We start from the raw sequence: 72,089 nt of genomic DNA, 5'->3' as shown, positions 1-72,089 counted from the left end.
TGATGGGGCGTCTGAGAGTGAATGAATGAGGAGCTTTGAGAGGATTCCTCCACCTTAAATCCCCCTGTGCTGCTGCTCCCAGACTGCCTGTGAAGAACAATCAAACGGCAGCAACCCCCTCCTATTTATCACTTTAAGACATTAGCCAGACATGGGCCTGAATATTAACCAGCTCCTTTTCCAGGAGAGTTCCACACCAAAGGCTGCGTGTGGCAACATACATTTTTAATCACAGGGGAAAACGAGGCCTCTCAATCGCTCTCATCTATTACTGTGTGCTTAATGCTCCACTTTTTTTCCCCCTCTGGCCTCTCAAAACAGGAAACAAGCTATAATTGTTTTTATTTTTTTCCTAGAGGATTTGTTTTACTGTAATAATCATTTGGCATTTTGTGGATTAATCCCACTGAGTTCACTACAAATGCTTTAAATTGAACTCGCTCAGTGACTATCTTGACTGTGCTGACAGAGTTCACTTCCTTGGGTTGCCCGTGTGTCTCCATGCCGAGGACAACTGGGCAGCAGAGGCAGCAGAGCGTGAGCCAGGCTTCCACAGCTTAATTGGAGTCATGTTCTTGAGAGCCTGGAGCTGCTCCTCTCCCTGCACCAGCCTCTCTGGATACTGAGCCTGTGGTGGGAGCAGGACTGGGTAGGGCACGGGTGCCAGGCATGCAGGGAGATGTTCACCCCATCCTCTCCCTCTGGGTTCCCCCTACTGTGACACATGGCACCACAGTAACAAGGTCACTCTACTGTTGTGGCACCACAGGGGGAGCGGGCCCTATTATCAGGAGAGAAGACAATCCTGAGAAGAATCAAACACAGTCTGATCTCCGATCGCTTCTCATTCACAGAAGACGACAAGGTTTTCTACATCCAGGAGCTTTTCTTCAAGGGTAACAATTAAGTTAATTAAATTAACATCTTGGTAAAAATCATTTTAGCAAAATAAATAAAAATGTTGTTCGTCAAGTTTGGAGCTCAGTCTGAACATTTATGACCCCAAAACAACGTAGCTCAAGTCATTGCAACAACACATAGAGATCTGAAGCAGAATGATTGGCAGTACATGACCAGCCGGCCATTAGTGGTAACCAATCAGATGTGAGTTTCCAGCATCCTTGCAGTATACAGTGTTGTAAGTAAATATGCAGAAATAAATAGCACCCTGCTGCTGTTTCTAGAATTATTTATTCTATGGTCTATTTTTCATATGTTTAGGTATCCCATTATTAATCACTGTTTAGAGAGGAAATTGCAGAAATCAGTTAAATGAGGTAGAGCATGCATGGGCTGGCAGTGCACTGCCAGCACTTATCAATCTCAATCTCTAAGAAAGTGAAAACTGAGGAAGGTCATTTTGTGCCCAATGAAAGTTTTCCTTTGGAAATTTTACCTTCCATTAAGAATCGAATTAAGTGCTGGACCAGTGCTTTTCAGAATGCCCACCCCCTCAAAATACACACACTTCTAACGTATATGTTCTTGATGTAAAAGGAGCTTTGGTGTGCAGCAGAGAGAGAGGAGGCAGTTTATCCACTGCATAGTGGATGTGTGTGTGTGTGTGTGTGTGTGTGTGTGTGTGTGCGTGTGTGTGTGTGTGTGTGTGTGTGTGTGTGTTCTGGTAATCATCACCCTGTGGGGACTGCAGACTGTTTACACAGTCACGCAAAGGGGACCGGTTACAGAGTGGGGACCAAAAATGCGGTCCCCATAAGGATAACTGCTTTAAATCAATAAACAAGTTGTTCTAAAGGTGCCTGTGTGGTTTTTAGCTTTGGCCCAAAATGCATGTTTTTTGGTTAGTGTGTGTGTGTGTGGGCTTCAACCCTACGCCCCCTAACACTTTTTTGGTGCTACTACATTCCCTGCTTCTCACACACACTTCTTCCAAATATGGTTGGGTGCCGCCCACTTCCTGGTCCTCATTAGGAATGATTAGGAAAGCAAGGTGTTGTTTTCAGTGTTAAAGACCGAAAGCCGCATGGTGGATGATAAACCAGGTTATTTACTGCAATATTCCTCAAAGGAGCTGTCTCCTCTGTCCAGAGGTGAAAGTGAGAGATACAAGGTAAGCACATGTGCATAACAATTAATTATAAACATTAGATTGATGAAATAACTTTAGCTAGTAAGATTGCTAACTTCCCTGGTAGCTCTAAGTTGCTACAAGGCTTATTTCATGCTAACGTAAAGACTTGGATGATAACTCTGGGAGGTAATGTGGTTACATTTATTCAGTTAACATTGTAACGTATCTCTGTAATAGCTGTACTTTTCTCGGCTGAGGTCTTCATTTTGCATGGAATTAAAAACAACTACTGGGCATAAATTAAAGCAGCTTCATGCAATATCAAGAAATGTATTCATGAAATGTAAGTTATAGTAGAAATCATTTTAATTAATTGTGTGAGGCTACAGAGGGAAGATTTGAATGATTTTGTGAGAAATTTAATAGTTGATATATTGAGTGAGAGCTTTACTATATGACCATTGTACAAGAAGTACACAGAGGGTCTGTTCCTCAGGGTGTGTATCCATTTCAGTTTCAAATAGATAAATAAATGTACTGGTAATGTAAATAAAAGTCACACTAATTTGTAAAATCCTTTATGCAGTAGGAAATGCCACGGCGTGTAAGCCCTCTTAATGATGCCTACCATCATGTTGCTACAAAGACTGACAAAACAGCCAAACTGGAAGTCAGGTATATTGACACAGTGAAAGGTAAGGTGCAGTCTTTCGTGATTGATCAGTTAAAAAGCTACATAACTTATCTGCTGTACATCTAATACTAAACAAAGTACATTAACTAAACACTGATTTGCAGTGCAGTTTCTGTGTCATTCTCATCCGTTGTATGTAAGTGGTATGTTCTTTTAGTACATATGAGCATAGACGATTTTAAAATAGAATAACTGTGAGGTTTTTGTTTTGTCTTTTACAGGGCGTGGTGTGTTTGCTAAGGGTCCAATTAGCAAAGGAGATTTTGTTGTTGAATATAGAGGAGATATGATAAGTGATGATGAGTCTCAGAGAAGAAGAAGACTGTACCACAGATCATGTCAAGGATTTATGTTTGATTTCAACTGGAGGGAAAAGATATGGTGGTAAGACAACTAAGATATGCTCCTTGTACACAATGCTGCAACATGTAAAAAATACTGAAAAAAATAAATTCCTGTTCTCGTTTTCATCTTTTCAAGCATTGATGCCTCTAGAGAAGATGGATCCTTCGGGCGCCTTGTTAATGATGATTACAAACATCCGAACTGCAAGATGAAAAAAATCAAGGTGAATGAAAAACCACACCTCTGCCTGTTTGCCTTGAATGACATTAAAGAAGGAGAAGAGATCACTTATGACTATGGAGGCGAAGACTACCCATGGAGAACACAGGTATGTTAGTATAAACTGTATAAAATGGCTCATAATGTTGCAGAAAGCTAAAATATATGTCTGCTTTTCTTCAAGTAAAAGTTCAAGTAAAATGAATGGGGAGATAAGGACAAATAAAACCATGCTGACAGAAAACTTAAAAACAAAAGCGTTAAACACAAACTGAGTATTCTTAGAGGAACAAGAGGCATGGCAGTATGAAATCACACACAACTTAATGTGTCAGATATGATACTGCAAACATTTACCAGCTGCCAATTACTGCCAAATATAATGCCAAAATGAAACCCCCTTGGGATTAAGTATTTATGATTCTGACTCTGATTAAAACATGAAATGAAATGCTGATTTCTCTGCATTTTATGAAATGGAGAGAAATGGACATAAAACGACAAAAATGTAAACAGACTGCCAGCATTGCTCCGATTATGGATGACTATAATCATCCACTGTCACTACCAGAGACTGACATTGATAATGGGACCTGTCCCAGCAGCACTGATCAACAGGTACAGTCATGTGTGTTCCTTACGTCTAATCCTTCAGTGTATTTGTGGTCAAAGGTTACATTTTTTTAAATCATTTTAAAGAAGTTAATGTGGTAGTGGAAGACTGTTTTTGTGGAAATCAAGTGATAATCATTACATCTAAACAATTTTCTATAATGAATACAGATGGTCAGTGGTAGAAGAATGTTCAGGGTTGATCTGAACATTTACAAATGTTTGTTTCTTTGTTAATTCTTACTCTAAAATGGACACTTACGGGGTCCCCACAAGACACACACATGTACTCACACTCTTTTAGTAGACCTTTTGATTTGGGGCAGAAACTGGACAAACTGGTCCCCATAAGGAACTTTATCACTGTGTGTCAAATGTCCCCACAAAGGACACATTCTTCACAGTGTGTAAGCACAGAGACTGGTTGTTAGAACCAGATTTTATAATGTAAATTTCATGTTTTCTATATGAATTCTGGTCCAGATCAGTATACGTCAGTTTAGTGATGCAGTTTAAGTAAATATTTTTCCTTATTTGCATATTTCAGTACATTAGTGCTTAATTTCAGCATTTTGTTATCTTGTTTCATGTTATAAAATATTGTAAATATGCCTTTACAGACTGCCTTCATTGAACTTGTTCCCGTGGCAACGGATGACACCCCTCTTCCCTCACTACAAGAGACTGACATTGATAATGGGACCTGTCCCAGCAGCACTGATCAACAGGTACAGTCATGTGTGTTCTTTACATCTAATCCTGCAGTGTATTTGTGGTCAAAGGTTACATTTGTATCATTTTGAAGACGTTAATGTGGTAATGGAAGACTGTTTTTGTGGAAATCTAGTGATAATCATTACATCTAAACAATTTTCTATAATGAATACAGATGGTCAGTGGTAGAAGAATGTTCAGGGTTAATCTGAACATTTACAAATGTTTGTTTGTGTCTTAATTCTTACTCTAAAATGGACACTTGCGGGGTCCCCACAAGACACACACATGTACTCACACTCTTTTAGTAGACCTTTTGATTTGGGGCAGAAACTGGACAAACTGGTCCCCATAAGGAACTTTATCACTGTGTGTCAAATGTCCCCACAAAGGACACATTCTTCACAGTGTGTAAGCACAGAGACTGGTTGTTAGAACCAGATTTTATAATGTAAATTTCATGTTTTCTATATGAATTCTGGTCCAGATCAGTATACGTCAGTTTAGTGATGCAGTTTAAGTAAATATTTTTCCTTATTTGAATATTTCAGTACATTAGTGCTTAATTTCAGCATTTTGTTATCTTGTTTCATGTTATAAAATATTTTAACTATAAAATATGTCTTTACAGACTGCCTTCATTGAACTTGTTCCCGTGGCAACAGATGACACCCCTCTTCCCTCACTACAAGAGACTGACATTGATAATGGGACCTGTCCCAGCAGCACTGATCAACAGGTACAGTCATGTGTGTTCTTTACATCTAATCCTGCAGTGTATTTGTGGTCAAAGGTTACATTTTTATCATTTTAAAGAAGTTAATGTAGTAGTGGAAGACTGTTTTTGTGGAAATCTAGTGATAATCATTACATCTAAACAATTTTCTATAATGAATACAGATGGTCAGTGGTAGAAGAATGTTCCGGGTTAATTTGAACATTTACAAATGTTTGTTTGTGTCTTAATTCTTACTCTAAAATGGACACTTACGGGGTCCCCACAAGACACATTCATACACACATGTACTCACACTCTTTTAGTAGACCTTTTGATTTGGGGCAGAAACTGGACAAACTGGTCCCCATAAGGAACTTTATCACTGTGTGTCAAATGTCCCCACAAAGGACACATTCTTCACAGTGTGTAAGCACAGAGACTGGTTGTTAGAACCAGATTTTATAATGTAAATTTCATGTTTTCTATATGAATTCTGGTCCAGATCAGTGTACGTCAGTTTAGTGATGCAGTTTAAGTAAATATTTTTCCTTATTTGCATATTTCAGTACATTAGTGCTTAATTTCAGCATTTTGTTATCTTGTTTCATGTTATAAAATATTGTAAATATGCCATTACAGACTGCCTTCATTGAACTTGTTCCCGTGGCAACGGATGACACCCCTCTTCCCTCACTACAAGAGACTGACATTGATAATGGGACCTGTCCCAGCAGCACTGATCAACAGGTACAGTCATGTGTGTTCTTTACATCTAATCCTGCAGTGTATTTGTGGTCAAAGGTTACATTTTTATCATTTTAAAGAAGTTAATGTGGTAGTGGAAGACTGTTTTTGTGGAAATCTAGTGATAATCATTACATCTAAACAATTTTCTATAATGAATACAGATGGTCAGTGGTAGAAGAATGTTCAGGGTTGATCTAAACATTTACAAATGTTTGTTTCTTTGTTATTTCTTACTCTAAAATGGACACTTGCGGGGTCCCCACAAGACACACACATGTACTCACACTCTTTTAGTAGACCTTTTGATTTGGGGCAGAAACTGGACAAACTGGTCCCCATAAGGAACTTTATCACTGTGTGTCAAATGTCCCCACAAAGGACACATTCTTCACAGTGTGTAAGCACAGAGACTGGTTGTTAGAACCAGATTTTATAATGTAAATTTCATGTTTTCTATATGAATTCTGGTCCAGATCAGTATACGTCAGTTTAGTGATGCAGTTTAAGTAAATATTTTTCCTTATTTGAATATTTCAGTACATTAGTGCTTAATTTCAGCATTTTGTTATCTTGTTTCATGTTATAAAATATTTTAACTATAAAATATGTCTTTACAGACTGCCTTCATTGAACTTGTTCCCATGGCAACAGATGACACCCCTCTTCCCTCACTACAAGAGACTGACATTGATAATGGGACCTGTCCCAGCAGCACTGATCAACAGGTACAGTCATGTGTGTTTCTTACATCTAATCCTGCAGTGTATTTGTGGTCATGGGTTACATTTGTATCATTTTGAAGACGTTAATGTGGTAATGGAAGACTGTTTTTGTGGAAATCTAGTGATAATCATTACATCTAAACAATTTTCTATAATGAATACAGATGGTCAGTGGTAGAAGAATGTTCAGGGTTAATCTGAACATTTACAAATGTTTGTTTGTGTCTTAATTCTTACTCTAAAATGGACACTTGCGGGGTCCCCACAAGACACACACATGTACTCACACTCTTTTAGTAGACCTTTTGATTTGGGGCAGAAACTGGACAAACTGGTCCCCATAAGGAACTTTATCACTGTGTGTCAAATGTCCCCACAAAGGACACATTCTTCACAGTGTGTAAGCACAGAGACTGGTTAGAAAAAAGTACTCTTATTACTTAATCTATTAATTGTTTTCTCATATTGGTAATATGTATCTCATCTAAACAATAGTTTAAAAAATGTTTTATCCGCATATCACATATGTGCTTATTAATTTGAGTATTTTGTCATTTAATTTTGATTTTTGTTTTACTGTACTTGAGATAAAATGTCATTTATACTTTCTTTTTCTGACAAAGTTTTGTAATGAAGATGAGATTGAGGTACCAAGACTGAGACGCACCAAAAGTGTCATAGTAAGTTCTTAATTTTGTACTATCAATCATTTCTGTTTCTCCTAATTCATTTATTTAAAATCATCAAGTGACTTGTGAAGTCTAATCTGAGAAAGAATAAACGATCACCTTTTTTAAAATTTCTACGTTTTACAAACAATATATATAACAAATATATATCTTAATTTACTTCAATCGTTTGTGATCATAGTACAGCTCTACGTATTCATAATATTTTTTCTTTTCAGATGAAAGACATAGATCTTGAAGATTCCCCAGAACTATATGATACAACATCAGGAAGTGCTGATGATTACATTCCAGATACCACATGTGAAAGTGATAGTGACACTGACACTGGCCTTAAAGCAAACACAAGGACAACACGCCGGTCTCTTGATGAAAAACTGGAGGATTCCAGGTCAGGAAGTTCCCCTGTCTGTGACACCACAACACCATACCAAATCACTGCTGACAGAGTTTCTCTGCCATCTGATGACACTGAAGCAGAAGAGGAGCCTTCTTCAAGTCAGGCTGTAAATGACTGCATAGTTGTTAGCACATGCCAAAAAAGAGGGGGAAAAAGAGTGTATGACAAGAGGCACTACTGCTTGTATTGCAGTAAGCCCAATGCCAAGATGGCAAGGCATCTAGAACGTGCACATCAAAATAAACCCGATGTAGCCAAAGCGATAAGCTTTCCAAAGGGTTCCAAAGAGAGAAGAAAACAATTAGATCACATTCGCAAGAAAGGAAACTTTGCACATAATGCTGCTGTTATTGAATCAGGAAAAGGGGAACTAGTTCCCTCTAAACGACCATCTAAAGAAGCACAGGGAAATGACTTCATGCACTGTGCATACTGTCAAGGATTGTTCAAAAGAAAAGTCCTTTGGCGACATATGCGTCATTGTACACTTAGACCAGGATCTGTTGCAACCAAACCTGGAAAGAACCGTGTTCAGTCCATGTGTACATTCACAGGACCTGTTCCAGGCCATATCAGTAAACATCTGTGGAAGGTGATCAGTGCCATGAATCCTGACCCAATCACAGACATAATAAAAAGTGACCGGGTCATTATTGATGTTGGACAGCACTTGTTAAACAAAGGCGGCACATCAGCCAAGAATCAACAGAATGTACGAGAGAAGATGCGAGAGATGGGTAGGCTGATGAACAACGCCAGAAGAGTCACCACCTTAAAAAAAATGGAAGATCTCATAAATCCAAAAAAGTATATGGAGACTGTTGCAGCTGTTAGGGCTACATGTGGGTATGACAGTGAGACAAACAAGTTCATGATTCCATCACTAGCAAACAAACTTGGGAACACGCTGGTTAAAGTAAGCAAACTTTTAAAAGCTCAGGGTTTAATCTCAGACAACAAAGACCTTGTGAAGATGGCCAGTGACTTTCAAGAGGTCCATCAGGAAAAGTGGAATGAGATGATTTCAGCTACAGCACTGAGAAACATCAGAGAAGCAAAGTGGAATGTTCCCACACTCATGCCTTTCACTGAGGATGTCCAGAAACTGCATGCGTATCTCAGTCAAGTGCAGGAAGAGTGGTACAAGTCACTCTCTGAAAACCCCTCCACAAAAGCCTGGATGGAGCTGTCAAAGGTGTGTTTGTCCCAGATTATTCTCTTTAACCGGCGCAGAGAAGGAGAGGTGGCGAGCATGCCATTATCTGCATTTTCATCAAGAGACACATCTGATCCACATGAAGATGTGGACTGGGCACTCTCTGAAGTGGAAAAGAAACTCTGCAGACACTTTTCAAGGATCATCATCAGAGGAAAACGAGGTCGCCCAGTTCCAATCCTCCTGACTCCAAAAATGCTTCAAGCATTAGAACTCCTTGTTGAGCAAAGAGAAGCTTCTGGTGTTTTAAAAGACAATGGCTACATGTTCGCAAGACCAGAAGCTATGACACATTTCCGAGGTTCAGACTGCCTCCGTGGCTTTGCACAGATGTGTGGTGCAAAGTGTCCCAAGTCACTGACATCCACCAGACTGCGAAAGCACGCTGCAACCCTTTCAACAGTGCTGAACATGACAGACACAGAGATGGACCAGTTGGCCAACTTTCTTGGACATGACATAAGAATCCATCGTGAATTTTATCGACTCCCTGAGAAGACATTGCAGCTTGCCAAGATCAGCAAACTTCTAATGGCACTCGAGCAGGGAAGACTCGCTGAGTTTCATGGAATGAACTTGGATGAGATTGGGATAGATCCAGATGGTGTGTTATTTTACTATTTTATGTACCTTTATGTAGTTTACATCTGTTCCTTCAAGTTTACTTTGGTAAGCTGTACTTCATACATTTTTTTTGTTACTTCAACAGAAAAAGTTGTTGACTGTGACGAGGAAGACCGGAACATTCAGGAGGAAAACTGTTCATCTACTGTTGATGGTCTGTACTGCAGTAAGGGTTGTCAAACATACCTCTCTGTTGTTATAAGCGTTCTTTCATTGCAGTCCTGGTGTATAAAAGGATTTCAGCAGTCTTGGTTAGTAAGCTCACTAATAGTTGTTTCATTGACTGTAATTGGTAGGTAGAAGATCAATCATCATGAAAAAAATCATTTATCCACTGTATCTCTTACTTATTTATTTTGTTTGGTTATTTTCCACAGAACTGGACACAGAGGACACACCACTTCATACTGAAGGTAATGAAATTACACCACCACCTCCTAAGAGATGCAGACCACTACCATCTGGTGATGCAACACCCTCAGGAGACAGTATTCTCATGTCTTTTTCCAAGGGTGAGCCCATCACAGTCTTCTCTTTCATTTACTTCCTCAACAGTTTCAAAACCTTATTTAAAATGCAACTCTTTAACCTGCCATATTCAGTCAGCAAAATCAAAATTCAGGTGACTTGATTGTTTTGATAAAATGTATTAAACTACAAAGACACAAACTTTGACATTATTACAGACATAAAATGAAAGAAACAACTGAGGCAACAAATTCTTCTTTTGTTGTGCATAAATCTTAAAATCTCAATGCTCAGAAACCTAGTCCATAGTTATTGATGGAATTAAATGCTTCGATATAGTTTTTTTTTGTTTTTTTAATCAAATCTTTATTATTTCATTAATGTCTAAAAAAATACCCACTGCAATAGCTGGATTTAACAATTTTCTTTTTCATTATTTTTGCAGAATCCACAAATCAGTATTCTTAATTTGTAATTTCATTCACATGTAAAGTGAAGATAATTTTGCATATACTGTACTTTTGGCATTTATATTCATTTCTGAATTCCAGCTTACACTGTTACACTTACACTCAATTACAAATGTTGCAGGTAAAACTGTCCCAAAGAAGAAGTCCCCCTGGCAGCAAACTGAGGTGCAAGCAGTGGAGAGGCACATGAAACAGTTCATCACATCTTGTATTGTACCAGCAAAGAGTGATTGTGAGAAGTGTTTGAGGAAGGAACCCGAAGCTCTTAAGAATCGGGACTGGCAGAACCTGAAATTCTATGTTTACAACCGCATCACAGCCTACAAAAGGAAACTGCAAGATAAATAAAATTGAACTAAGGTCATGTTCTTCAGTTTAATATATATATATATGTATATATATATATATGTTGAAATTTTCAAGTTTATTGTTTTGAATAATAGTTAAATTAAAGGTTCAACTTTGATATTAAAATTGTGAGTTGGCTGTTTTGGGTATACATAGTGGTTAGAAGTATATTCATTATAGTGGCCTGGTTAGTAGTGGATAGCTGGTCCTGGTATAACAGGATTTGCAATAACATTTATCATAGTTTTTTTAGGTTTCTGTACTGGTGAAAAGATACCTTTACACTGCTTTATCTACTAATAACTTTTAGGTTTTAGAGTTAAAACTGAAAAATAATAATGTCCCCACAAATACATGGGAACCTGTGTGAAATATGCAAATAATATTCAAATTAGGTCCCCATCAACCACGTTGACTCGATTTTTCACAGGTCCCCATTTATGATGGGGAAAACATTATTTCATAATTTCAGCAATTTAAAGGCGTGTATTTGCTAACACAACAGTGCTTTGTGTACCTGATTTTTTTCAATGCTCTAGGAGGTCTAGAAAGGCAGGTCCCCGCAGTTGATGTTCAGAAAGTTGGTCCTCATTACCCATGGAAACCAGTATGCGTGTGTGTGTGTGTGTGTGTGTGTGTGTGTGTGTGTGTGTGTGTGTGTGTGTGTGTGTGTGTGTGTGTGTGTGTGTGTGTGTGTGTGTGTGTGTGTGTGTGTGCATATGGCATTGCGTTATGGTATCACAGAGGAGGATGAAGCAGAGTATACAGCTATCCTTCACTGCTGGGGGTCAGCATGTGTAGCAGCAGGTGACCAGTGTCGGACACTAAAGATCACAAGCCTGCAGTCTGTGTTCTCTCCCAGTTTAGAGAGCCTGAACAGTCCTGCAGACAACCAGATAACATTACACTCTGTAGAACAGATTCATTTTCTCTCACCTATCATGGTACCATAGAAAAGTTTTGGCCATGATGAGTGGTAGGAGCAGCCACTTTCTGCTCTGTGTCTGTTTTTCTGCAGACTTTAAACAGCATGTAGCCTTTCTTCCAGACTCGCCTGTCTTTGTGGACCCTGATGACAGTAAAGTCTGGAGGCAGAGTTTTTGAACATCCTTCTCTGTGGGAGTCCTCTGAAACGAAGGTCTATTTGTCTAATGTGTGATGCACATTTGACAGTCACTTGTGCGTGCATGTGTGGTCAGGACCTTATTCTTGTGTTCACAGGCCCATTAGATAAAATGCACCTTTCCTTTTTCATCCCTTAAGCGGCTAAGGGGTGTTTTTTCCTTAATTGCATTACAGTCACAGGAAGCCTTCCCTCATTACAATGCGGATATTTAAATTCCTTACTTTGTTGCATGCATGTTTTTTTTACATGCATGTGCAACACTGTTGTTGAAATATTTTTAGGGGGAGGGATAACATCTGCTGAATGAAGATTTGAAGTTTCACGTGGGAAACCTTTGTACCAGCCCTTTCATTGTGGGAAAAGGGCATTGATAGGAAGCCAGATAGCACTGATCAATATGAAGTGCAGTTTTCTCCGCAGGCCTTCTTTCATATCTTTCTCTTGTTTGTGTTTTGAAGGGGTCGGGGGTAGGGTCTAGTAAAGTGGTGGCGTGGGCGGGCTTTTGCCCCTTTATCAATCAGGATTTTAATTACACACGTCTAGGGCGACAGCTAGATTAGAAACCAATCGACGCTATCGGCCGCAAAATCTAATTACTGTTTATTGACAGATAAGGGCAGGCCCCCTTCACTTTTCCAAATAAGATAAACCTCCCCCCTCGTACACAATGAAGAGCAGCTCATACTGTCCATGAAAGACTCTATGATAAGTAAACCCCCTGTAGAAAATTCCTCTATGCTTCAGCTGTATGGACTGCTCTGTTATAGATGACACAGGATCACTGTGAGGGACCCAAATTACACCTCACCTTTAAATGTATAATAACAGAAGCTTTTTGCTAATCAGCACGAGCCATGTGCAGCAAGGAGTTTTTTCAATACAATCTCATTCAGGGAGATTTTCATCTCTGTAACCCTTCACCTCATGTTTCATAAACTGTAGACCAAGTTACTCATAAATCAATGGGGTCTTAATGATGAGTAATGGATGACCTTTAACCTCACAGAGTGCACACAGGTGAAGCATCCCGGCTCCTGTAGACATACATCTCCCCAGAGGACAGTCCATCCTCACCTTCCTCACCGTCTTCCTCTCTGTGAGCTCCAAACTACTGCACCTCCACAACCTCACCCGTATCAGCCGTTTTGCAGCCTCCATCTCCACACCATGCACTTTGCCTTTAAAGCTGAGAATCTGCCTCAGGTAAATATGGAGTAAATGATTGGATTATTGTTCTTTCATTCGGCTGTGTAGTAATGGCTGGATTATAAACATTGCAGAGTATAGATTTCCTGTCAGATCCTATGAATCAGACATCCTTATCTCATTTCCAGACTGCCGCTCCACCCAGCGCTGCCATCTCCCAGCCTGGGAGTCTGCAAGAGCATGGGGAAGACATATACATGCACGCACTCACACACACACAGGCCACGACACAGGCATAAACATGGTCACAGTCACACACGCATGTATGGGTTAGACAGTAAAAGAGAGACTGTTGTCACCCAACACAACACAGGCACTCCAAAGTCCATTCGAAGATTTCAAAAACCACTTAGACCCCCTGTCCATATTTGTTAAGCAAGTAAATCTAAAGGCTGCAGTGCACTGAATTCAAAGAGAGAGCAGAGACAGCACTGTGGAGAGCATGAGAGCGAGGAGGAAAGGGAGAAAGATGTCTCTTAAATGAAATTTAGGTGCGGGTGGGATGGAGGGTGGCTGACAGCAGGTGGAGGGAGAGGGGCTTCGGACCCTCTGATTTGGTTTGAATCACACAAAGAAAAATGTTTGGGTTTGAATTATGCAGCATTTTTGACCAGCACTGGAGATTGATGCCCGGTTCCTCTGATGCACAGACATCATATCAGTAGTTGCGTCTGATATGTTTTATGTTTTTTCTGCGCCGGCCTGCCTTGCTGCCTTGTCTTTTCAGTGGATTACCAACACTGTAATTGAGTTAGCGAAGCTGTGTGGACCAGCAAGTGCTGCTGCACAAACATGCTTTTGTTGGAATCCATCAAAACTACAACTATGCAAAGTCACATGTGCACAAACAGTATTACAGAAATGGTACATATTACTGTACATGCCCCTATGTAAATGGTGACATAGATAGTAAAGCCATAAAACATAGGAAAATATGTGCTTGAGCCTTGACTTGAGCCAGCACTCTGGCCATTAAGCCATTAAAGCAGCAGGCAGGAGAACACCGCACAGTCAACCAGCACAGGATCTGAGTGAACAACGATATCAGAAAATATTCAACACAATTTCCCTCTTTGTTTTGCTAAAGGATAAACAGAAGCCACAGTAGTAGTGTAGTGTGTTTGTAAAATGGATTGTTTGTATCGTAAACTGTGATCCTTTCTGAAACCTAACCGGGTAGTTTTAAAGGTAGGGTAGGAGATTTCATTCTGATGCACTTTTTTGTTAAATTAGTGTAACTTCTCTTTACAATCCGATAGCAACCCATTAGTTAGGCAGTTTTGCATTGAAACGAAGAATATTGATCATCTGTGGAAGCTATAAAACATTAAAAACATCAGCCAATCCTCCGGGTGGACCCTGCACGGAGTGTTGGCTGGTTGTCACTCTCTTCCTGCTCTGCGCGCACCAGAGAGGTACGTGCATGATGGCCGAAGTCACAGACCGCAGCTCGTCTTCAGGTAATGCGCGTCCATGCGATTGGAGGCGTGGCTTCGGGGTGAGCTTTGAGAGAAAGGGGCGTGTGTTTACTTTCGAAATCTGGCTGACTCACTGAGTTTTCAAAATCTCCTACTCTACCTTTAAACCTAAACCTATCATTTGTTAGTCATTGCCGATCAACCTGTTCTGTCACTTCTCTGTGTGCATGTGCTGTATTCAAGAGGCTGCAGTTTGACAATAATCTGAATTTCAGTTCCATGTAATTCTCAGATATCACCTGCAAAAGTCACTTTTTATTTTATCTCTGATCATTTCTGGCAGCCTGTGTCACTTCATTTGGGTGATATACTCCTTTACTTCACAGTGTGGATAATCTCACCTGTGACATGTTGTGAGCCGCTCACTTCCAGTTAATACACAGGGAACTGAACAGAGCCGCTGTTGTCATTCTTTAGTGCTGAAGCGCTGTGCCATTACATTTATAGATTTTCTCTTTGATGGGATAATTTGGTCTTTATATCTCTCACAAATGAAGTGATCCTCAGTGCTCCCTGCACAGCTCAGTGTGCAGGTCCCATTTTCAAATACAGTTAATTGCATTCGAAAAGAATCAATGATACTTTCACGGTGACAATATCATTCTTTTAATGTCACTTAATTTCCTCAGTGAAATGATTACATCAATAGCCTGGAACCCATTTCTATCTTTCAGCATGAATTAATTTATTAAGGACAATAATTACATGTTTGTAATGGATAGGTTTTTGTGCTGAGAAGTAAATGTGGTTAGGGTCTCCGGTGTGTGGCTGGTGTTTGGCACTGTCCTGACTGTCATTCACTCAGTTTATGAATTGCACTATCAACTTGGGGTTGGGGGTGGGGGGGATAAATATATAAATAAAGATACCTCTGATGCAGCTCCATGGTGGCCTTGTTGTGAGATAGCCCTCCCTCTAGTGGAGATGATGGAGTTGGTTGCTTGCTGTCAGCAGGCTTTATGCTCAGATCCACAGCTGAGGCAGTCACTCACTGATGGAGAGGTGGAGGAGAAGGAAACAGAAAATAAAACTAAGTCTTTCTATAGTTTGTTTCTACTTGTAAGCAATGACCACAGTTTAATCCCATAATCCTGCTACATATATCTCATTTGCATAAATACATTTAGGCCTGCAGAAAAAAAAATCAAATCTCGTGTTGTTTTGTGTTATTTGTGGACACTTGTGTTAGGCCATGTGACACTGATCTGTGCAACAGACGCGACGCTGCTATTGTGCTGTTATTTATTCATCACTAGTGGAAACCAACCGACTGCCACGTTGTTCAGCCTTTTCACGTCTGCTGTCACCTGCCCGTTTCCCAGGTAAAAAAAAATGACCCGTCCACATCCAGAGAGACAGAATAAACCAAAGTGCAGCTCTAACGCAACAGCTGCAGCACAAAACTCTGCGTAAAGCCTCCTCTGAGAGTTTTCCTACAGTATGTGGTGTCTGCAGGAATTCACGCAGCACTAAAATAAAGCACTGACTAAGAAAACATATATGCTCGTAATTCAGTGCTAATTAAATAACATGAAATGGCTGCTTCTCTAACTTTGTGTTGTACTTTTTTTTCCTCCACATTTGACCCCTCTCTCCGGGTCCCGCTGTCTGCCGGTGGAGGTGTTTGGTTTAGCCACAGGGCGCGCGCCGGAGGAGGAGTTGATAGTGTGGCTGCGGTGTGTGACAGTTAAACGGCGCGCTCAGACGCACAGAGCCACATACACCAGCACCGGCACCAACCACAACCTGGAGACACCACCACCACCACCTCTCTACAGTGCGCTGCTGTGCTCAGCCGGGGGATGGGACATGACTTGTCCGAGTAAGGTACACCACACATTCACCAATCTTCCAGTTACGCACACATTTTACACCTTTACCGTAGTTTTATTTATTTGAAGAGTTTCATGCTGTTTTGAATGTAGCTGTCACGCACTTTACACCCGTGTGCACGCGGAGGGCTAACTGAGACATGTGCAGTGCACGCGGACACCTTTTCCTGTGGGACCGAATTATGTGGAGACAGAATTATGTTATTGATTTGACCGTGTCTATATGCATGAAGAAGTTAAATATAGTGACGTTGTTAGGCCAAGCTGTCGATTTGTCGTCAGAGGCTAAAAATGATAAAATGCACATTTATGTACAAAATCTTTCCAAATGTGTACCCTGCAGGACTTTTTTTTTTACAAAACATGTACATGCACATGATTTTTTTAGTGTTTCCAAGTGCTTATAAAGATATGGCTTCTTCTTTTAGGAAGTTTCCTTACTGCTCCAGACATACATACAGGGCATATGTGGTAAATAAATATAAGTAATATATATATATACACACACTAAATGTCAAAATCTTACTCATTAAAACATTTAGATGTTTAACACCATTGTCCTCCTGGTTGTCAAAAGGTGCACGCTTCCCTCTAAATCAGCTGTCACACACTGTTTTTTTATTTCATAACAAAGCTAAGAAGGAAGGATAGCAGCTTCTGGAAGTATTACCCACACTTCTCATGGTGTCAGTCGTGGGGAGGCCATCGGAAAATATGTAGAATTTGTTAAAGCTCAACAGTCTATTGTGAGAAAAGTGTCCTGATGTCACTGTTAACATAAGGTGTGCTGTGATTAATGTATTTGATGCGTGGTTTATTTTTGTGCCACTATTTTGTGGTGTGGCACCAAAAAAATCTTTTGAAATATACACACAAATGAGTGGGAAACCATAGAGAAGAGGCTGAGTGAGCGTGGCTTGTTCTTCTTTTTGTTCCATATTCAGCTTGTATTGAAGCCTGAGAACTCTTTTTGATAGTGATTTTATTCCTCTCTAATGCGGTTAACTGACAGGTGTTTGATTTGGCATCCGTCTTAATTGGATTTTCATTTATTTAGTCGTTTGTTTTGTCACAAAAAGAGACCAGATGCTGTGTGATCTGTGCCACAGTGGAGGCACTATTCCTGCACATCAATAGGCCTGTGATGATCAATAGGGATTGCGTGATGTTTTTGCATTGATTATAGAAACGTGAGCCGATGAATGGAACTGGATTCCTCTCCGGGGGTTATGCTGTTCCTGTTCAGTAGAGAAAACTGAAGAGCAGCAGAGTACAACACACCTTTTTTGTTGCATGAGTATGCTGGTAGATCAGGACTCCTCCACACTCCCTGTTATTCTCCCTGAAGAGCCTGGAGACCGTTGTCACTCAGACGCCTTGTGAGTTTTGGAGAAGTGGGCAAGCTGCTGTTTTTCTTCTTGCTTGACTCAGCCAAGTGTCAAGATGCCATGGTAAGCTCTGTTCTTATAATGTGGGGATACAGTAACATGGAGACCCTCACTGACTGTGAAATGGTATCTGCATTCTCTGCATTCTTACTGAGCCTGATCAACAGTGAAACACAGGCGGTTCTAAAGCCGGGGTTATAGAAGACAGAGCTGGATTTTCCGCTGCTTTAGAAGCTGATGGGGCTTCCAGAATATGAGTTATGGCTTGAGATCATCTCTCACAGGTGGTGAAAGGTTCACAATGGTCCCTCACATGTAACACCCGCAAATGGAGCTAACGACACAGCTCAATAAATACATTTACTGTCCTCAGTGGTTTGAAAGCTATTGCTTTTTGAAAGTGGAGTGCTGCGGATGCACTCAACTGTTTGCTGGAACTTCTATAGTGAGGACTTTAATATGTGATATAACAGTGTAGGCAGCATTTTGATCTTCAGAGTGTATAGAGTGTATGACAGGGGCTGTAGTGTTGTCACAGTTCTGAGGTGTATGCTGCTTGTTATGTGACGATGGTTTTGACTTTCCTCTATATTATTCCACATTAAAGTGGCAAAAGAAAGAGAAACTTACAGAAGTAAATAGTACAGTGATGCTATGCCTTTAAAATTAAACACATCAATTTGTGTCATTTTCTACAAATGAGCACAGAAATACATGAACAAAGATTTTCTTTCATTTCACTAATATTTAAAACCTTTTATTTCTCATCCTGGCTTGTGCTTGTACATCTCTGTTTGTTTAATCGAGATGGAAACTTTGCGCACCGACCGCTCTCCTGGTTGCATCTCTGTTGTTCATGTGATAGCTTGTTTTGTCTGTGTGTGTGCGAGCCTTGTGTGTTGTGCACAGCGGAGTGTGTGAGTGAGCGTTTGGATCCCTCCTCCCCGGTGCTCCGCCGGCCCCTCTGTCGCTTTAAGTCCTGCCCCTCAGAGCCAGCCAACAGCAGCTGTTCCATATTCATCAAGCCCTTGAGTCTTAAAGAGCCCTATCCCGACCATGGAAAGAGTCATTCCTCTCGCTCGCACTCTCATGCTCTCTCCATCTTAGCGCTCATCCCGCTGCTGCCTGCGCTTCTCTCTCTCTCTCACCCTCCTTTACCTCTCCGTCTATCTGTCCCTCCCCCCCTTCACTCTCTCCCTCTCTCTCTCTCTCTCTGTCACACACACACATTCACTTACATACACTCAGACACACACTCTTTCTCTCATATATACATAAACACACACATACACAACACACATGCTCATGCACACACGCGCCCACTCAATCCATCAGAGTCCAACATACCTGTGCAGGCTGGGGGGGAGCGGTGCTGGAGGGGGTTCTCGGCAGCGTTGTCTCTGAGGGTGCTGTGCTATCATTTGGGGAAGAAGCGGCTCTCAATTGTTTTCTCTTTCTTCTTCCTCTCATTCCTGGAATGCTAAAACTGGACTGATGGACATTTCAGAACTTTGTCTTCCAGACCCTCTCAGCTATCATAACCAGTAGGTGCACCTTGTTTCTCTTTCCTTCTTTCACTTTTCCCTTTTAACCCCTCTGTTGTTATGCAGTTTTTTTCTTTGCTTCTTTTTTCATCCTTTGTTTTTATTTTATCTGCTTATCTTTGTTGCTCCTGTTGTTTGTTTCTAGTCCCGTCACTTAACTTTTTTTCCCCTGTTAACAGTTTTTTTCTCGCCTTCTCTCTGACTGTGTCTTAAACATGCACTTTCTCCTCTTAAGTCTTTGAAGTATTTTTTAAATAATGTTGACAGCATAGAGCAGCAGAGCAGGTGCAGCTACTTGTGTGTGTAGATTTTAGATGTACGAGCACATCCTGTATGGTGGTCTTTACAAATATCATTCAGAGCATGGCCGATTGATTTAACATGCCCCTTTGGAAAGTGTGTTTTTTTTTCCCCCTGAAGAATTCGGGGTACCTGTCCGGTTGGGTTAGGAGCTTGTTTGCTGATGGCTTTGTTCCTGGATCCGGCCACGCAGAGAGAATGAGCATAATATTTTAAGACGAGGGGAGATTAACGTGACTGTGTGGAATTGGAGAGGATAAATTACACACTGTAATATAGATGTTTGTAGTCAGGGAAAGACGAATGAAAGGACCCTGTAACCTCAGTGAGCTGAAAGGTCTGTCCCAGTCAGCGGCACGCCAGGCAGGCTGCAGCTCCTGGCTGCTGGGACAGTCTGGGCTTACACTACCTAATGATGAAACTTTAAATCCAGTCAACACGTATAATTACAACGACAAATGAATAATCCTAAACTGCAGAAAATACTTTGATTTTATTTGAAGCAGTTGTTATTTGTTGTGTCAGTCTATAAACACAGGCTTAAACACTTATCTAAAGTTTAGATTTCACAGTGTAAATACTTTTTATATCATTTTTTCTCTTGATACTGTTAATAAAGTGCAGTGTGTGCAGGCATGGTGATGGTGTGGGAGACTGTTTAAAAACAAATACCTCGTATGCATTCAGGCAATTTTAATTTATTGCAGTAAATCGCTTCAAAATACACACTGTGCATTCTTATTATAGTGGTGTTTTGTAACTGTTAACTAATTTAACTGTTTTTTTATCATACTAAAATTGCGTTTTTTTTTATTCGTCAGATTTTAAAGCAACACAGTCTGTAGTCTGTTAGTGTTTACTGCCTCACACATATGTGCACAGACTGTTTTTTGAATCACTTCAAATTCTAATAGTCTTTCTATAAAATGTTTTGATATCCTTAGACATATATACATTTATCTCTATAATCCAGATTTACCTTAAAAACACTTCTCTTTGGTAGACCTTAATATAAAATTACACAAACAGTACATTTTTGTAACATGTCAGGTATCATAAGTTTAAGTTAAAGAGTGTTTATGGTTTTATTTCTGTTCCTTATTTCGAACAGCAGCTATTTCTATTTATTTATTAAGCACAGCTTTACTCCACCTTACTTCATATTTAAACATTTTAATATGTGCTGTACATGTTTAATATTCCCCCTACAAATCCAGCTTATAACAGAAGACAAATTATATTCATTGCACAAGTAAAACATACAAATGTAGACATTTTTTGCTCATTTGCAAATGATTTGTTTAAAAAGTGTTTGAGGTTTAAGCTCTTAGACTTTCAATGAATCTGTAAAAATATAACACACATTTTTTAATATTAGTCTTATACTAAGAGACTAAAATTAATATCCATGGTTTCATTTTTTTCAATTGTTAAAAATAGAATGTTTCTAAATTTCTGCAGGCAAAATAATTCAATATATTCTGTCTTGTGAAAAAAACAGTGTCTGCGTTTTTTTGTACTTTTTTCTAAATTTTATCAGAACAGACTTGATGTGATGCTATGCATTGATTTGAACATTTTATATAATAATGCAATGAATATTTAACGACTTCAGAAAAAAATGGATGTTGATAATATTTGGCTGACATGAATCTTAACATAACGCTGAGCAGAGAATTTCACTCTAAAGTTTTGAGCAGGTGTTGAATTTACTCACAAATCTGCAGAAACGGTTGATTTCGTATTTTTAAATCTCTTATATAGAAATATGTATCCTGACAGTCTACGTGTGGCGGCTTCACTGCGTTGGCCTGAGTGAGCTGATAATTTTGCTCCAGCAGTGGCTCTCCTCTGCTAATTGTACAGTGGTATTTGCAGCAGCCCGCTGGATGTGAGCGTGATGCCTGGCTGAGGAGGATTAGTGGAATGTATGTGCTCCATGTAATTAGCACAACATTGTGGTGGAATCACTGTACTGAACACTTAGATTGACCCGAGGGACATCGCCACTGGAAATTAGATGGAAGCAGTTGTGTGTTAAAACAGACACATTTTTATTTTTTACAGAATGACTTAAAGAAGTTGTCACCAACTACTCTGAATTCTTACGTGGCCGTTAGTATGCAGAGACTTATTAAAGTCTCATTGATCATTTACTGTGAGTGAGACAGGCTCGTTGTTGATCTTGTGCTGCGTTAGCTGAGGATGTGAGTCCCTCATCGCTTGCTAGAAAAAACAACATTTTGAGCGGCAGTGAATTGAGATGTGACGTCTCTCTGCTTCTAAATGTTCCATCAACACCCAGGCTTTCCTTAAGCCCTGGCAGAGCCTCTGCAATAAACTAACGAGGCTATCCAATTTCCGTTCATGAAATAAGAGCTTTTTAATGTATTTTTAGAGAAGCAGAAAGAAGTTAGCACACAGTGATGAATTAGATTTCAATTTATTTGACTTCATTCCCAGCTTGCTGCATTAGAGCCTGCAAACACCCATCTCTAGCAGTCCGTCCACTTGTTTCTTATTAGGTTTCAGAAAACAAGGCGAGGGAATTGCATTAGTGTATCTTAAGTTAAAAGCTCTTTGCTCTTTGACCAAGTGTTTCATTGTTATTGGGTTAATCAGATTTTTGCTGTCTTCATGGAGATGCTATCACAGGCTAGAGGCAGTGGTGGGTAACCAAAGCAGCCGTGCACAGACACTATCCAGATGGGATCAGCTTACGGTAATTTGGTTTCAGAATACATTACCAGAAGAGGCTCCTGGCCGAGAATGGCCACCCCGCTATGAGCCAGGAGCTGGTGGCCTGTGTAGCTGCAGCGTGCAGCCCGGCCATCCCACCTGTCCCACCCTCCTCATCACCCAGAGTTTTTAGGAGGTGATGGGGTGTGTGCATATTTTTTTTTTTTCAAAAAGATATTTTAAAAATTAAAACTGATGTGCCTGAAGTTCAGTGTGTTGCCCGATTCTAAATACTTCCTTCTTGTACCAACAGGGCTTTGTTGTCCAATTCATTAGAGAGATTCCTGAATCCACTGGCCACGAGGGAGCCCTCTCATTTCTGGTACCTAGTATTATTACTTTCACTGTAAATCTGTCAGTCAGCTCAGGCTGAGCGGGGGGGTGGGGGGGGGGCATGTTGTCCCTCTTCAGGCCAGGTTGCAGAGTGTCTTGGCACTCTCAGGATGTTCACTGTGCTGCAGTTCCAGAGGTATTTGGGTTCATAGTTGTTAATGCTTAGGCAGGCTTTTGGGGAGCTGCCACATGAAGCACAATCTTTCGCTGCTTAGAAAAGCATACACTAGGACTCTTTACTCATGTTATTTTAAAATCTCTGTAAATGTAGCCCTATTAATGTTCAATAGAAATACACATAGTATGAGCCTCTCTACAGAATTATGTTTATATCACTAGGATGACCTTAGTGTTATAATAAGATGCTACCTGCTGTTAGGCCTTTACACCTCTTGGTGACTACCCTAGCAAAGCCTTTTTGGCTCTTATGCAGCATCCACCTACACAGAAATCACCAACCGTCACTACATGCGTGTCTTCCGAATTCTGGTCCACGGTAACCTTGGACACCTCCACCGCAGTGTGAGAATCTGTTTAAAAATAACCAGATCCATTAGTCTAGAAGGATAATGCTAGCCTATGTGGGCTCTCATGCCCTTGTGGCAGCAGAGTGCTATCACTGACACAGTGCGTCAGCACTTCTTCCTGTTGCTCTAACGTTGAAGGGCTCCTCTTCATTTACACACACGTACATGCATGCACATATATGCGAGCATGCATACACACAGCGAAACAAAGAAGTTTGACAAAAATACCTGTGTCAAGAAAAGAGCTGTTAACAGTGTTAGTTGAGTATTTTAGTTGTTAGAAGAAAACAAGAAAAAGTTTGCTGTTTGAATGATGTGACTGTTAGAATGTGGGTGACATCTTACATTCAGTAATTCACACTTGGTTAGAAGATGTGATGTAAGGTGGGTAACTATATGGGTGTTTATCAGTGAAGGCTATTGGTATTGAGCGGTCAGCTGTTTGAAGGTTATGTTTCGGAGCAGTAATTGAAATGCAAAATAACATTAGGATCGATGGTTAGCTTTGTTTATTTATGAAATCAATATTGAAACCGTCCGTCACAGTAGCAGCTCTGATTCCCACTGACAGCTTCACCAAGTTGTCTGTGTGCGGCCTGGGTGAGCCTTGCAAATAAAAACACAGGCACTGTTTTTTTTTTTTGTCATCACTCTTTGGAAAGCTGCGTGCAAATGTTTTTAGGCTCAAGAAAGCTCGGGGGCATGGCACCCACAACATTTAAAACTGTTAAATAAAAAGACAAATGCACTGTGTGAGGGTGTGTAGTGTTGTTTTGGATGTGTCTATGACAGATAGAGGGGAGTACTACTATCAGCCAGATTTGCCTAGGGGAGGTAGATGGGACCAATAACCAGCCATTAGCAGGGGAGTGTTCAAAAAGCCTGACATTATTGACCTAATTTCTCTGGGCTGTCATATTTTGACCTAATAAGATTTTTTTTTGCCTCTATCACAGAGAGTGAAACAAATGTAAATGACGAAGTATATGCTGTGTTGTCAATATTTAAATAAATAAATAAATATTTAGCAGGTAAAAATTCAAGTTTTGCATAAGTTTGACAAGACAGCCGATCCACATTTTTCATGCTTATTGTAATTAATTCTTGAAACTGCATGTGCTTTCTAAAGTCAGAATCATCCTTGTCTTTTTTCCCTTTATCTCGTTGCAGATGGCCCGCATTAACCTTTACAGTAATTCTGACATGATATTAGAAATTAAACAGCAATTCAATCTGACATCACATATGTGTGTGTTGGCCTGTGTGTGTGCGTGTTGCTCCTTTTTTTTTTTTTTTTTTTTTTTTACTTCCTGTCAGATAATACGACGTGTGTATTTGTTGGCCAGAAAACATGTTCACATTAAAATGTCTCCTTATGAGACCTGCTCTGCAGCGCTAAGTGCGATCAAATGGTCACACTGGAGTGGCTGGTTGTTGAACCCACTCTGAGCGGCCTTCCCCTGTGATGTACATCGTCGACGGGTCAAACACTGCGTTGCGTGTTTAGATTTGCCCTGCCCTGAATGAAACGCATTAATTCAAGAAATATCCCCAAAGTTTAATTATTCCTGAATGGCGTGGTGGTGGACACTGCCATATAAATCAGTTTAGGCCCACCCGCCTTTTTATTACCAGCACTATTTATGGAGAATGTGTGGCAGCTGGTTGAGATGAGCCTGTAAAAAAAAAAAAAAAGCTAGAGGCTATTGCTATGACTGTGATGACTGCTGTGGCGTGTGACAGTCATAACAATCTGACTCAGTTCAGTTTGAATTGCGTGTTTTAAACATACTGGATGAATGTGTTTGTATCATGCATGTCATTTTAATCTGCTGATTACACACCAACTGTGAGCCTTTGCAAACATTGACACATCTGATTGTGCTTAAATCATTTCCTGATAAACCTGCTAATTTCAGCCTGATCGTTTTTTGCCTCATACTGTGTACCTGTGTTTGTGTATGCATGTGATTTTGTTTATATTTAGTTCTTCTTCCGATCAAGAGGATAATTTATAGTGGATGCAGGATTGGCTCTTTGTTTTAGGCAGGTAGAGTTTCCTCCTAAACAAGGACGGCCTATCAGAAGAAGATTAATGAAGTAATTTCATGCATGGCTCTATGCCTCCGTCCCCCTGTATGCACAGCGACTGTGTCTAAACCTGTGATTTACATTGGACTGTGTTAAATAGCCTTAACCCTTCATAATAATGTTTTTTTTGTGACACACAAATACACATCAACAAAACATGGAATATCCCTCACCTTTCTTACAGTTTCACTGTCAGTTTCTTACTTTTTTATTATTATTCTGGGACAAAAGAAGAAAAAAGTAGCTTTTAATGATTGATGATGGAGCAGCATAATGGATAACCACTATGATTCATTGATAACTGTAACATGATTAAAAAAATCATATTGCAAACATTCATTTAGGATAATCTGTTTCTAAAATAGACCAGAGGTGTGTTTATGTAGAGTTTTACAGCAAACAAAGCAGAACAAAACAGATTATAATATGAGATTAACTGACATTTGCAGTAGAGGAAGAATTCACCCATGTACTGTGATATTAGCGCTGGTGTATCAGTAACGTATCACCATGCACCAGGTTGTGTCTTATGTCATTACCCACACCAGCCTTCTTGTGACAAGCTTTTGCGGGAACTGCCGTTAAAGGGTCATTTTAACCAGTGGACTATAATTACTTTTTTGTAGTTATCAAGAGCTATTGTAAATGTATGTTGTTAAATTATACCATGACTGTGCCACATAATGGATGTAATGAAAACTAATCTTTTCTAATGAAAAGGCAGAATTAGAAATTTGATCCCAAATGTACAGCGAGGCAGCCTGGAATTATCCCTGAACTTCTTTTTTACATACAGTATGATGAGCTGTCCAATCCCAGAGAGAGCATCTCCACCGGGTCCACACGTCAGATTGTTAACTCCTTGTTCTCCATAGTTGGAAGTTTAGACAGCAGGCAATGCTCTCACTTCCCCCACCCACACGCACACACACACACACACACACACTGACGCTAGCTCTATCATTAGCCAGTTGCTTTCCTCAACATCCTGAAATCAGCCCCTTATAAGAACAGGATCTGCCCAGTGCGGCCCAGACAGTTTACGTCAGACAAACAGCAGCGCCTGTATCACAAGAGGCCCTCTCTTTCCTGCCAGCAGCATCTCTAGAACAGGAAGGAGTGGGGAGGGGGGATCAATAGATGTGATCTGCTTCTTGGCCAGCTCTATCTTGTGGTGCCGCTGGAGCATTGGGCTCATGTTGTCGTAGTGGAGTGAGCTCATGGCTTTATAAAGACTACAGTAACATCGCTGTGAAGCGGCTAAATATAATCCTCTGCAGGAGACTGAAAAAAACTTAATTGCCTAGGCCGCAAAGCAACATGGTCCCCCCAAGTGGTAACCCTGCACTAGCCCCTAGCCTACTGACTATTGATCCGGGGCCCTCGCTCCCCATCGGTACGATAAACACAGCTTTCTCTGTCTCCTCTCTCTCTTCCCCTCATGTATCTCCTTGCTTACTTTGCCCTCTTTCCTGTTTTTCTGTCTCCTCGACTTCCCTTTTGTTTGCCTCCATAGATCTGCACATAATAAATCTCTGTCAGCTTCTCCTGAGTGTCTGGCATATCTGTAAATAAAGAGGCCCCTCCCATCTCTTCAGGTCCACCCCCTCCTCTCAGTCCTCTCTCTGCTAGCGCAGGACTAATGAATGAGAAACTCCAAAATTAGGGGCCTCTCCCTCATAGATTAGAATGGGTCCCTATGGAGTCCCGGGATTGGCTCCAACCAAACCACGGCCATCAACCGACCCCCCCCCATATTTCCATCTTTCATATTCTGGCTGCACCACAAACACATACTCAGACATATGAGCACACAAGCCCCTGCTACACGCACACACACTTACATACATTGCCCCAAGAGTCTTTTAGCCCCTTATTCCCCTGATGGTCATTAACCTGGAGCCAGTTAGACAGAGAGGCACACTCTATATTTCAGCTAAGTGTGTTTTGGAATCTCCATTCCCTTTCCTTTCTCCCAAGGGCCACACCAACCCTTCCATGAGCCCCAGTCCTTTTTCATTTACATTTTCCCCCGTGAGAGAACACATACTGAGCACCCTTGGTGGTGTACCAACTTTAATATTTCTGTGACTGTTGTGGGGCCCTGTACATTTTGACCATGTCCCAAATATGAGTCTGTGGCAGTGTGTGCCGGAGCAGTAAAAAGTGGCAGTGGCCCCTGGAGGAGGGGTCGGCGTGGCAGCTGCCGGTGGGTCTTGGCTGTGGTGGGGAGGCTGAGCCGGGCTGAGAGGAGGTCTGTCAGGAGCTAATTGAGTTCGTCCTACCAGCGCTGACTCTGGGGCCAGTGGCTTATCAGGCCACATCGCCTGGGGGTCTCGAGACAGATCTGCCCCTACTGGGGCATCTGATATCACCATCACCCTGCCTTCAGATGTCAACCCCCACCACCAACCCTTTCCCCTTCACTTAGCCAGTCTGATCAGGTAGCAGGGATGTGACACTCTGGGATGAGGTGAACAAATGTTATAAAATGGTGTTTTTGGCATCTGGTGGCCTTGAGAGTGAAAAGGACGTGAGGAATTTAGTCACCGTTTGAGTTGATAGCCCCGGTATGTTCTGCACACTGGTGATTTGTACATTTGAGAGTGCTGTAGTCACACAGAGACCAGCGGACGATGTCAGTACGGGCAGGAAGCTCTCAGCACGAATACTTACAAATTGGCTCAATTAGATTCTGAATGTTCTGCGTGCTTTTACACAGTGTCATCCGGTGTTCCAAAATTTCGCTTGCACGCGAAGGAAGTGTTGAGACATGAGCAATGAGAGTTCTGCGTTTCTACTCTCGGAAGTCGAGGAACAGTGAGTGTGAGACGTGCCGCCAGATCATTAGGCCAGCTAATCCTGGTCACAGCAGCACCAGTGGAATGATATTAAGGATCTGAAATGCTGTTAGGAGGGCCAGGTGGAATCAGATTAAAACCAAACTGCGCAGTGTGCGTTTGCAGGCCCATAGCCTACTACTCAGCATGAATTTTGATCGGTACAAAGGGAACAAAAGGAGGAGAACAGAGAGAGAAAAAGAGAGAGGGGAGATACTATGTCTTAGACAAGCGCTGCTCCTTTGAGCAGCCAGGCAGCAGAATTTGAAAATGCTCTTACCTTGAGGAAGGAAGGAAGAACTATAGATTTTACAGCATCAAGTCTCCGATAGTTCAGCAGACCCTTTCTTGCCTGCTCCGTCTGTGTAGCACACAAGCTAATTAGCACCTGCCCCACATATTGAATTATTTATTAGTACTATTGCTGCTGTCAAACTATTTAATGTTCATAATTCATTTTCCCACACAATTGTATTTATAGATTTAAATTGGACCTGTCCCCTCAGAGATTACGAATATTTATAGAAATATTTTAGACTGTTTGATTAATACACCAGGTTCAAGTGGTTAGTATTCCCTCAGTATCATTAATCAATATATGCAGGCTTGTTAAAAACATAAGCATAGCAGTGGTATAATGTGTCATAGCAGAATGAGTTAAGGGGATTCTAGCCAGCACATTTATTATAAATGACCACATTGAGCTGGAGGGGAAACAGTTAAGACACTTATGCAATTATGCTAAGTGTCACCCTGAAGGTGGCCTTTGAACCGGGGTTAAGCTTACTCTGAATTTGTGAAATAAAAGCTAAATGGAGCCATCTCGTGCTCCTACGTTTTAATATATAGCCTTTAATAAGCCAAGTGCAGGTGCCCTATCGCACAGGTGCACATATCCATCTGAAACAGAGAGCATAAAGCAGATGAACACAGAGCTGTGCATTAATTTATGGGGATGCAATCTGCATTAATTATCAAGAGCAGCAAGTTGTATTTTAGAAAGGCATGAAAAGGATCCACTTTTTCTGTTTCTGCAAGGACGTGAAAGAGTGCAGGTGGATCTGAGCAACCATCCACAACGCAATCACTAACATCACAAGTATAGCACGCATTTGTTTTTAAATTAAGAGTCGGTGAAAGAAATAAAGTGTAAATTGGACAGCAGATTGGGGGCTGTTTTATATAGTGAAGACTTTATATAGCAAGAAGAATTCCACTAGTGCTCAGGCAAAGGGCTTATTCCACAAGGTCAACGGTTTTAACAGGGGGCATTTTTTATTATTTATTTTAGCAGTTAACCTTTTTGTGAATTTCCAGAAGTGGTAGGCACCTGGAGCTTCGATGAATATACATGACAGCAGGGAGGGAAACCCGGGAATGAGATTTAATTTGACACGCTGACCCCCATCTCCACGGGCCCAGGAAGCCAGGGTGAGAAAATAAGGTTGACCCACTGACCCCTGGGCCTGAACCCCTCCGTCACCCATCCTCACAATTAAATCAGCCTCTGAGAGCAAGAAGCAGTCTGGCCGTCCAATAGGGGACATTGAAGCGAGGGCGTCTCATTTCGTCTCAAGTGCTCTGAGACAAATAGCTGTTGTCCAATCAGAGAGACAAGACCCAAGTGGGAAAAATCCCCCTCGCCATGTGCTGACGCTAAACTGACATGTCAAATATGTAAACATTGCCATTAGTTGGCAATATGCTAATGGATCTAATGTGCTAAAACACAACTTGGGCTGTCTAGCTGCCACTCACTGGGAACCCCTGAATCCAAATTTGCATAAGTCATGCAAGGCTCAATTTTGTTAATGCAGGCAAGTGCAGCTGACCTTTCACCTCTTCCATGGTACCTAATGCAAAGGGGTGTGTGTGTATGTTAGTGTGAGACCTCGCCTTGACCCTAGGAGGTTACTGTGTCTACACGGTGTCCCCAGTACATTGAGTTATTCATCTCCTTCTCCAGCTCACCCTTTCAATTCACTTGGAAAAATGAGTTGAGCCTTTCCAGGCTAAGTTTTCCCCCTCTGTTGCTCTTTCAGTGCAATTTCAAGTTAAAGGTTATAGAGCAGGACTGAAATAGATTTATATGGGCAAGGAAGGCTTCAGAGTGCATTTTGTGGCCACAGCCAAAAGACTGCACTTTAGTCTGCACACGTTACAGCATCAGATTGCATGTACTCCAAAATACAGTTATTAGGCAGACAGTGAAAAAGTCAATATCTTGCCATCATGTTTCCTTTTGGTTGACTGCTGACTCAAGGAGACAGGCCAAGGTCCACTGTGCTCTCTAAACTATGGAGATGCCCCCACCCTGATGTGCTTTGTGTGTGCGTGTGTGCGTGTGTGTTATTTGAGTGCTCGCTCTTTCTGTCTCTCATTCTCTTTCACTTTCGCTTTCTTTTTGTCTGCGTGCTTGTATCATGTGTACAGCTGTGTATAGATGTGTGTGTTACAGTTGTGTGTATTTGTCCTGTGAAGCACTTTAGCAGCTGCCATAGTGTGAGGCTAATTAAGCACTTAGCATCCTCCCCGTGGTTCAGTGGTTTATGGGGAATGTTAGGACACAGTGGAGTAGAGGACAAACTATGGTATATAGACAATACATACAAATATAAGAGTAAGAGTAAGTAGCAATGGATTGTCTAAAGAAAATAGCTTTTATGCTGTAATTGTCTGTACTAAATAAATTTTGAATCTGATATCTTCTTTAGACATTTAATGCTTGATGAGACTCATTGCTAACTTCTTGCTAATCATCTCCACCTATCTGTTTCCCAAAGGCTGCTGAATAGAATGGCCGCTGATGACCGGCATCTACCCTCTAGCTGTGGGTCCTACATCAAGACGGAGCCGTCCAGTCCCTCCTCGGTCATCGACACAGTCAGCCACCACAGCCCCAGTGGCAACTCAGACGCCAGCGGTGGCTATGTCAGTGCCATGAACAGCCACTCAAACGGCCTGGACTCACCACCTATGTTCACCCCCAGCGGGCTCGGGGCCGGCACCTGCCGCAAGCGCTATGACGACTGCTCCAGCACCATCATGGAGGACTCGTCCATAAAGTGCGAATACATGTTGAACTCCCTTCCCAAGAGGCTGTGCCTGGTCTGTGGAGATATAGCCTCGGGGTATCACTATGGCGTAGCCTCTTGTGAGGCCTGCAAAGCCTTTTTTAAAAGGACAATACAAGGTATTTTTCTCCACTCACCTTCCCCCCACCCTGCAAACACTCAATACAAGTTATTTCATCCAATGTCGCTGCGTCACAAACATACCCTCCATACAAGACACCTTTGGCCTCACAGCAACTTTGAAACATACTCAGATTAAGCAATTCACTATGTAAAAACTCACTGGAGTGTGGAAGATGTTTTATTTTCCTCCTGAGACATGCAGCAGAAAAAACCTTTTTAACATATGAAAATGTGCCATACTATGAAAACCTTTTTAGTCCTTGTAAAATATCTATGCATTTTTCAAATATTGGAAAAAAAACCAGAAGACCATTTTGACATGGGACAGACAACTAGTGAGATTATGATGACCTAATCTGTCACGGTTGGTGGAGTATGGTGGACATGACATCATCACTCAGAGGTCAGATTTGGTGAACTGCAGGGGCTGTTTGCCCAGATGCCTTGTGGGGGCTTAGAGATCATACTTTATTATTCTTGTCCTGTTTTGTGTGTGTGTGTCAGGGGACTAGGGTGCGATTGGCTATCTGCAGCCATGATGTATCACAGCTTCTCATTAGAGAGGCAATGAAAGGCCCCCCACTGTGAAACTGTGCGCTCTGCTCCAGATTAATCAGGAGGATGAAGATATTGTTGAGCCTAAAAAAAATCTGCACAACAGGCACAGCTGCCCAGGACTAAGCTCTGCCTGCTTAGCAGTGAGCAACATTCAGTGGAAAACCAAATAAAATAGGTGAAGTGAACCAGCAGGTTTGGATGCGGAAAAATGAGACGATTAAAAGTAGCAAAAAAAATAGGGATTTGATCTTTTTGCTGAATGAGTGTGACATCTTTCAGCCAATGTTTTTAGCAAATTTTCAGCAGCAGGCATTATATGTAGAGCTGGCTGTCTGTCTTGATGCTAGGTGTTGATTTTGGACCTTACAGCCCTATCAGCTTTAGACAGTCTATGTACCTTTTGCAGGCAAACAAAAGCATTAGGCCAAATCCTCCTGTTTACCCATGCTGCCATCGGCAATCCTGTCTATTGACAAAAGATGAACATTTTCTCTCAAGTAACATAAATGTGGCTTTTGTCCCGTCACTAAAAGTACACTGACGGCAACACAATGGAACAGAAAAGAGGCATCAGGAAAGAAAGAGACGTCTTAAGTGGAGCAATGGCCCAAACAATTAAGAGCAAGGTACATGGAGAAAAAAAATGAAAGCTCCTCTTTTTTCCCCCCTCACTTTGCATTGTCGATTTGAAATCCCTCTCTTTCTCTTCTTGGAGGGCTGCCTGTAATGGAGCTAATCTGCCGTCGTTTGTCCAAGCCACAGGAGTTTTGTCAATAACAATCAGCGTTTGGAAAGTGTAATTAAGGCCGAGGCTTTTCATTAGGAAGAAGGGAGGGGGCCGTCTCCAGGGATGGGCATGCCAATTAGAAACTCAGGCACGCGTCGCCGGGTAATTTCAGGGAAAGGAGGAGAAAAAAACCCAGGACTTCTTTAGATTGGAGAGGGACCCTGCTGCTCTTTCAGAGGAGAGGAGGAGAGGCTTAATGGCATAATAATCAGACAAGGGTCCCAGGCAGAGAAGGCAGGAGGACGGAGGGACTTTTTGGGGGAGGTGAAAGCCTTCCGAAATGATAAAAGAAACACATGCTGGATTGCTAGAGGAAAATGGAGGCAGTAAATGGCAGGATGTAGAGCCCTTGAAAGAATGAGAGGGTGCCGTTGATGAGAACTGATTAATTAAAGGAATAACGAGGCAGTCAAGGGTGGAGTGTGAGACGGCCCTCTCTAATGAGAAGAAAACAAAGGAGCTGTCTTTCCCAGCCCTTTATCACATTGTTCTATAACACTTCGGGCACACATGCGAAGTTAATGTTAACCATGCGCATGACAATTTCTTTATCACCTTGTGCTCACCTTGTGTAACTGTATGCTATTGTGATACAGCCACGTATTTCTATATTTCTTAACGAGTGTACACACTTACTCTATGAATCTACTTCCTCTTCCCCTCTGGCCTCTCCACTGCCTTAGCGGATGCCGCAGCCTTTTCAACAAAAGCGGATGGCAAATCCATCTTCTGTCACCTATTCATTCACTGAAAAGCCCCTTGAACTCATACGTGGAGATAGTTGCATTAGTCAAGGCCAGACCAAATTAATGTCAACCTGGATCTCCATCCATCCCAGAAATACCCCTGTTCTCATTGCTCCCTAATCATCCCGCCATCCCTGCACCTCACGTGCTCCACCAATCAAAAACATAAATGTCTTATTGAACCGTGTTTTCTTCCCATTTTGAACCCAAGTGTAAAATTGCTTGAAAACCAACTGAACTCAGTGGCCCTCTTTTTATATGAAGTAATAGACCTTGACAGTAAGCCTGTAAAAGTCAGTTTAGATTTTGATGAGAAATACCTGCCATTTTACTGTAATTTACTTACAAGACCTGACTTTCCCCTCTGTGCCCTGGCATGGGTCCTGAAAAGCCATAAAATAGATTGAGACAGATACTTATCAAGACAAGAAGGAGGGAAATCTTTTTCTTCTCCCTTCACTCTGTAATGTTATTGGTAACCATGCCATAACCTCTCCAAAGAGGGATAAACCAGAGCATGGCCTTCAGGTTAAAGGGGTTCCCGCCGGCGAGCTTTATCTTTGAAAGTGAAACTTAGCACACTGTTACATTATGGATTTATTGTTATCATTTGTTTTTTGAGTCTCTTAATGTGTCCTTTAAGGTAAGTTAGTTGATTCTAGTATACCTTAAAAAGATGATGAGGTAGAGAAGTTGTAAAGCTTCTATTAATATCTAAACAAATGTAATTAAATAGCTAAATAACTAAATAACTAGTATTAGTAAACCTTTCAATTCCAGATTTATTTTATAATTAATTGTAACAATTACTATGATATTTTGTGTATATTTTAAATGACAAGTTCGACACATGTCACAATGGATATTGTGTATATTGTAAATTTAATATATTTCCAATCTTGTATTTTAATGCTTGGTCACAAGGCTACACTTTTGTTTGCGTTTGGATGATGGATTGTGCCTGTTGCATTAACATTTCATGAGGATTATGAGTGAGTGTGTTGTGATTTTACATCAGCTCAGAGGCATTAGACGTGATATGAAGTAGGACTTTAGTGAGACTGTATGTAGACTGAAACTGAAACACTCCCTGTTCTAAATATAAACCAAACGTAGGGATGAAAAATTAGTTAATCCACCCATCACTCTGCATTGAGCTATAAGAAGCCCCCTCTGACAGAAGATCAGAGGGACAGGGAGCTTGACAGGACAGGTGGACGCAGTAGCACAGCACTTTGTGTGCATGTCTGTGTGTTTTTGTTTCTGGTATGTGTGTGTGTGAGATATCAAAGGGCTAACTAAGTTAGCCATCAGGTGTGGTGTGTGCACGTGGCAACCTAGAGAAAAGGAAGGGAGAGGAGGAGAGCAACATGACCACACACTAAGCAAATCATCCCCACTCTCCAGGTCGACACTGCACAATGAGGCTTTGCAAACAAACCTGCAACACGGCACATATGTTTTATGATTTTTTTTAAAGATAATATTTTGCATGAAAATTACACCTGATTGGTTAGTGTATAATAGAAACAAACACAAAAAACACCCTGCAGAATTAACTCCTGCGCAGGGTGGCACTGATTGCCTCCTCGCAGCTTATTGGAAATGGATAGGATTATTATGGTCTGCTTCTGCTATGACAACAGAGAAAACAGGCAGAGGAAAGACAATCAGAGCTCATCAGCCACTTCCCTCACACCTTTATTTACCCCAATCCCAAAGAGATGAGGAGAATTAGCATAATGATTTCTAACCCAGATATAAGGAGGAATTTCTAATTATTTATAACATCTTGGGACCCTCCACTTGATCTGTCCAATAATGTTAACATAATTGCATAAGTTGTCAAAGGCTGTTGGAGGGCTAGTGGAGGAACGCCAGTGGAATATTACACAGCTTTCTGTACGGAAGTGTGTGGTGAGGGTCAGAGCTGCGGAGCAGCTACAGGATGTTGGGATGCAATCTTAATGTGTCTGAGTGAATGTTGAAAGCATGTTCACTGTTGATTATTTAAATATATTTTAATGTATGAGCCGAAACATATGTATTATGGATTACAGTTATTCAGTTAGATTTAACATCATTCAACCATTTCAACTAAAAAAAGACATCAACACAATGTTAAAGAAAAGTTTAGAAAAATATCAATGTCAAAAGCTTTAAAGATAAAAGCCCACTCAAGATGAGGATAATTCGTATTCCCAGGCTTTGAGCAACCATTACACTGCAACCCTTTATTGAAAACCCCCGAATACAGTGAAAATGTAGGGAATCAGGCAGTCGCAGAGGAATTGCCTCACATATCCTGCCCTTTCTATTGTTAATGCTAGAGTAGAGCAGAACCGGCTCTTTTATTGTGCAGCAATGAAACTCTTTTTTCATTGCTCCATCCTGGAATCAGACGCTGCAGTTGAATAATGCATAAGGGTCTTGCCTGTACACTATGTAAATAGTCAACAATAGCAACAGTGGTAACAACAGGTTTGGGTCTGCAGGAGTATTATGTAAAGTGGTCAGAGGCAGTGTGTCTGGCTCTCTAGCCAGCTATTGAAGCAGTGGCAGGACCCTCTGAGCGCAGTGGGACACAGGCTGCACCCGGGGCCCGGAGCGGACACGCACAGAATTAATGAGGCCAATTTAGTGTTGGACCAGAGTGGCATCCACTGAACGGTCCTGAAGGACTATTGTGGCTTCCCCTCCAAACCCCACCCTCTACCCCTGCCCTTTACCCTTTACCTCCTCCTCTCCCCTTGTACCCCAGAGCTGGAAGATACTAGAAGGTGTACATGAGTACATAGAATGAACAAGGGCTCATGCTTGCATGAAAATGATAGATATTTAATATTATTTTCACGGTAGTAGCGTGTGCTGGTCACAAGCGCTTTTGAAAATGATGGCATTTTGTTGGTCCTAACCTGTCGTTTTTATTCTTCTCCTCAGGTAACATAGAATACAGCTGTCCTGCCACAAATGAATGTGAGATCACAAAACGGAGACGCAAATCATGTCAGGCTTGTCGCTTCATGAAATGCCTCAAAGTGGGGATGCTCAAAGAAGGTAAGAAGAGTAAGAACATTTTTATTATTCTTACACCCACACATACACATACAGCACACAGATATCGGCATATAAAACACATTTACAGAACAAACAAAACCCCTGTGTATCCGATCAATGGAACACTTCAGCGTCACACGCTTGTTTTGTTAAGTCCCACATAGCTCTGGCAATGACACTCACAGTATTTTTCTTGTACCAGCAATGCCTACAACTAAGTGAGCCAACACAACAGTTCCCAGCCCCCTGTCCTCCCCCTACTAACACAGCAGTAAATAATGTGCAGTTGAGCTGGGGACAGAAATATGCTGAATAGGTTGGTCCCGCCGTCTGAGTAATAGAAATGTAACAGTATTCCACTTGGAAAGGCTCAGGCTGGGTCCCTGAGCACACACTTGCCACGGTCTCAGCTCTCCCCGGCATATTGATCCACTAAATGTTTTCCGAACATCTCAGCTCTCTTCCTGTGGATGGTTTTTTAAAGTCACGCCAGCAGGGAATTCAGTGACAATTAAACATGCTTCCGATGGATTTGTCTGGCTGGGTTTCTCTCCCCCTCCCTATTGTCACTGACTGAGCCCCCTGAGACCCCCAAGCCTTGGCTGCACTTCCAAGGGAGGCACCTATCAGCTCCCCATTGCATGTGGGAATACATTCTCACCTGCCTTGCTGTCTCTTTCTCACTTGTTGGTTACTCAAAAAAGAAAAAAAGTCTTATGAATAATGGTGTTTTTATTTTGTTTTCCTCAAGTGCTGATGTCACTCAGATATGTTGAGCAAAGTCTGACCGCCCCTCAGTGGCATAAATACTCTGCTAGATAAAAGCTCTGATAAGTGAAATTCTGCAAACACTTTGACTTTTAAATTCTCCGTCAAGCGCTTTGAAATACATATATATTTCACCTTTATCCCTCACATTATTCTCCCATTGGAGCGTGGGATTTATAGATGCATACAGTCGCCACCTGAAGCCAGAGTCATAGCTCGCATGGATCCCCACACAGTAACAGAATCCCCTGGACTGCATGCAGCCAGATAAAGCCTCAGTGCCAGAAAGACAGAGTAATCGCATTACTATCTGATGAAAAATTTATGCCAATATATCATCTTGGAGAATAAGAGACTACAAAAATATGTAGCCGTGGCTATAAATGAATGACCAGTGTCAGGTCAGAGTAAAAAGAGTGTAAAACTCAAATATGCAGACTCTGGCTAAGCCTGAGGTTCTAATGCACTCTTCTGTGTGTTCAGCACATTCCCAGAATAAGAGTGGCTCTCCTCTTTTACATAGTGGCTGTCATCACCACACTGCAGCTATTGTCATAGTCTGATTAAGGGCTTGTGCAGGTGTTATCATAGATCCCCTTCCAATGACTGATTCTTGTCACAATAAAATGTATTAAACATACGATCAGCAGGGAGATGTGAAGTGCATTTTTGCTTAAGCTCCATCTCGGGGCCCAGCATTTTAAAGTGTCACCAAGACTAAATGGAAAGAAAGACACACGTGGTGGGTGTCCACTGTAAGCTCTATGAAGCTGTCGGCTCAACGCCATGCTCGGTCTCAGGATGTGGAGATGGCCACCACACATGTGACTGAGGTTGCCACTTACTTTCATTACTGCAGAAAGGTCACATTGTGTGTCCATGGAAAAATCACCTAATTATAACTTTACAGCTCCAACAAAGTACAGTGCTGCCCCCCAAAGAACCAGACCAAGTACTGACTCTCAATATAAAAACAACAATATAAGAGAGTATTCGAGGAAATTAAGGTTGGATATTTCTGTTTCTACTCTGGAGTTCATTTGATATCGGTATCTTATGGTGGACCACAGAAGCCAGAGTTTGCGCTTTTATCTCTGAACGTTCAGTAAGAGGTTTAAGGAAAATGGTCTGTGAAGATCAGCAGTCCGATTACAGGAGACCTGCTTAAACCCTGTGTTGAGTCGCTGTACTTTTCCCTTGACTGTATAAAGGAGGAAGTGATCAATAGAAGAATCAAATGTCAGGGGCAACAGGTTTTTCCTCTGATCAATGGAAACGGATCAGAGCTTAGAGCAAGAGAGAAGACAAGATAGTATTGAGAGATTACATTGACATCATTCAGTGGCAGTTGCTCTCTGCACTCACTTCCTTTCTCTCTCACTCGCTCACACATAGATGTCTCCACATGCTTGGAAGTACATGCTCAACCAAGTGTGTATATTTTTATCTTCAGCATTGACCAAAGACAATAGCTTTTTGTTCCATTGTCTTCACGTTGTAATAGTGTTGTGTGTACCCTGTCTTAGTGTAATAGTCGTGAACATTTGCTGAACAAAGGAGTAGAGTGTGTCTGCACTGATATACAATACACCACTCATTGTTCAGAGACTGGCATGTAAAGAGAAGCCACAGCATCCACATACAGAACATACAGATCATACTCAAGCCACACTTCACTCACGTGTATAGAAATATTAAATATCAAGTGTGTGCCAGTAAGACAATCTGCTTCCGATATGGACTAATGGCAAAAGTCAAAAATGGATGTTTCTGTACGTAAAATGTTTCCACTGTAATTTAGAATCTCAAGTGTGACTTAAGTGCCATTTAGTCTTTTCAATTAGCAGCAGGAGCGAGATGTCAGCTCACCAGGGATATTGTAGCTAACCTGTAAATGGAGTATGTGACGAGGGTGTCAGTATGGTAGCCTCTGGGGTCAGCAGATGAGGAAGGGGTGGGGGTGGGGGGGGCAGTGCGTGACAATTTTTCCGCTACCCTCGCTCATCACCACTCGTGATTAAAAATGCTGCAACACACTTACAAGCATGCAAAGCTGGCAACAGGGGCCCTTTGAAATAGTGCTGACGGCAGTTTAGCGGGGCGGCTTCCTTGAAAGGCAAGGTTCACCATGCCTTGCCATGTGGCCTTCTGATTTTCCCAGCTAAAATAGGGTCCGCCTAAGCCCCCCTTGGCATTGCCAACCATCCCAGACATCCTGACACTTTCCCCAGGGAGAGACACCCAGAACAGGTGAGGGACCCAAAATAAGGGCCCCTACCATGGCTGGCCACACAAAGTGAGTGAAGACAGGCCCTTTTGTAGGAGTGTGCTTGGTAGGGGATTATTATTGTTTTTGGAGAGAAAGAAGAGCCCTAGGTCAGCTGGCCCCAGCCCCCACCTCGAGGCCTGCGCTAATCCGTGCACAAATGCCAGCCGCCTTGGCCAAAAGCCCCCTCCCTGAGAACCCCTCTTTGAAGAGATGATACCCGAGCTCACCCGCTGCTACCCTCTCTGCACTGTGTAAAACCATAAAACAGTGAGATGACTTTGGATGAGGTAGTACTCAAGTCTCTTTGCACATTTATAACACACCTACTGTTTACTCTGGAGGGAGCACAACAGACCAGTCCGAGTCAGACCACTTAAAGCGTCGGGTGCCACCAAAGGGACACATGAACCTTACAAAGGCCCCTATAAAGTCCTGGCTATAGCACCGGATCGCATGAGTGAATGAATCTGTCTAGCTGCTCTTAATCACTCTCTCTTCCTCTCTGCCTGTGTCTGGCCCTGTTGGACAGTAAAATGAGACAGGTTAGTGCCAAGCTTTAATTCCTGTCAGCATCTGTTAATTATGGCCAGGACTGTTTTAATTAAAAGAGGCACCCATCTACCTTCATCGCTGGCTTTATTCTGGCTGACACAGCCACATGACTCAACTGGCAGAAAGGGACATGGAGAGCAGAAGCAGAGCCACCTGGCAGAGGCCGAGCTCACCGGGAGAGAGCCGGAAGAAACTGTAGAAAGTGGTGACATCACGTTTGACAATGAGAGGAATTTTCCATGCCTACAATAATAACATCTCAGCTGAAGTGGAAAGTCTTTAAGCCCTTAAACCCAAGTATCAAATGGAAGATGTTTGAAGACTAATCAGCACCACCAAAATCAGTGCCTTGATATGATGCACATAGAAATGAAATTGTGTATCAGTGTGTGTGTGCAGGTAGTTGCCATCAGATGATTCCCTGGTTCCTGCTGGGAAGGATGAGGCTCTGCTGGGAATTGGGGGTAATTAGGTTAGTAGGTTGTCAGTGTCAGGAAATTGAAAGACAATCCTAATCAGATTTGTGTTTCTAGGGAATCAAATAATTTATATAAGTAGACGAAATCTCTATTCCACAGTTACATGATAATACAGTTTGCTGGACCCCCACCCCTTTTAAATTCATTGAGGTGGGGGCTGTAGAGCCATAAGATAAGTGGTGAAATCAAGAAGATATTTTGCATAAACCTCCTTTTGTCAAATGAAGGCCACCGCTTCTATCTGACATCATCTAAATTTCCTTTCCCCCCTCTTTCACTGAGCGACCTCCAATCACTGTGCATGGGATACATCCAAACTCATCCTCTCCAAGAGCACTTGCTGATGGGCAAATTGTATTAGGCTCATTTGCAGTGGCCACACAATGCCCAGGTTTGACACCATCCTCGCTGTTATAAAGTGATGAAATCATCAAGGAAGTGCTCTGACTGCGGGTGCTGTTCGCTCAGAGGACGCCGGACGCTGACAAATTAACTCCTCCTCCACCACAAGCATTTCATTGAGCCTTTTCTCATCCAACCTTTAGTATTAAATTTGTTTGTGGGGGGGGTGCATTATGCATACTAGGTAAATTGAAGGGATTCTCCCTCTTGACAGGATTAAGATATCAGGCTCGGACGGTAGCAGTGACATGCTATTCCAAATATAGGGGTGCAGGATATAAATGTTTGGATACAATTACATTAAATAACCAAATACCTGCCTGGTGGTATCAAATGAATAGAAGAGCATAGATGAAATATGTTAACAATGTGGAAAATTAATAGAATAGAAAAGACATCCGAATGGAAGCATCCTTATCAAATAATGAGATAATAAATAACTTATGTTATGATGAGGCTGGCTTGACATTTACAGTATCAGTATGGAACCTGGCCCCCTAGGTGTGGCTGGGGGTGATAAGGCCTCAATGCTACTCCTGTGAAAGAGGGGTGAAATAAGGGTCTTTTATGAGAAAGCAATACCTAGTTATCTATCTGCAGTATGACAGTGGATGCTTTGTACATTGTATGTGTGTCTCTTGTAGGGCTGGTAAAGTTTCTGTTTCTGGATATTGAAGAGTGCACACCTGAGCTAACACACACACACACAGGCACACAGGCAAGTAGCTGGCAGCTAATTAGTATTCAGTCTGCCTCACCCCAAAAGCTAAATAATTAGAGGGCCAGTCTGTGAGATCATTGACCCTGCGTTAAATATTCATATGTTTAGACCTGCTCTGGGCTCAGCTGTGTCACAGTAGACCAGCCAGGCATGGACCACATATGGGACGGGAGCCGCGCCTCTGACACATCCACACACACACACATACACTGGACACACATTTATGCAGTCCTTTCATATTGCTTACATGCATGCTGGAAGCTGCTCACAATGCTGCTTTACCACATGATCTAATACATAAAATGTCAGACTATCATTCCTCCAGTGTGATAGATTGAGATTTTTTTCAGTATCTTTGTTGACCTAGTTAATTTCTTGTATTAAATATCCCTTGAATTCCAATCTTAGAGAGAATACACTCTCTTCATCTCATGTCCCCTTGTCTTCTTTTACCCCAGGGGTTCGTCTGGACCGTGTGCGAGGGGGCAGACAGAAATACAAGCGGAGGTTGGACACAGAAAACAACCCGTACCTGGGCTTGACGCTCCCCCCTCCCACCAAAAAGCCTCGTGAGTACTGCTCCGTCACTAGCCCATTGTCTCCCTCCTCCGTCGCCCCTCCTCTGCCAGGCCAGCAAGCAGGTAAAACTGAGGCAAAATTCTAGGCCAGACTTCATGTTCTCCTGTCTCTGCCATGTTTGGACAGTTCATTGGAGGGAAATATAGGCCATGTGTTGTTCCAGTCAGAGCTGAACTGTGATAAGTCTCTGAACAGATGACCGATATTAAACAGCACCTGAATGCTTGAGGACACTAGTGGCTCACACATTTTCTTTAAACATTTCACTTGAATTCATTCTCTATTATTTTCCTTAATAAAAAAAGAGAAACGGTCAAAGGGAGACCACTATTCTACTGTTTTTATCATGTTTATCTGTGCTGTGCATCTTTGTACCTCTGTGAGCTTTGCCGAGATATGACCTTTGACCCCTGCTTTTCTTTGACATCCCCTCCCTTCCTCCTCTATTCTCAGTCACAAAGATAGTGTCTCACCTGTTGGTGGCTGAGCCAGAGAAGATCTATGCCATGCCTGACCCCACCATGCCGGAGAGCGACATCAAGGCTCTAACCACGCTGTGCGACCTGGCTGACCGCGAGCTGGTGGTCATCATTGGCTGGGCCAAACACATCCCAGGTAAGAAGGGAGAAAAAATTCTCCTCTTTTCTTTTTTACTGTATTTTTTTTCGCCTTTCATTTTCCTTTGTCCGCTGTCTCACACACAAAAAAAAATAAACATGCGCCCACACGTAGATAATTAATGACAGCAGCTCATACAGCCTCTGGGTGTGTGGAGGATTGAGAGGGTGCAAAATGGACATAGCTGTGCAGGAAACAAATCAATAGAGTGCATCTAAAATCCCTGCATTGAATGGAGAGGGGGACACAGACCCGATGCCAATGTATGTTGTAATCACCAGGGAGATTTAGAGCAAAGTTGGGGACCTGCCCAATCAAACAAGACATCATATCACGCACAGACACACACATGAATGCACACAAGTGCAAGCACACACACCCACACACGCATTGAATTATTGATGGGCATAATCATGTTTCTTCCTTGGCTCATAGACGTTCTGATAGACGAGGTGTTAGGTTATAAGAGGCTGTTAAATTAAGGATACACTGCCTCACGTCAGCACAGATTTTGCTTCCTTCAAGAGTTTTCTGATTTTGACAGAGAACACATTGTTTAGCAGCTATTTTTTATTTCTTTATTTTATTTTATTTTTTGCAACGGAGGCAGATTCTCCTTGATCTTTTGCTTGACCCCCATAACTTTATAACATTACGGTGCTGTAGACATGGAGGGGTAGCAAACTAAATGAATGTGTCCCTCAGCGGCAACTCCATAACCTCTTCTTCTCATCACCATAACTTGGACAGGATCATAGCTGTCAGCATGCAGGAAATGTGCAGCACACACTGACGCAAGCGTGCAAATACACACACACACACAGCCTGCCTCACTCTCACTCATAGAAACACACATACTTTTGGGCATTCTTTGGTTTTTCAGCAGTTAAATTAGGGGATACATTTACATACAAATTAATAGATTCGGAGGTTTTATTTATTTTTAGTGTTGTGAAGTGGACTCCAACTGACCTCAGGCAGGTGCATTTTGTACTGAAAAGGTATTAGAGTGCTTCTCAGAAGGAGGGGTATTAATCAGGTACAGATCTGATAGTAAGGAGATTAGAGATGGATATGCTCCCAGCCCCTGGCCTCAGCTCCGGTCCCTTACGCATCTAAACTGTTTGGATCACTCCCCACGGGCCATGCATGGTCAGCAGACTGAGAGTTTAACCAAGGAGCTTACTCAGGACTGGATCACAGCTGACCCGATAACACACTCTCATCGTTGTGACCCAAAAATTACACTGATGCCACAGACATGCACAAAAAAACATTTCCATGCTGACAGCAGAGTATTGACTCTGCAGATAAGGAAGCATCGTTCATATATGTGCGTCCAGAAAGAGTAAAAAAGAGTGTCTAACTAGTGTACACTTCTTTTAGTCTTTATTACAAATCAAACCTTTAAAAACTACACTTAGATATAAGACGTAACAGTTCTTAGATCCTGAAGTGCATGATCATTTTAATATGTGTACACTCTAACTGGGATTTTGTGTGTCATGGTGATGAAGCGCCGGTAATCAGATTATACTAACACGTATTGTACAGTGGATAGATTCATAATGTTAATGGGATTTGCCACACACGTTGTGGCAGAGGACTTGTCATTCCAAATGAGTCCATAATGATCATTTAACCCAAAACCAGAGGCAGTAAGCCCGAGTGTATGCTTGCTTAGCGTGCAACCGGAAGGTTGTACTCAACACTCTGCACTACCTGCAAGATTTAAGTAGATTATTCTGATCTGCATCTGTGCAAACAATCACACTTGTCCTTTTGTGTCACACACTTGCTCAAATGTAAAATTACCTATTCTTGTTAGATTCAAATACAGTTTTGAAAAAAAAAAGACCTCCATTTGCGCTGAGTGCTTGGTCTGTGTCTGTCCCTTTGGTGGTGTCTGTATTAGGACAGTGGGTGTCCTCTGGCCATGAAATGGCTGCATAATTGAGTTGTACATGGCTGAACCTGATCAGAGACGGTTCACTGGTTGAGCGAGACTCCATGCACTAACACTCCATGCACCAACGGTACCCCAGGGCAGCCTACCATGCTCAGCTCCTGCTTTATTTCTCGCCCTCCATCCACTACAGGACAAGAAAGGAAAGGGGGGGGGAGTGCTGATTGTATTCTGATAGATTTTTGTGGCCTTGGGCAATGGCATTAAAAAGATTAACAGTTCATTATGAAGTAGACCACATTGATTAGGCCATTGACAGATGGGCCAATAACTAAAGTCCAAATGTAACAATTTAAATGTCACGAAAATTGGCACTTACCTTCTCCCAATTGATTTTTAATTCCTCCTATTCTCAGCGACCATTCAAAAGTGGCATAATGTGGAGAAGAGTGGTCCTATTGAGTTTTAATTGGAGGGCGATTGGAGGATAACAAAGCTGTATCATTAGTGTAGATGATATCTTTGCCTCACAGGGTCCACAGACAGCTTTGTTATCTTGGCCGTGAAAGAGGTCAGTTTACACACATGAAGTGCTTTTTAGGTGTGATGGAGTTTCTCTGCACTTTTAGCTGAAATAAGAACATGTTTATTCAGTCAGACCAGGCTGGTGTCACACATCAAAATCCTTTTTTCACAGGTCTGCCATCGGCCTCATTCTCAGTCTGTCTTTGATTAATTGATAATCACTGCAGAGCTTATGGACACTAGTGTCACTGCTCCAAATAGCACCATGAAGCAGAGTGTAACACGGCTGTTGCCTAAAGGGGTGCAGGGTCATTAGGAGCAGTGTTAGGGGAACGCTGACAGATGGCTTGTTGCTCCTAAGGTGCTAACAACCTTTGACACACATAGCAGTCCACTGTCCAGCCCTTCTGGCCCCACTCCATCACGTAAAGCTGCATTTTACTCTGTCCAAAAGGTTTAGGGAGAAACTCAGTATACTGACAGCTTCAGCACACTAAAACCTGTTTATCACCTTGACCCTGCCGCCTTCCTCAGGAATGGTTGAACATATACTAGTTTGACCCCTGCAGCCCTGTGCTGCCCCACGTCCCATCCCACCCACAGTGGGAATGTCATGCATTCATATGTTAAAACTGCCATGCATGCTGTTTATACAAGAGGTGCTGGTTGTTTGATGTTGGCAGGTTCCCATCACAGCTTTCCAGGCCTGAGTGTTTTCAGCTGGGAATTCTCAAGCAAACACTGACACACCGCTGCTGCTACTGGCCTACATAATAAAACATTTTTTTTCTCAGGAATGTAACTGCTAGAATTTTTCCACAACATTTTTATAATAAAAAGAATAATTTCTAACACTAATTGACTTTTTTTAATAGATTCAGAAAAAGCTAATGAATCAGGCTTGTTTCCATTGTTCCGTTCAGCACTGGTGTTTTGGGAATATTCATCATCTGAGTTTTATTGGATTCCCGCTCATCAGCTCTGCACTTGACAGACAACTGCCTGGCGTGTGGGTTGTTAGCATGGAGGCAGCGATGTTGAAAGGGGATCACGCCTCTTGTATGTTGTCGTGTTTGTGTCAGCTCAACCCTCCACCATAATCACCCACCCGCTCTCCTCCTTCAGCCCCCTCTGGGCTCCTGTTTTCTCTTTGCCATTAAATTGTGAAATCTACTTACTGTGTTGCCAGCCTGATCCCACTCAAGCTGTGTAATCTCCTTGTAATAGAGTGTGAATACTGCCCGGCAATAAATCAGCACCTCATCAGTGCACTTTATTAAATATAGACACCAACAGACAGCTCTTAGTATATTCAATTTACCCTCTGACGTAGGCTTCAACACAGGAGATAAAGATAGATTGAGCAATCAGGTGGATGTTGAGGCCTGAAACCAGGCAGGAGAATGAGAGGAAGGCAGAAAAGCTGCAGAGAGATTTCGATGGGGGTATATATATCGGAGGCAGACAGGCAGTCAGGAGAATTCAGGGCCAGGAAGGGGACATCTGCCAGACAGGTTGGGGGAGGGGTTTGTTTGGTTATTGTGACACAACGAGCAGGTACATCCAACATTGCAATTAGACGTGTGCACTTTTATAACAAAGCTAAATCTATTTAAAATCCTGAGTTATGAAAGTTATGAATCTGTGGCAGCTGTGTAAAATTTAAATCTTTTTGCTGATGTGCCTTTAAGTGATCGTCAGCAGAGCGCCATCCCTCATTAAGCAATGTTACTTGATGGCAGCGAAGATAAATTATGTATAATTATGGCTATGATTAAAGCCTGATTCCTCTTGGTCTTTGGGGCTAAACAGAGATATGTAAAGTCAGTATTGGCCAGTAAGACCCTGGGGAGGGCTAAAGACTTTTCTGCTGGGGTCAGGGGGTCATAGGGTGCAGATTAAAACAAGGGGATTACTGTATTTAACGTTCTTCAACCTCATAACGTTCACAGGCTACTGGTCAAATCACCCATTCCCCAGCCACTCACAATGGGATAATGGGCTGGTTATCACGTCGAAAAAGACGCTAGATAGCCGGCTCTCCTGAAAGTGAGCACTGGAGTGATTAATTTTCAGTCATCAGCCTCCTTCTCACCAACTCAATTTAGTTTGTATTGACATGATTTTGTTCAATATAATAAAAAGCAGCTTTTGTGTCATCAAATCAGTGTCCAGGGAAAGCTTGTAGCAAGCTGAGCTGCTTGTGTTGTACATGTGGCTGGATTTCAGGTCAAATTATTTACGTCAAGCACAGCAATTTATTACCAAGCTGCTATTGATTGGATCCTCCTGACGCTGTCATGTAAATTCAAGAAGAATCATAGTCGGCAGCTGCAAGTAGCACACACACACACACAGGTCCACACAAGCATGTGCACCATTATGAAACAATTTCTTTACTGGTTGTGTGTCATGTTTCCAGATCAGACACTCAGAGCTACATACATTTTTCCTTTGTTCCCTCCTCATTTGAACTCCTGTTTGAAAATACATCGAAGTATGATCATTCAGCCCACTTTGAGGTTTAAAAAAACGCACTGAACCTCTGGGGTCCTGTTAGGGGCAGTTTTACTTCAACTGGAGCCCAGAGAGCACTTGACTTGGCTGAGGTGAGATTGCCGCTGGGCAGAAGTCTTCAGGGCCTGCTTGTCCTTCTGATAGCTGGCCATGATAGATCAGCCCCTGTCCAGCCAGAATTACTCTCTTTCCTCGTTCTATCTCCCTCTTCCTTCTCCCTCATACTTCGTTCCCCTTTTGCTCTCTCTCTCTTTCTTATCTCCCTCCACTCTGGCCCATATCTTCTCCTCTCTTTTATCCTCCATTTCTCTACTGCTCTCTAGCCATCTTTTTTTTCCCCTTTTCCCTCCCTCCCTCTGTCTGCTCTGTTGTCTGATTGAGGGTGAGTTACGAGGGGGCTGCAGCTGGAGGGGGCCACCGTGCCTCGTAATTACATCTCTTTTTATTACCCGCGCTAATGGCCCTCGGGGAGAGGGAAACAATAATAAATTAATAGAATATGAACTCCAGCTCAACAGAAATCTCCAGCATTTCATTTTGGACCGTCCTGTGCTCTGGCAGATGAAACAGTGCTCTGATTAATCTCTGCGTGAGGTTTGGAGCAGCCGTCTGTGTGTTTGGGCTGCCCCCTCCTGCTCAGAGCTGAGGGCTTTTGGGAAGATAAAGGGAGAGATGATGGTTTTGGCTTCTGTTGGTCTTGTTTTCACACATTGAGTTATTAATGATGGTGCACTGATGAAGTTGGTGGTCATGAGGACTTTTAATATGTGTAGTTTCTGTGTCACCTGTATTAATTTAGTTCCTTTGTCCAGACGAATCGGAATTTCAGTAAGCTCATGTAAGGATAAAATATGTCACTAGGGGATTTTAAAAATCAAAATCTCTTTGAAACAGTTTCCTTTATGGCATGTTTAAGTCAAAGTGAACAAAGAAAAAGTCAAGAACTGCATTGTTATTATGTCGGCTATCCACTGCAGACTTCCAGGCAGTGCACTCAGCAGTGGAGTGGAAAAGGCCCTTCAAGCGCACAGACAGGCCCCTCTGATTTGGTCAATATTGTGTCATGTTTGGTCAAACCCCGCCAAGGCAGTGGGCTGGAAATGAAGATGTAAATATTGATATTTCATTAGAGGAAATCACCCACTCCGACGGCACTTAACCGGGCCACCTTCAGAGTGCGGCGGCCGGAGCGCCATGTGACCTGCGGAGTCGGGAAGTCACTTCATTACTCGATTAAATTGAGTGGAAAAAGGCGAGGGAACGACACAAGATCCCATTTGGAGCGATAATTTAGGCCCTGAAGAGAGGGGATGGAGCAGGGGAAAAACACTACCTCTCCATCTCACAACACTGGATTAAATTCAAGGACTTTTAGCGTCAAAGGTAATTGTAGGCTGCTGGGCTGCATGTGTGCATATGGCTGAGAGGTGTCTGTTGTATCAGAACAACTCTAAAGCCACTTCAACAAGCCCTGAACAAGGCCTTCACACGGGCTGTCATATTGGGAGCAGCGTTTTAGTTCCGCTTCAGTCTTCCTTGGCATTAAAAGGCTACACAAAGCCTCGCCTGTGATTGTGATGCCAACCTGATGCGGCAATCAAGACCACGTCCACGCTTGCATGACAATTTCTCTCTGGCCAGTCCAAATTCTGTCCAACATAATGGCCATGTATGCAGACAAGGAAATAACACAACAAAGGATTTTAAGATGCCGTCTGGATATGTGTAATGGCACAGGCCTTTACAAAATATGGCTTATTGCCTCTGCTGATAATAGTCAAGTGTTTTGAGTGCTTTCGGCAGTTTGCTTTGTTGGGTCTAATTTGGGCTCTTCAGACCTCTGACCGGTCCAGCCGGGCACCAGCACCTTTCAGTTAGCACTCTATTCTACCGACTATTGATTCCCCTTCAAAATGTGAAGGCCCTCACATTCTGATCACAATCTGTTAATTAATGTATCCTCCAGCTCTTCCCCTGCAGTGGTCATCACCACGATAAGGAAAATTGAACACTCGGGTACTACTCTGCCTGGCTCTCTCTCTTTTTCTCTCCGTGCTGTCTTTTTTCCACTTTTTCTCTCACGCTTCCTCATTATGTCTCCTATTCTTCTCCAGCTGTATGAATGTGTGTGTGTCCTGGCAGGAAGAGATAAACATCAGGCTGCACCTATGTGTGATCATTTATATTTAAGAGAAAATGTTGAGTGAGAGTGCCTTGGTCAATACTGTAATCTATCGCCCCTTAATCACACAATGGCAGGTAGCGTGACAACGGCTAAACTTGTAAAAGCAATCATATTAATCGGGGCGGAGCTGAACAGCCTAATATGCTGTCATGATGAGTTGCCTGCAGGAATCTGGGGAGTGGGGGTGATGAGGAATGAGTGAAGGGGGGGTTCATGCAGTTTATTGACAGCTAAAGGGTAGTATGAAGGGAGAGGATGGCTATCTGGCTGTCTTGTTCTCGTTAGCTCTTCCTCTCTTTTGGGCCTTTTCATTTGTTTGAATTTCTCCCACCTCATCTTTGAAGGATCTAGCAGTTTGTTTTATCTTACGTGTATTCTGAGCATATGTAGAGGTATATTAGAGGAAAGGAGAGCAGTTTGATTCGCCTAATGTCAACTTCAGCTCACCCGGCTGCTGCTGTAGAATGAGGCCTTCAGTTTAAACAGGTCTTCGGGCTGGGCTTGAACCATGTGACCTTAGTGTGTGTACTTTTATGTGTATGGATTTATGTGCATACATATAGATGTCACGATCCGCATGTGCACATGTGTGTCTGTTTTTCCTGGCTGACACATGTTTGTGTAGTCCTGTGTGTGTGTGTGTGTGTGCATTCCCCTCCTTCTGTTACACGGTGCATGTCATGTCCTCAACCCCTCCAATGAGAATGTGTCTCGGTGCTAATCCCCGTCACACCAATAGAAGAGTGACAGGATACAAGGGGTAACCACATGGCTTTGTGTATCCAAGACCTTTGCACCGATTTACTGTCCTCACTTACAGTAAAGCCCACTCAAGTGCTCTGACACCAGCTTCAAAGAGGACCTTCCACTGTGCATTTAAAATTAAACACCATCACTAACATGTGCCGGCACTCCCAGCTACTGAGGCTCGACAGGTCGTGTTTGTTTTCCTGTTCAGCTCCAAGATCTGCTTTTCTTTCTACTTTGAAATACCTTCTGTTATTTGTGACTGCATCTTGGAATCAGTGTAAATTATATCTTTTGTTGGATGAATATTTATTTCTCTCCTAGATCTTGTCCTCACGTGGTCTCCCTCTCTTCCCATGCAGGCTTTTCTACTCTCTCTCTGGGAGATCAGATGAGTCTACTGCAGAGTGCCTGGATGGAGATCCTCATCCTCAGCATTGTGTTCCGCTCGTTGCCGTACGAAGACGAGTTGGTGTACGCCGAGGACTACATCATGGATGAAGAGCACTCACGGTTGACAGGCCTGCTTGACCTCTACGTCTCCATCCTGCAGCTGGTCCGCAAATACAAGAAGCTCAAAGTGGAGAAGGAGGAGTTTGTGACCCTCAAAGCCATCGCCCTCGCCAACTCAGGTGGGCACGTTAACACACATCGTGACACGTGCACTTTTTATTTTAATCAAGACTACAAAAATGAGAAAACATAGAAATTATTTAATGAAATGATTATAAAATACTATACAACATTTTTTTAAATTTGATGTTAACATTTAGTATTTGTTAATAGCTGAATATTTAAATTATTTTTAATTATATATTAATATTTAATTATTTATCTAATGGCCTTGAAATCTAAATTTCAACTTCTAATATTGTGAGTGTATTCATTTTACTCTTAATTGTTTTGTTCCATGTTTTAATTTATTTTTGTGCTACAATTTTCACATTTGTATAAAACAAAAATATATACTATTAAGATTAGAAATATTCTGTTACCCTAAAACTTTCATGCACATTTGAGATAAAAACCAAACAAACGTATTAAAAACAATAAAGGTTTCCACATTTATTTACATAAATAAATATCTGTACAGTACAGACTTTAAATGGTACTCATGCTTTCCTCTTCCTTTTTTTTTTACTGGACCTCTGAGGATTGCATAGCAGACAGTGTAATATTCAGAAACTAGGTTTTGTCTAACATAGTTTCAGAAATGACATTTCTTAGTTTTTCAGGAGTTTGTCAGCGTAACCTTTAGTTTGCAGCATGAGATGGAGAGATGGAGAGAAGATAAGGCCAGTGTGGAGGAGAAAGAGGGATGGAGGAGTGAGCTTTTTTTTTTTTTTTTTTTTTTTTTTTTAATTGAACACCTTCTGTGTTGTGGTATTTCTCCGGCGCTCCCTCTCCCTCCTCTTTTTCTCCATCTCCATAACAGTAGCTGCAGGGCACAGCAGCCACGGGAGATAAATTTAGCATTTCATTAGGAGCACAGGGGCTGTCAATAAAATGTGTTAAGTCGAATGGAATGAGTATCAGGGAGTGATAGGCCTTGTTTGTTCCAATGCGAAGACAGCACGCTGCTATTGACAGGCGCCTTTTGAGAAGGCAGGACCTGTCCCACTCTGATCAATGCACGCCTGGGTCACCGGGCCGCTCTCCCTTGTTTTGTCCGGGACTGAAAAATGAAAATGCTGATGGTGGGACTTTGCTTTCAGACAACAGGGCTTTGGTAGGGAGGTGGGGTGAGGGAGACAGGAGAGATGGGGGAGAGGAGGAGGAGGAGGAGGGTGTCCGGAACGTTAGAACAAGGTCTCTGGGAGATCACTCTCCCGGGAGCCCCTCTGTCTGACAGCTGTGAAAATTCATAGCGATTGATTTTGTAATTAGCAGTTTATCAATCGAATCGACATGGGCTCACTGATGGATTGCGAGGAAATTGTTTCTTCAAAGTTGTTTTTTTATTTTTTTTTTTTTAGTCTACCCCTCCTCCGGTGACTGCAAGCTGCGTGCTCGTCGTGTCCTGCCCTCTTTTCCCTCCCATCTGTTGTGATGTCTCCATCTTTTTTTATTTTCTCCCCGCTGCTAAACATTCCATTAAAGCACAGTTCAAATCAAATTTATTGCTAAAATGTGTGTCAGTGCGTGAGTGTGAAAAACAGACGAAACACTGTTTTGATTTGGAAGGCTTGTTAGGGTGTGAATGCAGCCTCTGTGAAGAGAACGACAGATAATTATGTCACACCACATCCTCATCTGAGAGGTTTTTATTTTATTTTTTGCCTTTTGTTCTCCTCATCCCCCCACTCCCCCCTCCTTCCACAGTCACTTTACAAAACGACCTACTTCATTTTACCACTGTGGATTTGAAAACCGTCAGGGTGAGAAATGTCTCAAGGTCTTGGGAATACAGTTGTTCCAGTCAATGAATTTGGGGCGAAGCCTGAAATCTGTTTTGCCTTTTATTGTCCCGTGTGGTAAAATATGCACCGCCAAGGTGAGACGAGTCAGGCAGCCAATGACATGCTGCCTCCGGAGTGCCAGATGCCAGTTAACCAGTGAGGAAAAGTGTGACCCCAGACTGTCCCTGAGAGAGAGACGGAGACAGAGGCTGAAAAATAGGCAGAGAGTGAGAAGGGATAACATGATGTACAGTAGGACTGGTGAAGTCGAACAAAACGTTACAGGAGGAAAGCCAGACTGAAGAGGGAGAGATGCTGTACATGACTTAAATTTAAATACTCCATTTTTTTATCTGTAGCTGTAAAATAAGACCATCTGTGTTTGTTTTCTTCTCCACATTGATGGTTAGAAGCTCCTTTGAGGGGAAGTAGGAAGGAAATTAATTGAAAGGAAGTGTTGTATTCATCTCACGCTTGTTTATGGTGTCCAATTCTCTAATGGAGCCCCCTTTTTTTCCTTTTGTTTTGTTTTGTTTGAAAACAATCCGTCCCCTGGAACAGCGAGGTGTTTAATGTGTACTCACTCAGCAGTGATTGGGTGCAATTCATGCCATTGTTACGGGAGGATAACATTGATTTTCAGTCCCACCGGTCAAGGGCCATATGAACAGCCCACCCAGTCCACAAAAGGATAAATATATAAAGAAAATAAAACAGATGTTTTATTTTTTTGTTTTGTTTTGTTTCTTTTTTATGATCTATTCTTTATCTTGTCAGGGTGTGTGAGTTATACTGATAACCGTGTTCCTCTTTCTGCTACTGACAGAGCAGTAAAGATCAATCACAAGATTTAATTTTGTTTTAGAAAAATCCATTCCCTGTGATTCACGTTGTATTACCCTGTTTCTCAAAGTGCAAACTATAGTTCTTTTTTTTATTTTTCAAATTTGAAAGTCCATCAATCTTCATGCAGCTGTCTGTGCTCTCATCCCTTCAGACTCCATGCACATAGAGGACATGGAGGCGGTCCAGAAGCTTCAGGACGCTCTGCATGAGGCCCTGCAGGACTACGAGGGCAACCAGCATCAGGAGGACCCACGACGGGCTGGCAAACTGCTCATGACCCTGCCCCTGCTGAGGCAGACGGCCACTAAGGCTGTGCAGCACTTTTACAGCATCAAGGTGCAGGGCAAAGTGCCCATGCACAAACTCTTCTTGGAGATGCTGGAGGCCAAGGTCTGATCACAGGGTGGCTGATTGGCCATGGCAACAGTGGAGGACTGCATACAGAGATTGACTTGAACCAAGGCTGAAGGTTCTCAGGAGAGGGAGACACCCTCTGACAGCGCAGGACAGAGACCCACCTCTCTCACTCCACCTCTTCCTGGAACCCGAGGACACTAATTAAAAAAGAACAAATGCAAAACTTGGTTATTAGTATAAATATAAAATGATGCAGATTAATTTAAAATATATAAGAAATACTATGTACAGTAAATTTTTTGTTTTTTTGTTAATTGTCGGTGGTCATGTTGTAAATGAAGAAGGACCCCTCTGCCCCTCAGCATCTTCAGAATAAGTAGTTGCCAGATCTTGATAACAAGATGAAGATTTTTTTTTTCAGAAAATTAAAAGTTCCTAAAAAATTTCTGAAGACAGCAGAGGTGTCAACAAGCATAAACAGACTCACTTGTCTCACAGTTGTGTTTTTTTGCCTGGACTTGACCAGGACATGTAAATATTTATTATTTGGAAGACTGAGTGTACAGTTCAAAGTGTGGTGAACTTGGTGGCCAATTTCTCTTGTTCTCCTCCTGGGGAAAAAAAAACAAAACAAAAAAAAAACAAACTAAAGTTGTTACCTAAATGTGAACTCTTATCAGTTTAAATGTCCTTGGATATACCTCTCCAGAGCAGTAAGCCGTGTGATCTTTGTGGATCTGTCTCAGACTGGAAGACTTGCTGGTCCCATGTTTAACCAAACTAGCATAGGCAGGTACAAATAGTCAGTTGTCTTATTCTGTAGTAACTCAGCAATAAAGGGAGCCATTGGGGAGCCAGGCTTAACTTATCATATGTGTGCTTTTCAATGCTGCTGTCGCTAAAAGACCATGCTTGTGTGTTATCTCTGTCCCACCACTGTGTCACACTAGTGTTCCTAAACTTCCGTGTTGGTGCAACCCCAGATTTGGTCATTGTGGAAATTGCCTCTTGACATGCAAATAGATGACCTGATTCCAGCTTGGTGAGAGATCATCAGCGGGTTTGGTGTGGACGTATCAAAGGATTTATGCCGGGTGGCAGAAGTCCAGGAGATTCCATGTTCAAACAATCAGAGGCCCATTTGTCAACCGCTCTATTTTGGGCCCCTTTAAGCTTTGGAAGAGTCATCCCACACACACAGGGAGCAAGGTGGCCAGCATATGCTCTCGCCATTTTAGACACCTCCCGTCTTTTAATAGCCATGTCTGCATTTATAGGGTTTCGACCAAACAGAGGTAAATGGCAGGTGCAGAGCCAGAGCGGTGGCACTTCACACTGGGTTTATTTTTAACCCAGCAGGCGGTGGTTGTCTGTGTAAGCTCCTCACCAGGAGTACAGTAGACACGTCAAACACTTCATTTTGACCTCATGTTGACACAGTGGACAGTGCAGAGTAGCACCCTCTCCACCGGCCGGGAGGCAGGGAGGCAGGCGTCTGTGAGGACAACTCGAGATGTCCAGGCATGCACATGTGAATAGCTATGCAAGAAACAAAGTGTCAACATGCTCCAAAGGGTAAGAGCAGCTCAACAGTGTGTCAGTACGAGGTGTGATCCCTGGTGGGAGAAAGATCTCACACTCCCTTCTCCCCCTGTTTAACTACAGGTGCATTACGCTGACCAGCAGAGCCATGCCATTGGTCTCCATGTGAGAGGGGAATGCTTATACTGCTGAAAGATTTTATGTGATGTGATAAATTGTGGCACTGTCACAACAATATGATACTGTGATCAAAGGAATCCCTGACATTGCAGTAGGGTAGAGTTGCCGCCATGCTTGTGATATCAATGGCTAGCACTGATCCAGAGGCTGGCATGCCTTTTTATACAGCAGCCTGATTGGGCACATAGTGGAAGATGACTACCCACTCCTGCTCCTCTTCATCACCCACCTATCCCCAACTTGAGCTCGCCGCTGTCCAGTTAACAAGCTCCACTGTAGAGGGTGACATTATAACTTGAGTTGTTTTACTGTTGTGCAATACAACAGGGACCAATTCTGACTGAAACCATGCTGAAAGCATGCTTTTACTTAGATTTGGAAGAATTTGTATGCTATAAGTGACATATTCTAAATCCCTCTAATCAGAAAAAAATGTATCCTGTGTATCAAAACTACTATATTTGATTTGCTCTACTGATGACATACTTTTGTGCTTGTTTAAATAAAAGTGCAGTGTAAATGAAACCTTTTGCAGGAAATCTTTACAAATAGGATTTTGTAGTGGCCCAAGATGATCAGCCATAAGAATCATACTAATTTTGATTCTTTTCCTTTGTACCTTGCAATATGACACTGTGTTAAGTAAAAGACAACATGTCTTACATCAACAAACTGTGTCTACGTGTGTAAATATATCAGCGTCAAAACAGTAGGTTGCCGAAATACCATGAAAATAAAGTATGCAGCGTCCTGCTGACTACTACCTCATTATCATATTGTCAATATTTCTCTGAGTCACCACTTTCTGCTCTATATCATCCTCATGTCTGTGACATACCTGAGCCATCCGTGTTTTTATTAAAAAAAGAAAAAGACTATCCCTCAGTGCTCCTGCCAAAATATTTGTAATCGTAGTTATGGATCTTCTCCACTTCATTCTTCATAGATCTGTCTGTGAAGGTAAAGCATGCTTCACGTTGACCAGATGAGTTGGCCATCAGTGGGTGTGACTCCCATTATTATGTTTTTTTTTTTTGGTAACTAAGCGGGTATGTGTTTATATGAACATCAGTGTGTCAGAATTGGTCCCTTGATGATAAATTGCAGACGGGGGCAGGTAACAGTTTTCCTGCTTCTGTGCTCTGAGTATTTATGGTGTGAAATATATCATTTGGCAATGGTGTACATTGATATCTCTGATCGTTGAATCACCAATATCTGTATAAATTTTATGTTTTGATTTTCAAAAAGGTAAAGGATCAATGAATTAAATACTCAATGAACTCTGTGATTTCTTTGTGTTGTGACTACATTTTTGTGTCTCTGCAAAACCTTAATGTACAACCATGTCTCTCTCCAGATCCTATCCAGCGTCCAGCCATAATTTCCTCTCATGTTGGACTGAGGCTGACTCACTATCACGTCTTGAGGTACAAAGTGGTATCACAGGGTGGTTGGTGCTAGCTCATTAGTTTGCAATCTTAACTAGAAATTTCTGTTCATTTCTCACATTCTGCTTTTAAATTTTCGACCCGGGAAGCTTGAGGTTACATGAGTATATTTAATTCCATGAAAACCAAATGTGTATATGTTTTTCCAGCCCCATTTCTATGTATTCATAGAGACGAGGACTCATCCTGATAGCAGCTGATAGCAGCTGAAAGCAGCGGTTGCGCGACAGGAGCAGTTTATATTGTAGCATTGTAAAATAATGCTATGAATTTGTTTTAAGATCATCTTTACTTAACCCCTTACCAGGTTTTTAACGCCTAAAGTCATTTTTTATGCCATATCTAGTTAAAAGTTAACCGTGGGTGACAAACAAAACTTAAGAACAAGCGAAAATGACACAGCTCACGGTGTCAAGGGGCTTGAACCTCGGACCCCTCTAGGACAGTCCACGGCAATCGATGTCAAGTCCACCTTCTTAGTCTGACCCTAAATAATCAGATGATGTCAGCCAACATGATCATATAATTTGTTAGCAAAACGGTAACTATGTATCGTATCTGGCAGGTTTGGTATTATTGACCCCAGCATGTTTTTTGTAAGGACCTGTTGGTTTTCAATGACTTGAATATTTTTAACAGTCTAATGAATTGCAGCTCTTTATAGATGTAATGTTATAGCATGTGCTTTTTATGATTATAGTAGCAACAGCACAGTCTGTCTACCCTGATCCCTGCTCTCTGCTCGGTCTATAAGAGTTCAACGATGGGACAGAACAAAGAGCAGATCCCAGCTCCCAGAAGAGATCGGTGACAGTATGTGAGGCGAGCCAGTGAAAGATTCACGCAGGCCACCCAACCATCCACCAATCAACCACAGCCACTGCAGGGCCAGGAACTGTTGAAAATGGATCCGTCACAGGAAACAGGCAGACAGACACGCCAACGCTGATGGAGGAGGGGGGAAGTGAGGGGCTGTGGCTCCATTATTTCAGGAAGCTGATATTCCAGGGAGTTAAAGTATTCCCTTCTCTATATCATTATGAGAGCCAATTTCCCTTTTTGAAATAACGCCTTGCTAACCAATTAATTGTAATAATCCTCCATGTGGAAACAATGGCATCACAAGACAAGAAACAAAATGAATTGAGGATAAAAGGGAAGAAAAGGGAGATCTGAAGGCCCACACTGACAAAATGTAGAGCACCGGTGCCAGGTGCTGTGTTTTAAAAGCACTGTGCTCCTCGTTTCTCATGCAAATCACCCAGTTGGACCAGATATTGCCATCAATAAGTTTCTCGCAGATACAGTAGCAAGGCAATCATTTACCTCCATTGACAGGTCAAAACACCTTTCATTAGAGTTACGAGGCATCTCATCAAGATGCGGACCCGCCAGCAGCTGTATGACTGCTGTGTATTGCTTAAGTGTGTTTCATTATTCCCAAAGCAACGTTGATGATGGTGAGGGAAAGGATTACACGTCAGGGTGAGTGATTGGGTTTGAACAGAGCTGCTGCATACACTTTGTATCAACCCAGGGCTCAAATTACACTTAGGTTGAAAACGGAGCACGTAAATGCCCAGGAGAGCTTGTGGCACAGAAATGAAGAGTGGGCCACCATCTTTCTCTCTCTCTCACTCACTCTCTCTCTCTCTCTCACACACATGCACACACTTTTCATCTCTTTCTTTGTCAAATTTTCTTTTGAGCCCCCCTCTCCTTCTCCCCGCTCCCCCTTCCCATGCTCTCCTGCTTGTTTTTGAGGCACAACCATTCTTTATGGGCATTCTTATTGTTCCTCTGATTCTGTTATGTGTATTTATTGCTCCATTTGTGAAATTGGAGGCACTGGCCGACAAGCCTATTACTATTCAATAACAGGAGCTGGGCATTTTCACAACCGCGAGCCCAGACAGAAACGTTACGTCACATCAATTTCAGAAGGCAGACAGTTGGCTATATTGTTGTTGTGTATTATATTGGCGAGGTAAATTCACCCATCTCTGCAAAAGGAATCTGTGAATGCGACCAGTCAACAGCACATTTGGTCTTCAACAAAAGGACAGTTGGCTCAAGAGTAGATCTATTTCCTAATAGATCCTGGTTACTGCTGCGCTGTACCTGTCCTGACTAGCAGTATCTGAGCCATGCATCCCCACACCTCTGACCCTGCCCAAGACTCTCTTTGGCTGATCAATAGGCTGTCAAAGTGCCTAGCAGGCACACAGACCAGGCCATCTGAGATTTCGCCCTCTCATTGTCCATCTTCACTGTTTTAAGTGCATTTATCAGGTTACACTCCTGCTCTCCTCTCCACTTAATGCACAGTTGAGCGACTGTCCTACAAAAACCCAATGGCCATCAGCAGACCTTTGTCCCAGTTTTTGTAAATTACTCTAGTTACATTTTTCACCAGACCGTTATGCAATCATTCGGTGAAATCGGACACTTTCAGCATAAGTGCAGTTTTGATCTGATGTCAGTCTGCTGAAGGTGTCAGAAAAAAATCTGGAGCAGAAAAGGGAAATGTAAACATCACATCAAACCCCGCGTTTTTTGCATAACATCTGCGTGTGGTTCTGGTTCTTTAGAAGGAGCTGCAGTCTCTAAGTTTTAGCTGATACAGAAATTAAGCCAACCCATGAAATCCCCTGAGAACAAGTCCCAAAGGATGCAGAGAGAAGACACCACACAGGATGAGTGGAGACCACACTGACCCTCCAGCGTTGCAAAGAAAATCATTGTGTTCTCCAAACACTCGAATATTGTAGGAACACAAGTACTGCAAGAGAGCAGGTCGGTAATAAACTGCACACACACACAGATAACTGGATGTGAAGGGTTTTTGTTCTTCATTTGAGATTTATTTACCCAACTGTATCTTTATCTGTGCTGCTCACTGATATGAAGCTGTGGGGGAAGCAGAAATATTTCCAACTATCTCCTGAATGTATCTCCCTCCACCCAAGGAAAACACAGTTGTGGGAAGTAGTGGAGGGGGTTGGGGGGGCTCCTCTTCTCTCTACTGTTTTATTGCCTCTGCCATGTATTCACACGTTCTTATGGGCTTTTCCAATTTAACCACTGGTTTGGAAATAATGAAGGAAGATAAGGAACATTGATAAGGATGGATACGTCCATCAAACAGAGAAAAACTCACACAGAGGGTGCAGTGTGTGCTCACTTCACAGGCGTTTAACACAATTACACTGTTATTACTGTGTTGTTTGAATTATTTTAAGACAGTTGTTTCATCTGAGTGTGGAGCGGTGATTGTTCTAGGTTTTTAGAAGTAGAATTTAAATAAATAATTATTATTAATTTTTCTATAGATTTTGTATTCTTTAATTGACATAGGAATTGTTTTAAGTATTGTGTAAAGTGTGTATTGTGTAAATACAGTTTTTGTCATTGGTACAGATTGCTGATCTGCACTGGGGATACTTGGATTTACTGGGACCAACGAGAATTTCCTGGCGTCCAAAGAAGTGCCAGGGAGGAAATGGTCAGGCTCAACTCCAGAGGGAAGCCATGGATGGACTTGACCTTTTCGGCATGTCAAGCAAAGGTTAGAAATCTCCACTGGCCTTCAAGCAAATGCACTTGTTTGCCATAATGGAGGAGGCCCCTGCCTTTTTGAGCCAGAGACCAGGTCTGGTCCCGAGAGAGTTCTCTCTGATGGAATTCTCTCTGCACACACACACACACATTCAGCCTACTGTCTCCAGTACTCCCTGCTATAATTATGTCCAAGTGAGTGCCAAGCTTTCTTGATGCCAACAATCCAAACTCAACACGTTTTATAAAGATAAATTGCATTTCATGTTATAAAATGTGCTGCATCATATTTCACATCATGACCATCCTTTATTATCATTTTCATGTCATTTCAGCGGGGAGTCAGCACCATGATAAGAGTGCATGTGATGTGAGAAAAAGATACATGATCAACCAGCAAGGAAATCACCCATCCCTTATCCTCTTATGAGATATACTATAGAAATCTCATAAATATTGGTAAGACACTGTCTGGTGCCTATAGACATGTTGTACATCATATAACACATATGACCGCTCGTAATTCACACATTTATATTCACAAACGTGATTTTGTATTTAAAATATGACTCATAAAGCATGATATATGGAAATTGACAGATCATATGTGATTCCTGAATTAAATATCATACAGATCACATGTTTTATGTCCTTTGCTCTCCTTGCCTGTGAAAGGAGCCTTGACCATGCAGGTAATTTACAGTGTTATGGGATGAGTGCAAAACATGCTGTAAATAAATAAGACTCGACCCATTTCATTTTAGGACAGTGGGGAGGTTAGCCAAACCCCCCCACCCCCTCCCTCCCCATTCTTTCCCTCCCCTGCAGTACCCCCCACCCCGCTGCGGCCCCATTGAAACAGTGATGTCCCTTCACCGGGTGCATCTGTATATCACCCAGAGAAGAGGGGACTGCAAATGGGGCAGCAAGCGACACTATGCAGTCCATTTGCTAATTTCAATATGGTGTCCGTCTGCGTGGGTATGGCCTTGGGCACTGTAGCAACCCCCCTCCTGGTTCAGCACAGCTCCCCCCCCACAGTCTCTCCCCTGTGTCCCTTTGACCTTGCACTCAATCACAAACAGACCTCATACACACATATTGACATTATAAGACACTATACACACATAACATCTGCTCCAGTAGCTTTTGGTACATTTCTGTTTTTAAATTACACACACTCAGATACATTTTTATAGTACACTGATATGAATGTTTTTTTTTTCATTTTTGTTAGTTTAAGTGAAAAATCTAACTGAGACTGTAGCAAAAACAAAGACTACGTCTGCCTGAGCCTGACAAGCAGCAGTGTGCAGCTGGGGATCCTTCCTCTTGTCTTTGTGCAGTGAAAGCTCATGTTTCTGCAGGCATTTTAGGACAGTTTTCAGTTCAATTAACACTGTCATTATCACATTATAAATTATTTTAGAAATTCCAAGAACCCCCTTTAAGTGTGTGTGTGTGTGTGTTTGTGTGTGTTCTATAGCTGTCTCTTGGACACACACCACATATATGGCCGCTTTTGAATTGCTGTGATTTGCTCAATAACTCTCTACAGTGATATGACTATGATCATTGCCCAGCTGTACTAGTGTAATATCAAATGAGCAAATTAAGTGCGCTTAATTTGCTCCTGCCCACCTTCAGTTAAATGTGTTTCCATTGCTGCTAAAAATAATTTGAAAATAACAAACAGGAATTTTGTCCCTGTGTCTCTTCCTCTGTCATTGTTTTGTCCTCACTGCCCACCATATCTGACCGGCCGCTATTTAAAGGTTTACTGGCCCATGAATCGTGATTAAAACATCTCCCGTGAAATGTTTTACAGTTGTTGCAGTTTGTGCCTCCTAACATGTCTGTGCATCTTCTCTCACCCTCCCTTTCAGTTTTAATGTGTCTGTGTGGGCGTGTGTGTGTGTGTGTGTGTGCATGTGTGTGAGGGATAGGTGTTAGAGCAGAAGCAGAGGGAATATTACACAATCCTCTGTGCATTATTGTAATTAGATTTCCCAGGATAGCTCAATTAAGTCATACTGCTCCGGGGACCCGTGGTTTGTGGTTTGACACTCACTCACAAGGGGTCCAGTGTGTTAAGTAAGGCAGAGAAACACAACTAAAGTGGACAGTATATCCAGATTTTGTCTCAACATGTCTCTCTCACCGTAGCAGTATATTTGTTTTGCCTTTTTTTTTTTTTTTTTTTGCTTACACAGAGGGCAGGTAAAGGTAGAACCCATAGTGCATGCTGCTGTAGAATGAAGGGCAGCACAGTTAGCCAAGGACAGCCTTCTAATGTAATGTAATGTATATTCTAATGAGAAGAGCTCCATCTATGGACCACCTGTTGAACTGCAATCATGACAAAATCCCTTAAATCCAGTTGAGAAGACATTCGGTGTGTTAGGGAAAATGCTTGTGTGTGGTAAACAATTTCAAAACTCTATTTTTAGCAGCCACAGGATAAATGTGATGGACACTCAGTATTACAGCAGAGGTCAGTTTTAAAGGGCTGTCCTGGCTTTTTGTGATTATTTATTTGTATGAATGGCAACAAACATGAATATGTTTGGAGGAATTGCATGTCATGTGTGGTGACAAAGGGAGATTCAGCACTTTTGATGATATGTGGTTACATTACTGGTCTCAAGGCTGGCGCCGAGTTTAAATGCTCCAGTAACATTTCCTTTTATTTATATCCGCAGACCTTGGCTGAAATAAATGAGTTGAGACAAGTGTGAGGGGGCCGATGTTACGAACAATTTCTTCCTGACGTCGGGAAACGAGTATGCTGCGAGACATTCAACTCTTTCACTGCCAGTGGCTGACAGGCCGTCCCGGCTCGGCAGCAGGAGGCCTCTTAAAAAGATTCAATGTCGGCATCAACGTGAAAGTCGTTGTGTCATTATCTTAAATCTTAACTATCCAGCAGGATGAAAGTGTGAGAGACAACCATATCTGTCAGGGGTCGGCAGGAGATGTTTTATTCTCTGTGTACAGTGAGTGCCCCTCTCACACGCTGAGATTAGCAGTCCCAACCGAGGAAGTCACTCTGCAAGGGTCATTCTGCAGCCTGCCTTCAATTTACTGCCACTTTTAATATTCTGTCATAGTTAAATTTTTTATTGCCCTCTTTTATGACCATATCCTTATGTCCCGTGCTTATGAACTTTTCTATGCAAATCACTCACTTGAATCAAAAATGGAATCCTGTGCTCTTTGTTTTCAGACAGCTGAGACATCAAGAAAATCTGAGGCTTCTCGCCGTCAACACATTTCTCCTCTGCTGCAGTATGTGTGTGTGGTCTAGTGGATGGAAGGGGACAGCTGTCCAGACACAAACAAGTGAAGAAACAGCCTCAGATATTTGGAATTCAAACTGACGTCAGCTCACTACTGCACCATTCACAACAACATTCACAAGTTTCTCCATGTAAGAATAAGTGGACTCTGCCGTGAGAACAAACAGCACATCCTGAGCTGAATGTAATGATTCTGTCTTTTTTCCCCTGCTATAACACTGCACATGGACTCACAGGGGACTAGTTTCTCTGAGCTCAACATTTGTACTTGCTTCACCTCGCTGTATTTTCACACTCTTCTTGCTCCCTGACGACTGCCCCGTTCTTGTTTTCTCTTCCTTTGAGGCTTGACAGGCCAGTGGGCGTCTCTCTCTCGCTCTCAGAGAGAAAAAGAGTGGCAAAAAGGATGAGCTGCAGATTTACGACTGCATGGATCTGCCACTTTGAGGATGAAGTTTATGAATACATTACAATTTTGTCCTCTGATGCTGCTGTCATTTGCATTAGAGGTTACACCATCACATATGAAGAAGCACGCTTTTTAATACACCAAAGTACGGATCATCCAGCCGGCCTGCCAAGTGGAGACTGCTCCAGAGACTGACCAGTGGCCATTGTCCTGGTGCCATGGTGACTGGGATCAATCAATATTGCATTAGTATGATCGCACTATATGGATACCAGTATCTTGGTGGCTGTCTGTCGCTTTCTGTGGGCCTCACACACACACACATGGACTTTTAATGATAGTTATTTGATTGGGAAAGGTGCATCGAGGAGAGGGCAGACCTGACCGGGGTGATGTGTGGATGTGCAGGGGGCCTCTAAGTGCTCATGAATGGCCCTAATGAGGGTGGCAAATGGAGACATAAAGAGGGAATGGGTACACTTTTCACTTTAGTCTGACATACCGTTGCTGCCCCCCAAAGCCCTTGAGGGGGCATTTGTAGAAGGTGCGACCATGCTTCAAATCCTCCTCCTCCTCGGACTAATTGTTGAGGATATTGACCTTGGAAAAGAGGAGAGAATGAGGGGAGGGAGGGGAAACTGGGTGAAGGGTTGAGGTGGTGCACAGTTCATGCCGGTTACTTGACCTACAGGAAATGTTAAACTGGCCCACACACACATGTAGTTTACAGTATATATGTAAAAGGACCAAAAGGAGTGACGTGCAAATCAAAATGCATCAGTGGATTTGGCATCATCACTCCCGTTTCTGGCCTTGTTTTCACCCCCCGTCATTGATTTGGAGCTCACACAGCACTATTGGATCCATAAGGGAGAATGCGAGGGTCTCGCACACAAACATCCCCATCCCTGCATCCCTTGCCCTGACCCCCATCTGTGTTGGACAAGTTCACCATCCTGTTCTTCCTCAAGTCCCAGTCAATGAGTGTCAATATGCTGGATTGGCCGGGCGACAGGGGCTAGAAAGGGAGTCGATGAGCGGCTGATAAACAGCGAGAGGCTGCTTTGTTTTAGTAATGACGGCTTAAACGAACGCCCACCGGCCCTTCCGTTAACCCGCAGCGTCACCTCAAACAACAAGCTTTCATCAATACTGGGACAGACACAAACCCCTCTGTTTAACTGCAGTTTATGGAGAACATGACCATTTTTTTGTCATTTCATTTGATGCAATTTAAAACAACAAGACTAAAGCTGTAGGTGTTCTGATCCAGGTCAAAGGTTACACGGTGTCATATCTTAACACTCTTTATTGTTAAGAAATGAGAAATCTAAAGATTTTGGAGCTCTAAAACATTTCCTTTTTATTTTTCAAGCTGATTAATTGCCAGCTTAATGGCATTTTATAATGTTACATTAACACTTTAACGATTTAATACTCTTGCTCCTGCATTGTAATATCCAAAGTTCATTAGAAGTAAATCATTTCTCATTACTGATGGCGCTGTGGTTATTGAAATTGTAATTCTGATTTATATCTCACAGAGATATATAGTGTGCTGAAAAAAATCAGGGATGCAGAAGGAAACATTTTATCTATGTGAGACACATACGCATGCATTTACAACACATCTACACACAGAGGTATGTTAGATGACATAAAAGTCAGATTATGTTTCAAAGCCATTGCTGCAGTTTCAGGGTGTTTTGTGTTTGTGTTACTGACAGAAATGACACTTTACATCTGATGCAGTGTAACATCGCTCCTACAGCTGTATGCCTGTCTGCTGTAAAATCACCTTCCCACACTGGTTTTACCTCCAGCTGTCATTTTACTCCTTTACTGGATATACTCCTGCTCACGGTGTTAATTTTACAATATGTAGATGTGGTTTACAGACGTAACAAAACACTGAGATATGTAAATCACGCTGCTATGATACATTTATTAGATTGATATTTGAGAGTAAAAGAATTATATTTTCAACAGCTCATTGCTCCTCTCAACAGTTAGCATAAAGGCTGCTTTGACCACTGGCTGTGCTGTATGACTGCAAACAAAAGCCTTTTACAACAAAGCCCTCCTCCTCGCCTATGACAGGCTTTTATGGCATGACAGTTGCACTATACCTTCGCAATTACTTTTCAATTAGCACGATGAACATTTCCAACACTGCGGCGCAATTATTTTATAGCCCAGTGTCTTAGCCCATTAATGGTGCTACCAACAGCACGGGAAGTGATAAACCATCTGGCCAGGCTCCCAAAGAGATAGAGCACACTTAATGGAGTGAAAAAGTAAAAGCAATTAATGTCACATTAATATAATGATAATAATGCCTTCCCTTACAGCTCTGGCGGGCAGAGCAGGGGACTGGGACAGAGCTTTCATGAGCGCTGCTAAGCTGAGGGAAGGCGATCTTCTGGGACTGTGTGTGGGCCCCAAACAGCCTACAGAATGGGGAAAACACACCTCACTGCTCTCCCAGCTGTAATATGAATAGAAACCAGTAAGAGAGACAAGATCTGAACAGAATTGGATGTGGCAGGAAGACATGAATTCAGTCATGCAAATACCGCTTGGACATCCATTAACAACACTACAAAGGAATCATGGATCATGTCTCTTTGAATATTTGTCCATCAATATGACAGTTTACATGTAAAGATGACATTGCTATGCACTCTGCAAAATTCTGACTCATACACTGAGTTAATTTAGTGCACGTTACACCACGTGTGTGTGTGTGTATGTGTGTATGCATGGGGTGAGAGTGCATGAATAAGTAAACAAGTGTGTACTTGTGCACACGCTCATGCTCAAAACATTGTAGTGTGTTTCATTTTACTGAAGCAGTGTGTGTGTGTGTGTGTGTGTGTGGCAGTGCCTGTCTCATGAGTAGCTCCCCTGTCCTATCTCCTGACCCCTCTGTGTTCCCGCCGCCCTGCTCTGTTTGTGTTAATTCCTCTACATCTCCAGGGTGGCTTACATTAGAATATCTTAACCACTGGGCTACATTAGCATAGTGTGATGGATGCCGCTGAATCTCCATGCCAGATAATGTCCACATTTTGCATTTTAAACTAAGCTACGCTATGGACGTGCTATCCATTTTCACAGGGGGAAATTAGGTCCTGGTGGGAGAACGCCTGGCACTCTGTCATCCCAAGCAAAGCTCCCTGCCCAGGTTTTATGACACCTCTTGGGGCACCATACAGAGACAGGTTGAGGGTCATTGTCTAGCACTGGTCAGCTGTGATGTCACATAAACACTTAGTAAACTTGGGTGTCACTTTACTTGTTTTTTAAAAGCTCGCCAAAGTTGGCGATGGAGTGCTTGTGTAGTTTCCTCTTGCAATATTCATGTGTTTCTGTATGTCCACCTGTCCACCAGTCTTTCCGCAGTACACGCTGTATTTCTTTTTCGTGGAGGTACTTTCAAGTGAAGCGTGATAAATCATGCATAATTTCCATTTTAATTCTTATAGTCCAGCAGACGACTTGTGTGCATATGTCTCTGCACAGTCAGACTCGCCTCGGCTGTGAGAGGGTGTTGATTTCCGTTACATGGTTGTTTCAGCCCCTCAGCAGTTGATCAATAGGAATAAATCAGTGGGCTCCTTTATGTGACATGAGATGGTTGTACATTTATAAGCTTCACACAACACTTGAGCTTGCATCACATACACAGGCACATACAGAGATGGCTCCTGGTTGCTTATTATAGCAGAATAATGGCATGTTGCTACACTTGGCCTGGGGTGAATTATTCCCCAATAAATATGTTATATTATATTATTTTTTTATCCTTATTGACAACAACATTTTACATCACAAACGATGATTGTGAAGGAATGCTGTGTTACAGTAAAAAACCGGAAGGTTTGCTCCAGTATACAAACACATATCAGAAGAATGATTAGCTCATTGATTAGCCGTCCCCTTTCTTTTTCTTCACACAAGCATGAAAGGCATTGCTATGCAGCCTAATAATTCTGTAATGTTCTGCTAATTACGTTTGACTAATTATGATTCTTTTATGTGGCAATATAAGCTGGGAGTTTCCCCTCTTATTACAATATAGGTCCTGGCTCTGCTCCATCGATCATGATTGGATACCAAGGCCTCCGTTTTCTGTTTATTTTCTAATTAAATATTAGCTTTAACGGCACTGAGGGGCGGGAGTGCACTATAATTAAACTACTACACCCCCCACCCATTGACCGCTCCAGAATGTGATCAAGTGAGACTCAAGCTTTAATTAGATGCTTGGACATTAGTGGTTTTTTTTTTCAGGTTCGGAAAACTAGGCAGGATGCTTTCAACACCAAGCACATTGACTGAGCTCAAATTACATCCGCCTTTAAGTAGTGGATTGATTGGAGAAGGGTAGGCTGTCTTTACGAGCTAAGTGTTTCTGAATAGAGCTGCAGCACATACCTCCTCTTCTGTCCTTTCACGTGCCCCATAAAGAGAGCTCCCCTGGAATGAAGTGTGGAGTATGTGAAAAACAGGAGGGATAATTTAACAACACACATACACACGTGTGTAGATGTAAAGGAGGGGGCTAGTGCTATGGTAAAGACAGGATGTCTCAACAGAGAGAAAGAGGAGTGTGCAGGGAAAGGTGTGTGTGTGTGTGTGTGTGTGTGTGTGTAGGGGTGGGGGTGGGGGGTTTGGAGGTGGAAAGCAAAGTGCCACTGTGCTCTCTTTCTCTTTCTCCACAGATGATGGATAGCAACAGTGGGGAGAACAAAACCAAGCATTCCTCATGCTGTCACCACAATGAAACAGGGACATAACAGGATTTGGTCACAATGCGAGCGGAGCACTTCAGAGAGATGCCAGGCCATCATGCCACTTCTACTGGAAGTCAAAGACTCCATCCATCACCTATAACGTCCCCTTAGCATTTGACTGGGGCTGGCTGCTGCTGTCTTCCATGGGACTTCGCAGTCTAACTCATGAGCCTGTGTGATGAATTTATTCCACTGCCCATTGTTTTGCTGTTGTTGTCATTCCATTGAGAAGAGGGGGGTGCAGAGCATTTGGTAGAACGTATGCATTCAGAACAAAAAATGTTCAATGGAATACTTTAGACATTTTATAAGAAGATCACCATACTTAAAAGGTAGATCAGCCAGTATACATTTAACTCATCTCATTGGCCTATTTCTAGTGTGGTTCTCTATTGGTTAGATTAAGGAATCTGTCTAGAATAAGGAATGTAAAACAATTTCCAGCATTCAAAATACATTCAAAATACTTTTTAATAGTATTTATATTATAAAACGTATGCCCTAATACCCTTAAAAATAAATTGTAAAGAGTTAATTTCTATGCATCTGTACATAAACTTCCTGTGGTGTAGTCTACACCCAGGCAGCACAGTGGTAGCAGGTGTTCCCCCTGTGTCCAGAGCAAAGAAATCAGCTCTATCTGTAGTGGTGGGCTGTGCTCCTGTCTGTAACATGAAGCCCCCCAGTCACACTACACAAAACGAAGACTATGGGGGAGGACAGCATTTACAGTCAGGTTCTTGAATGGCTGGCATCGGCTGATAAACCTGATTGTGTAATGCTCCTGTATGCGATAATGTGAATTCTGTGCTGTGAGGAACGGTATGGGGGCTTGAAGTGGAGGGGCAGTTTTGTGTGTGTGTGTGTGAAGGGGGGGGGGGGACTTGAAAATGAAGGACTGGAGGAGGGGAGCGCTGAAAGGGGGGAGTTGCATTCTCAAAATTAAAAGTTGTAGCCTATTAGTCTGTGTTTGGTAGCTGAGCACGCGCCCATGCCTAGCCCGGCTGCTAATAGGAAAAGATGTGTGGAAGTGTATGATTTATGGTTGCACGCAGGCAGGGGTGGAATAATTTGGTGCAGAACGGGTACTTACTGAACGGCAACAACTCGGCTACTTATCCGTACTTTCTGGTGATAAATTAGCTCTTGTTTAAAGTAGCTGGAGACCCATTTTTCATTTTGATTACTACACTTGATATCTCTTTCTTTCTTACTCTCTCTTTGTCAGCAGTGGTTCTTAGCATTTTTGTGTATGGTTTGGTGTATAGCCTATGTGCTTGTGTGTTTTCAGCTCAGCCACTGGACCTTAACCCTTCAGTGACTACATACTGCAGCACATGTTGTTAATTGTGAGGACACCCAGTATGGCCAGAGTGACATGGCTTTCCTCATTGACCGTGAGCTGTCCTGCTGCCAGCTGGATGCAGGGCTCCTGTCAATCAGTGGCCGACCCCTGCCGGGACCTTCTCCTGCTCAGACAAGGTTCCCATTGATCTCTCCGTCGCCCCTCTGACAGGGAGCAGCTTCAGTGGGGGAAATAAGCAGGTAAAATATTAAGTTATACGCCAGCTTCCAATCGATAAACAGAGCCAGGAGGAGAAGCGGCTGCACCAAAGCCCCACAGAAGGAGCCCCGCTAGCCAGGGGGTAATGCGATTGAGGTCTGTGGATCACCCCAAAGACCTGCAGGCAGAGCCCAACTATACTTCTCTGCACCCTGACTGCAGGCCATCACACCAAAGCCACTGCCAAGTCCTGCAGCAATAGCTGGCATCCGCTCTTATTGTCCTCCACTTGGCACTGCCACCCATGTCAGTGCCCAGGCAGAGCTGGACACTCTACAAACGGCATAAATAAAACATATGAGAGCTGTAATGAGAAAAGAGCTGCAGGGCCAACGGATCCGGAGAACTCTCTCTGTTGATACACACAGATAGACAGAAATGAGTACAATTAGAGTGCAACAGAAGTCTGCAGAGCCAACAGCTCCACCTTTGGTTTTCTCTGGGAGCTGCAGTGTGGCATTGATCACACATCTGCATGCGTCCCAACTCCATTGTCCTGAGTAGTTTGCTTGAATTGGTGAATCTCTGGCCCAGAGGTGGGAAAGCTTGGCAGATGTCAGTGGTTATCTTGGCTTGTGTTCTGTGGACAGGACAACTGAGGAGGTGGTGCTGAGCCCTTGTCAGCCCCCTCCCTGTTAGGGCCGGAGGGG

At 42.4% G+C, this 72,089-nt stretch overlaps 1 protein-coding gene across 14 annotated transcripts; it reads left to right on the top strand.

Annotated features, from left to right (window-relative positions):
• Positions 1 to 15,170: 15,170 nt before the first annotated feature.
• esrrb (estrogen-related receptor beta) lies at positions 15,171 to 57,268 on the top strand. 14 transcript variants are annotated; one of them, XM_028395691.1, is made up of 8 exons: positions 15,171 to 16,650; positions 22,885 to 22,953; positions 31,206 to 31,615; positions 36,651 to 36,776; positions 42,417 to 42,599; positions 42,991 to 43,152; positions 51,398 to 51,667; positions 54,432 to 57,268. In XM_028395691.1, the coding sequence occupies exons 1-8, from the start codon at positions 16,631 to 16,633 to the stop codon at positions 54,674 to 54,676; spliced, it is 1,485 nt and encodes a 494-aa protein (XP_028251492.1). In that variant the 5' UTR covers positions 15,171 to 16,630; the 3' UTR covers positions 54,677 to 57,268. The 14 variants fall into 14 exon arrangements, with proteins under 14 accessions (XP_028251492.1, XP_028251497.1, XP_028251496.1 ...); XM_028395696.1 differs by having other exon boundaries at positions 15,171 to 16,655; positions 36,651 to 36,767; XM_028395697.1 differs by lacking the exons at positions 15,171 to 16,650; positions 22,885 to 22,953 and adding exons at positions 18,049 to 18,111; positions 19,556 to 19,592 and having other exon boundaries at positions 36,651 to 36,767.
• Positions 57,269 to 72,089: the final 14,821 nt, after the last annotated feature.

This window comes from Parambassis ranga, chromosome 22 (genome assembly GCF_900634625.1).
Source record: "Parambassis ranga chromosome 22, fParRan2.1, whole genome shotgun sequence".
In the NCBI taxonomy this organism is placed as follows: domain Eukaryota; kingdom Metazoa; phylum Chordata; class Actinopteri; family Ambassidae; genus Parambassis; species Parambassis ranga.
The sequence above is the reverse complement of the archived record's forward strand: the minus strand, read 5'-3'. Positions and strand labels throughout refer to the sequence as shown.

Coding starts and splice junctions, on each gene's coding strand:
- esrrb (XM_028395689.1), top strand. CDS start 19,543: ATGGACATTTCAGAACTTTGTCTTCCAGACCCTCTCAGCTATCATAAC. Junction 42,600..42,990: donor TCTGCCAGGCCAGCAAGCAG/GTAAAACTGAGG, acceptor CTCTATTCTCAG/TCACAAAGATAGTGTCTCAC. Junction 43,153..51,397: donor CTGGGCCAAACACATCCCAG/GTAAGAAGGGAG, acceptor CTTCCCATGCAG/GCTTTTCTACTCTCTCTCTG.